Below are 70,125 nucleotides of genomic sequence, written 5' to 3'. Positions count from 1 at the left end.
TTGAAACGTCGACTAATTGTGAAATCCACACCTGTTCCACGGTTCACCACCACCCATCTCATCCACGATGAAGTTTTCCAAACAAAGCACACACACATACATCACTAAAAAGAATGTAGTATGGAGTTTAAAAAGCAGAAAAAATATCTCTGGAAAAAAGAAGATTGTGTTATGCGGACATTGGAAGATGGCTGATGGGTGCATAAATAAAGTATGCTGGAACATCTGGTCTTTGTTGTGCGTTCAGCTTTTTAATGCCTTCAAAGAGCAACTCTGACGCATCGCTGACTACCACTCTTTGCTTGCGCTACGTTTTAGCACGGAATAATAAACCATCTTCGGGGAATTGAGGCAGACTCCTCTTCTTCCCTTCATTTAGAGACAACACTTCCATGTTCCCCATTTATGGGAACTTTCTTTTTTACTTAGTTCATTTTAAATTTTTATACCTCAGGGAACACCAGTGTGTCACTGCGGTTGTGGCTATGTGGCTGTGAGCACAATTAAAATTCACACAGTTCAGTCCTCAAATGTGTCTGTGGATGAGATGCGATGGCAAGTTGTAAATTCCTGATTGTATGCAGAATATATTTAGTTGAGGCTTTCTGAGCACAATTAAGAGCCCAGAGCCTATAAATTAAACACAGAGAGGCCTTTAAAATCAGAATGATAAAATCTAATCCACTTGACCAAAGGGGCCCTGTTCAACATGTACATTCATTAAAGATGTTGAGACTGCTGTGCTTTAAAAAAAAAAAAAAAACAACACTGCTCCAAGTGAAATGAAGTAGTTACATCATGCATTAGGGTCCGATGTGTGTTTTTCTCATGTGATAGTAAAATTGGTTCTATTGTAAGGCCCAGAAAGAGGGTGACACACACAGTGTGTAATATTAATATTTTTGGAATTTACTCACTTCTGCATGAGGAAGTTAAAAGACCCTCGCTGTTTCTATTCCTAAGAGAATGATAATTCTGCCACGGTTCAATGGAAGGAAATGCCGCAGCACAAAAGGCATTTTTATGTATTTGCAGAAATCTTGTTGGCCCGTCAGTAAAGTGAATTTATGTAAACAGATTGGCTAGACTCTTACTATTTGACAATTTCCTGCCTTGGGTGATAACATGTATTTTTTATTTTTGTATTTTTTCAGTGTTTTCATTTGCTTTATGGGAGAGGGGGAGGGGTATTTTATTTGGGTCTGAACAGAATAAAGTGTGAATTGACTGAACATGTGGGGTCTGGGACTGCCTTTGCTGAATTGTATGTACACTATATGAATTGTGGGATTTTCTAATGACTTGTCAGGGAGTAAAATGTTATTTTGAGCACACTCAATGCAAAAGTTTTCAATTCGTCTCTAGTCATAAAATAGGAAACTATTCAAGTTCCATTGCAGCTGTTCAGAAATATTATTGTACAAAAGAGAAATGTTTCAACAAGAATTAGAATGAATATGTGTTTAAAAGATTCATATTTTGAACCTGCAGACTATTTCAAATGTACATTACAAAAAAAAGAGTTATTTTAACTTATCACCCTTGCAAAAAGATCACATTGACTATGTTTTTTTTTCTGTTTTTTTCACTGCAGTCTCTTCTCCAGACTTTTAAATAAATTGTACAAATTGAAAAATTAAAGGTAGTTTGTATAGTCACATATTAGTTTTCAAGAGAAAAAAACTTTAATTTTGCCCTCATATTAATCTTTGTGAAACAGTCTTTGAAATTATGATTTACTCTAGGGAGCTAGGGTTGATTAAAAATCTCCTAAAAAATTATATAGCACTAAATGCACCATTGATTAAAAAGCCCATAGAGAACATAATCAAAGATTCATTATTATAATTTTAGGAAGTATGTACAGAATTTGTTTGTTGAGATGATTTTAGGTAAGAATGCTATGTCTAATAAAAGAAGATCTGCACAAGCGGTAAAGTCAAGATGTTTAATTCAATTGAAATGGAAGATTAGTATAATTTTCTGGGCCCATTTGGACTGAACGTACTATATAACTACGTAATATAACTATTCGTATGTTCAAATAAAACATAAAACCCAAGGTTATTCATGGCAAGAAAGCAGAACTGGTTCCCTGTCAGGGCTTGTTCTGGGTGACACATGGGTGGATGCAGCAGGTTGCATTCTTTTCCACCAAAATGAATTTTACAACCTGCTTCATCTTCCATGGTACTGGAGGATTTCCAGGCAAGCCTCAATAATTTCCCTTATTTTTTGATACTCTACAGAGCTGCCAGGGCACACCCAGACAGCAGTGGTGTAGTAAAAAAGCAGTATGGATTATGTCACTGTCCTTTGGTGTGAGGTTGGCCAGTGGCTCGGCACCTTTTCTCCCTGCGGCCCATTAATCTGGGGTTCCCCTGAAGACCCCATGCACCATTCCATGGTCCATCTTAATTTCATATGAGGACCTTATTGTGTCATCATGTAGCCTGTGGGCCACTGCCGACAAATGCCATTGAGATGGACAAACACTTTTGCTGTTTTTTTTACTGAAGCTTGCTTTTGTAGTTCGATCCTAATAGCTCTAATTGGCCTCATGTGTGGTCAAATAAATATCCCACCTTGAATCCCCAAGTCATGATTCCCTATACCATTTAGTTTAAAGCTGTCCTTACTGACCTTTTCTGGTGACCCATTTGCAATAAATGTAAAGACTTGTGTGACAGACTTAAGAAGGCATTCATACTGCTGTGCATCTATCCTTAACCTTCAGAAGATGTTGCATTTTCTCATGAAAAGTTTCTTGGATTTGTTACTCAACATTAAGATCAAAGCAATACGGTGGCTAGATGAAATTCCCTCCCTTTAACCCCCTGCATGTTGTAACTTCCTCAAGTAAGAGGAGCAGTTAGAGATGCAATAAATGTCATTACAGACATTACATCTTTCATTTCACGTAACACATCTTACATCTAGTTTTTTTTATGACCAAAATTTTTTTAAAACACCAATCTTGCAAACACTGTTACAAAAATTACAGAAAGGAAAGAGCAAAATGTCAAAATACCCATTAGTTTAGCAATGACATACATTACTGTTATTTAATTATGGAGATTTACTCCCTTCTGGATGACCTAAGCATAGAACAAAGCACAAGTCTTTCTGGTAAGGGTTCTCCACTACCCTTACAACACATGTACACATGATCAACACGTGTTACACATGAATCTGACATTTAAAGCCATTTAAAGACATTTAAAGGTTTTATATTTGTTATTATAACCTTATTTACATTCTTAATTATACAAGATTTATTAACCCTGTTATTATACATTTTCTGTTATATTTTATTTAACATTTTAAACAAAACACAGGCAACAAAATCCCTTCTAAAACAGGGGATATTGACCACACAAGCAAGCCTTCTTCTTCCTGGAACTTTGTCATTGATTAGTCTTAAACATCACTCTTTTATGTCTAATTGTCCCTCATTTGTCAATATACGGTTAAAGAAAAAAGCTTAATTAATTAAACATGAATGTAACACCTTTCCAAGTGTTTGAGAATACAGATGTAACACATTATTTTCTCTCCCAAATCCTTCGCCTCCATCAGATTTGTTCAACTCTTTATCACGTTAATTAGCACCTCAGTCCTGTCCCCCCCCTCTGTAAATAAGGGGTAGGTGAGGAGGTGTGGGATTTGATGACTTAAAATGCACAGAGCTAACAAGTTATTCGTTCCTACACAGCTGTTGCATCCATTTCACCTCTTCAACAGCTTTTTGTACAGTACGGATGGCTAATAGGAACCATGCTGTAGGCCCTCCCTGCAACTTTTTACTTCTTTGACACTGTTCAGTTTCTGCGTGTACAAGGATAGGCCCAGAAAGTGTTAGTTAGCATCCTACCCAGATGAAAATTAGATTCATTGATATCTTACATTAACTAGTTTGACATTCTTAAATTAGATTGTCAGGAAGACATTGCTGGAGAATGAAACACAAAAGCTCTGGAAACAAAGTTAACTTTAAGATTACTGTGTGAAATTACCAGAAACATAAAACAGTGCATACATCCTCATTCAACAATACGTGATGAATTTTTAACTCTGAGATTTTACCTTTATTACCAACTGCACACTTACATGCTACATACCTCCGTGCTCCCAAATTTAGACTTACGACTATGCTCTGGAGTACAAAGGCTGGAGTATGGAATAAGTTTGTAACATCATTATCATTATTAGTATCATTAGCATTATTATGTCGGTGGCTCACAAATTCTATACTTATAATTTATACTTTTTAAATTAATTTAAATTAATTCTCATGATTCAACTAACTGTTCCCATATGATCATACCTATAACCACTGCTGCCACATTAAGTATTTTAATAACATTAGTTAACCTGCTTGTAAATATGTTGGCCATCTATGAAATAAACTCTGCTGTTTTATCATGTAAAATGCAGTTATTAGAACATAAACAGTCATATTAATGTATTTGTGGCTTATGATTTATTTCTTCCTGCTCTGGGCTCACGCACTTCAAGTTGTTCACTCAATGATATGAGAATGCTATCGATAGCCAACTGATTAATTATCAAGTTCACAGTTAGTTCAGGGAGGGTAAAGGATCTTTTTTGTAATTTTCTGCCTCTGTTAGCTAGCTTGCTAGCTAGTGTTAACCACTGGAATGTTTCTTGTTCAGATAATGTATTGATAGGTGGTTAGTGAATGTCACATAAATATATAATGCAATGGTAATTGGATAAGCAAAGGATGGATTTTCTTGCAAAGACATTTTTAAAATGATATTTAGATTTACATTTATACATGTATTGGGAGCTCTGTACTATAGTGTATCTGCCTGCCATTTCTAAAATTTGGGGGCAGTGCAAAGGGGTGGTGACAGATAATTCTGTTGAACCCAGACTGGAGCTTGCATCAAGGCGTACTGCAATTTTGGCCAAAAGAGGCCGCATCTGGGGATTTTCATTCATGCTCAGATTGTTTATACAGTTTTGAATGGCACTTCATTCTCAAAATCTAACTTCAGTGATCCTGGAGGTATTTACTTGCAAAGAAGTAAACTGCGGCATTGGGTTTTCACCATTATTGTTTTACATTCCGACTGTTTCAGCAGCCCCACCCAACCTGCCTACTCATGCAGATATCCTTCACAGGATGACCATAAGTGTCTCAACAACTTTGTTTTATAGCCAGATGCACATCTTTTCATCGAACCTAAAGCCAAATATGATGTAAAAAGCCTTAAAGTCACACTCTATTCATCACTTTTCATCGACTATTTGATCTTTACTTGAAACATTTTCAGTAGGTTGGAATTTTATGTTCCTCAAAAGAAAGAAGTTATAAGACCTTACAAAAATGGTAGACATTTTAGTTATCATAACCTTTAAAAATACAATTCTGAAAAATAAATCCTTGACAAGGGGAAAAAAGGTGTGAGGTATTTAAAATTTGCACAGTATGCCAGTCTAGTTAGGTAATGAAGCAGTGAATTTGAATTGTTATGAGACTGAGTCTGTTTTGGTCACTGCATAAGTGGAACCATTGTAACAAGTGTTTGCAGCTGAGTGGCAGGGTTGATCGATGAGTTATTGCTTTAAAATGGAAGCGCAGAGGCACATATACAAAAGGGAAATGGGTTCAATTAGTACTTAAAATCAGAAGAGGGCACTTGAACTAAATTTCCAGAAAAATTAATTACAGCCCACAGATTCAGCTGATGGCTTTGGATTTTGTTGTTCAGTGTAAATCGTACCTTTTTCTGGATGTGAAGCATGGCACAGTCCTCAAGCATCCAGACTAGGCAGTGGCTGAACACCACAGTCACTGAGGTTTGGCATATGTTGCTTTACTGACTCTGATTTGGCCTCTGAACTGGAAAAAGTACATGAGGATAATGAGCCGAGTTCCCTGTAACAACTAATTTCTTTCCTTTCTGTCCATGCCTCAATGTCTATTTTTTCTGTTTTGCTCTATTATGAAACTTTTCTCTTGCAAAATTAAGGTTATTTTTTTTAAATGTATTATCATAGTTCGAATTTTCAAAGGTTTCAGCAACTGAATAAAACCCCCGTTCTCTTCAGAAATCTTTAACTTATGAAATGTGGCTCAGGCCTGATGAAAAGAGAACACTTAATAAGGCCATGAGAGCAGTCACCAGATGACATATAGGGTCACGGGGGTGGTGTTGCTCAATCTTTGAGTTAGATGTTTACCCAGATAACATCAAAACCTTAATGTAGGATCTGAATATAGGTGCACCCAGGCAAGACGAAATTAATGAACCCCATTGAGAGTGTCAGTGATAGAAGACCTAAGTCAATGCAAGAGCAAAAGTTCAAGTTTAAGTTCAATTTCAAGAAAACATCAAATCTCTTCAAACCAGCCAGCCACATACAGGTTATAGCAGTTCAATAAGACTTTGAAGTCCATGCTTACTAAGTTCATTCACACAGATATACACAATTGGGATAAAATAATTGACCCCTGGTTATTTGCTGTCCAAAACGTTCCTCAAGCCTCAGCAGAGTTTTCCCCCTTTGTGCTGCCACATGGTCACATGGTCATTGCTCACAGAGAATTTTGGATCTCAAAAGAGACAACTGGGAGACTGGTCAGTCCAAGAGTGGGTAGTGAGAAAGGAGCAGATTCTTCTGATGTTATATAGGTTAAATCTGTAGACTCTACTGACCACTGCTATACGGTTCATGCACTTCAGTCCACTGTCAAATGTCTCACCAAAGCTCTTCTCTAGGAGATTAACCCTGTAGTATCTTCCAGGGTAATGGTCAGGTCCTGGAAAGGAGAAGACTTAGCTGGGATATACAGAAGCTGTGTCTGAGCCAACCTGAGGAGCAAGTGATGGTTAGCCATCCGAGAGGAGACATTAGTAGGCAAGCTGAGATGCATGATGAAATCTGGATATCAGACAAGGGAAAAGAGAGGAACAGTTGAGTTTCATCAGCATAACAGTGTCATGAGAACCCATGAAAATAAATGCAAAAGCCAAGCAATCATGTGTATTAGGAAAACAGAAGTGGGCTAAGGACTAAATCGTGACTCTCATCGTAAGACTGCAAGGGGTTGAAATAGCACCTCTCCAGGACACCTCATAGGCATTGCCTGAGAAGTAAGATGAGACCTAACTAAGAGCAGTACCAGAGATGCCCATAGCTGTCAAATTAAACAGGACAACATGGTGATTTCCTGTATCAAAGGTCATAGAGGGAGAGGTCTTGATATGGAAAGGACCTAGAGGGGATGTAGAGCATCTCAGTCTTAGCCAGCCTGACCGTCAGGTAGCTGTCCAGCATCCAGCTTAAAATTATCTTCAGACAAGCTGAGATGCATGCAGAGACCTGTGTATCAGATAGAGGAAAAGAAAGGAAAAGTTGAGCATTGTTAGTGGTTTGAAAGCCATCGGTGGAGATAACAGAGCCAAGAGATTGCATTTAAAGAGAGAAGGGGGTAGTGGTGGGGGTGAGTACAGAGCCTTGAGGGACAGTTGTAGGCAGGCTGTGGGGTCTAGACAACCCACTGTTCCAGGAGACCCTGCAGGAACATCTGGAAAGGTCAGATTGAAACCAAAGAAGAGCTGTGCCTGAGATCCTCAAAGTAGCCAGAGTGGACAGAAGGAGAGTGTGGACCACTGTATCAACAGAGACATCCAGAAACCCTTGACCTTGTCTGAGTTTCTTACACAGGTTGCAGGGGGGAGTCGGGTGTGCAGGTCCTTTTTATATGATTGAAATCCACACAGCTCCTAGTTCAGCCCCTGGTCCTCTCATGTCTGGACAACTATAACTCCCTTCTTGTTCGTCTTCCTGCCTGTCCTCTCAAACTCCTGCACTTAATCCAGAACACAGCAGCACAACTTGTCTACAACTTCCATAAACCCTTCCTCACCTCACTTCACTGGCTTCCTGTTACAGCTTGCATTAAGTTCAAAACCTTGCTGCTGGCATACACGACAGTGAATGAGACTTCATACTTCTAGTCAGTCTTCAAACCCTATGCACCTGACTATGCAACTGACTGTCCCTTCCTGGCAGTGTCACACCTCCCAGCCATGATGCCTGTCTGTACTGGTATCCCGGTGGTAAAATGAACTTCCCACAGGGGTCAGTACAACAGAATCTCTGGCCATCTTCCAATGCAGACTGAAGACCTACCTCTTCAGGTTGTATCTCCATTCCTCCTGAATCCCCATTCCCTAGGACCTGCTACTTGTGCTAGTATTACTTGGTGCTTATTTACTTGTAGTATTGCCATGTGTTATGAATCTTGTGATTTAGTGACATTGAGATATATGGTAATGTATGTACTTCCAAGAATACAAGGACTTTGCAATTTTCTAGGCTTTCTAGTTTCAGATTAGCATTAACTTGTGTAGTTAACTTGTGGCGATGCTTGAATGGTAAAGGTAAATGGAAAATGGTAAAGGCACTCTGTGTGTTCACCAGTAAAATTCTGATGTACCAGCTTTTATCCAAGATACAAACTTTCCTTTTTAAAATGGAAGGACTTTATCTAACTTCATCTCCCTCTCTCTATATTTAAGACTGTGGCTGTAGCAGTGTACCTAGATGCTACTGTAAAGGCTACTTGATTACTTGGAGATTGTTGTAATAGTAATAATAATAATAATAATTGTGGCAGTAGTGGCAGTAGTATAAAGAGTTGTAATAGTAGCAGTAGTATTTATCTTATGTTACCATTTCTTCCTGAATTCCTGAATAGTTTTCACATATTCTTTACCACTGCTTCTTTTAATTATAATAAGCTTAGTGTACCTTACTGTACTGTACTGAACTATTAGAGTAAACTACAGTACATAAGTCTAAATTTACCTGACCTACTTGAAATGTTTGTGTCATGTAGGTGTGTTAAAATGGTTTTGCTGTTTTCTGTATAACAAAAAAGAGACGTAATTGACTTGAAGACATTTACACAACAACAATTTTGAACACAGATGATCACAGACTTCTTATATTTTTATTGTGGTAAGATCTTTGAACCAATAGTTTGCTGTTTGTGGCTTGCTGTTTGTGTATTTTGATTAAGATCTATACAACTTATGCTGGAAATGTACTGTACTTTAAAAATTTTCTCCATTTCATTTTCCAAATAGTCAGGATGTGGCAGGATACAACTTTTTTGCATGCTTTCTTCCCTTTTTTTTGCACACATCCTCTCTGTTATATTCTGTTTCCTGTTGTAAATCTACAGTCCCTCATGTTCTACAAGGCCTGAAATGTCTGGCTGTACCTGCATACAACTGATATAGCTGTTTTCCCACTTGTGGTTAGCGTTTGGGTTAGAATAGGGCTTTCAGGCCAGGTATGCCAAAGGGTTAGACCTCCTTATCATGGGTTCCACAGACTAAATATCAAACCACACCTTAGTGGTGTCTGATTTACATCTGATGTCTGTCTGGAGCTGTCTTTGGTGAGACTACCGTGCAAGCACAGATGCCACACTGCGGTGCTCAAATAACAAATTAGCCCTTATCTTTGCCAAAACCACAAATATTTTCAAGTTTAAGTGGAATAGTCAGAGACAGAGTGTTATGCCCCGAAGTCATTCCCCTTTGTTGAGTCTGGTGCCTATGTATGTTTCTGCCCCGCAAGTTTATACTAAATAAACAGCATCAGAGAGCTGGCAAACGATTAAAGAAACAGCACTTAAAAAAAGAAAAAAAAAAGACCACCATCACCCTTACTGTCATGTCGTAAAATCAAATTGACACGCTTTACGATGTGGTATATGCAAGGTTTTGGGGGGCATATATCGCATATGCATGCAGTTACCTTAACCTGGAAGGAATTTCATTTAACTCAGTATGTACATCCCTTTGTCTGCCTGTCTTTTTGTGTCTAAGGGTTGCAATAATGTTTAAAAATTGCATGTAAATTAAAGGGTAGAGGGTGTGTAATCTCAGACTACATTTGTTTGTCTTTGGATTTCAAGGTCAGCTGCTGAACACAATGAAATCCTATTATAATGGATCCAGACTGAGCGCCAATACTTTATGATGATGACTGATTACTGAAACTTTAATTAACCCTTTGTGGCATACTTGAACAATCCACACTATTGCCTTTCATTGACATAAACTGAGTGTAGAATAAAGAGATCTTAAAGTAGGCCTTACGTGGTGTTGCCAAGTGTTTTAAGTGAGTGCAAGTCCAGCAAAAGATTTTTGCCCTCACATCATGGTGCAAAGCAAATTGAAGTGTTCACAAACACTGCATTTTATTCTTGAAAAGAATGAGGGTCACACATTTTTGTAATCTTTTAAATAAAGATTGCAATAAAAACATTGATACAGTAGTATGCTACATTTTGGAAGATTAGTGATATCTTCTTCAAAAAGTTAGTTTGAGGAGGTTATTTTTTTCAAAAAGTTATTTTCAGACATCCAAATGCTTCCTGTTTCTCTAGGGTATCAAATGAAGTAACACAGAGGTAAGGTCAGAGACCTCTCCAAAAATGCAAAAAAGAAAAAAATAGTCATAGACCTCCACAGATGGTGAGATGGCTATAAAAGGATTCACAAAAAGCTGAATCTAACACTTTTGGTACAGTGGCAACCCTGCCTGGAGGAGGACATTAGTGTATCTTACATTCACAAGTTGTGGGACAAGTGGTTTGGGACGCAACTGAAAATCCTAAGGCCATAGTGGTTGATCTCCAAAACAAACTGATGTCGTCATGGTACAAAGTGTCAGTAAGTGCCACTCAAAGCAAGAATTCCATGCTAATGTTAATCCACACAAAGAGGTGCATTAAATTTGGCAATCTGTATCTGAATTAAAGTCTCTGGGTCCTGAAGCTCCTCTTAAGCTAGAAGGAGTCACATTCTCCAACACATATCAGAACATCTGGGCAAAAAACTTGGGCCCTTCTGCTAACAAGATCAAGCCAGGCAAATATAGACATTCCAGCATGGCAATGATCTAACCTTCCATTCGAATATACAAAGAAAAGGTTAACTGAGCACAAAAATCAATGCTCACAACTGGTCATCTCAATTTCCAGAGCTCAATATAACGTTTGTGGATTTAACTGAAGAAAGGAGATCACAAATGAAAGCCCAAGGATCTGGAGAACCTAGAGCAATTTTACCCAGAAGAATGGTCAGAAATCTCATGTTTGGAGGGAAAAGAGGAGGACAATTTTGCTTGTTATTTGCCGGTGCCATATCCTATTATAAATATCCTATATATCCTATATCCTAAATATCCTATATCATATCCTATTATAAAACAAACTAACACCACCATGGAGTCAAGGTAGCAAAAAGCAGTTAAAAGGGGAACTTATTCTCTTTTTTCTTTGTTGTGAAACATTAATTTAAAAAGTGGCAAATGGTAATTAATGAAGGTGATTAATAAGGATCTCCAAAAGTTTGTCTGAAACAGCATCATAACAGGGGCACCTGCTACTGCTACATGACTTGAGCATTTTCATAATCAAATAGGCTGGGTTGTCAACTGAAACAGTAAGGACTTGCAAACTTGTCTCTGTTGTTGCAGCTTTTCATACATTTTGCATACTCTTGATGTTTTTTCCCGTAAAAGTTAGTATCATCCTTTTCAAGTTTCAGGTTGGGATTTGCCAGTCTGTGTGTGTGTGTGTGTGTGTGTGTGTGTCTGCATATGTGTATGTGTGTGTGTACCAATGTCTCATGTTCCTGTATTGTATGTCCTTTCTGTGATGACAGAGAGAATCCAAAACGATCCATATATACAATGTCTATGTACATATAGAAAACAAAGGGACTGTTTATAGGGGTGGAGTGAATATGAAGGTAAGAATAGTGATAGTAATAGTGAAAAATAGAATTTTGACTCAAGCAGTCACAACTCCTTGAAGCAAATGATGAAAATAGTATGTAGAAAGTATTATGTTCAATTCCTGAACTATGTTAAATTCACAATACTAACACTAACAGAAACACAGAAATGTATAGCCTATCATTTAAAAGAGCAATTAGTAATATTTAACATGTAACACAAAAATATAAACATGTCAGAAAAAAAATTGTCTAAAAGAGAACAGTAACAGTGCCATTTGGTATTTATTTAGTTTGTGGTTGCTCTTGAAGTGAATAAGTCATTGGATGTTTAATCTGAACGGCTTGATATTTCGTCACTAATGTTTGGTCACTTTCCAGTTTTGGTATTAAATCCTGGTATAAGAGAAATTGTGTTATGACCATTATTGCCAAATAAAGGAACTGAATAAGTGGTTCATGCTTCAAAAAAGTTGCAGTAATAGCATATGACTGAGAACATGTTTTAGAGGGGAGTTGAAATGAGCATTAAAACATGATAATAAAACAAATTATGATAATATAAATCCCTGTGCCACTTTACAGCAACTCCACATGCATATTCATGTATGTGTGTGTGTGTGTGTGTGTGAGTGTGTGTGTGCGTGTGTGTGTGTGTGTGTGCGCATGTACGTGAGTGTGTGTGTTGTTGCTAAAATTAATATGTTCAGAAAGATGCATAAATACCCCTGGGCCTCCCCTCTTTAATCTTTCCTGTTGTTGAAAACTGTGAGGTGAAGGGCACGAGAGGGGAAAGAGAGAGAGGTACCACAACGATTAATGTCATCAATTCCCACTTTCCCCTCTCTGCTCCAGCCCCTTCAGATCAGGGAAGCAGTTTAAGCGTTTACGCTGCCAAACGGATCGGTATGAGAGGGAAGAAGGAGAGGGGCCTGGTTTGCAGGGAAGCGATTCCGCAGAGATCTCTATCATTATAATAACTTTATAAGTGTTTCTGGTGCATTTCCTGTCTGATTTACTGCGCAGTCCCAAGGGCTGATGGGTAAGCACAGAAGACTCCCCTGCACAAGGCAGACCTGCTATTTTTGTACAGCAACCTGAGAATACAGTGCTATTAATCTGGAGCTAAACGTAGCAGAAACATTAATAAAGTATTCCTGATAAATCACCTCCACCAGTCCATACCACACATGGGCAGGCATTATAAGATAGGACAGAGAAGGCGAGAAAGATGATCTACCTCACAGCGTAGTCCCAACTCATTCATACTTACTTACTCCCCTGGGTGACAAATGAGATGTTGTCATCTCTCATATCCATATCAAAAAAGGGAGTACAGTTAATAGTTTTGTACAGACACCACCAGATGATAAGAATTACAAGGCTGGTGACATTGAATATGTAGACATTAGAATCTTAGCAATATGACAAAGGATTGAATCCATAACATAAACAGTGCAAATTCTTTAAATGCGTCCTTTGTTTTCAAAAGAAAGATAGCTGAAATGGAAATTTATCAAAATCAATAGTATCTGCTTTGCACATGGTTCAACTTTGTCAAGTGGCAAACAGGTACAATTCTTTTAATGTAATCCAACCAAAAGGTAATAAAAATTTAGGAAAGCATTTGCATTTATTTCAGATAAATTGAAACTTCATGTAAGAGAAAAGTTTTAATGTCAACTAATGCTTGACCTGTGTTGATGCTAGCAGACAGAGTGGGCTGACAGATGAGGAGACATCAAGTTTAAAGAAATATTGAAAATGTCTATGCAGACAAGGTCAACAGCTTGACAACACTAGCAGTAAAAGTTAACCAACCTTCTCATATTCCTCTGCAGTTCCAACTTCTGCCTGGCATCCAGATGCTTGAGTCTAATTCTGTAAATATATAGAGTATTTGAGAGTGACAGGTTATGTGAAAATCTGTCTTTGTACATGAAAAACATTACAGCTTGTGGTTTGTTTAATTTCATTTCCATTACAGAAAATAAAACATGATACATTTAGAATTTTACCACAGAAGACAACAGCCCTCTCGTGATCAGGTGGCAAAATGACCCTTGACCCTTGACTGATGTAATTATGCAACTTTAAAATTCCACCACAACTTACCTCAGAACTCTCATCCATATTACAGTGTTGACGTGGCATTTCAACTTACTACACTTCAAGAGGGATGGTGGAAAGGCACAAAAAATGCAGTTTGTGTGTGTGTGTGTGGTGGGGAGGGTGTTATGGCTAGGGTTATTTATAGGACACATATTGGACTGCCCCTGTACCATTTACCATTCTGAAACCCCTGTGATATCCATCCTATATACTTCTAGTTGCTGAAAGTGATTTCTCTGGGCATTGGTATTCCTCTCTGAGCTGGAGTGCAGACACTTAGCTCCAGGTCCCCTGCTGGCTCTGTGCTGGAATATTAGGAATCTGCATGTAGTGTAGCCATAATAGAAAACAAACAAGCTTTGATGTGGAAACAAACACTCAAAGACTAAGTCAACATCAGTTAGAACAGGAAGATAGAAATCGTAGGGAATTTAAGAAAAAAGGTTATCCTACATTAAAGAAATGACTTGAGAAGCTTTTTAATTTTGTATGCCACAAGAGAGCTCCACTTGTGTGTCTCACAAATAGCTGTGCTACCTATACAACCACGGCAATACTTTGTCAGATTCACTGAAGTATTCAAGGTAGTTCTAAGAAAGTCTGTGAACAATGTATTCTAGTTGTATAAATGGAAGTTATATAAGCAGCTCTGGACAGGGCCATTTGCTAATCAAATAATGTCATATACTGCAAATGCAGTGATCATTTGAAGGAAATATGTTGTCTGTTTCATTTTTAACCCATTGATTGAAAGCATGACATGAAAAATGAAGAGCTAAGCCTAAACATCCATGCAAAATACTGTATGTGCATCAAAGAGGAGGAAATTGATGGGATCATGTCACAAAGAGCATGGTTCCATAACTTCTAACTATCATTAAAAAATTGATAACGTTAAGAATTAGGAGTGTTATCTCCGTAGTGATATTAATGTTAGACATAGATTATGTGGTTAATTTATTAATTTCGTATTATTAAATAAAACCAGAGTGTGCCATTAGAAATGTGTCCTGTGCTCACTGTTCTGTGCCTGTTCATACACAGCTAGTGCTACATCTGCTAGGGCCACTGAGCACTGATAGTGCCTCCACTCATTCAGTGTATGAGACAGGAAGAGAAACCACTTGTATATTATGCCATTGGTTGGCCATGTGCTGGGTACATACAATTTCTATATTACAGGTTAATATTTCAATGCTAGTACACAAGTACACAGGATAAGGGTTTTTGCCAAAAGATAGATAAATGCGACACTGTTGCTATCAGTAGTTGAGTAAATGTAATACATATTGGTCACTACCATAAAGATATAAAACCCCTCCATCCTTGCCCTAGTACCACTGAAAAATCCAATTAATATACAGCATTTCACTTTGATATAATGTAACAGCTATATCCATTTTATCTGTAGACATTTTTGTGGAGAAAGGTTGGACAGAAGTTTTAATCTGGGTATTGTGCTAACGCTAGTTTGTGTTATTGTTTTTTCCTAAAAGGCATTTTTGGATTTAATTTAAAGCTTTCACTAAAGTGAATTCCTTGAGTGAATTGTGACTTCACAATGAGAAGACACTCCTTGTTGAAATCTGTCTTTGCCAAGTACATATTTCAGATTTTATAAGCACTTCCATTGTTCTGTCTAGGCATGAGTTACATATATCATAACTTATATTTCCAATTTCGCAGTAAGAAAATATTTGAAAATTTAATTAATAGTACTACCCTCTATTTCACTATACCTGGAACAGAGCTTCACAGAAAGTATGAATATCTCTCTTTTCACAAAAACTTCATGACTGGACTGTTTTTATCAATTCCACTGGTGTTCAGCATCACCATGTTGAATATCAAGGGATGAACCAGGACTATGCGACAAAAGGTTTGTGCCTACCATTTATGGTTGCCTGAAAAAATTACATTCTTATTTCGACAACCGGCATTTTCAGCATTCTTATCTGTTCCCCTGGGTACAGACTGTAACACCGCATCTTACAGACACCTCAAATGGCATGTTACATGCTGAATATTTGTAGAAAAGAGCAGACCGCGAGATGGAAAATAGCCTGCATGAATGACACATCATTGATGCTGTGAGCAAGGAAGTGCCATTTCCTCACTGAGCCAACAGTGGCGCTCACCTGAGAATTGCACTCAAAGGTTCAGAGAGAGGTCATACTGTGCCACCTGTTCCAGCTGTGTACATTAACACATTCCCTCCCTGCTGCATGTTTAAATGAGAAATTTACACCCAATATTAATTTACCCTGAACCCTCAGTGCAGTTGCGGTACTCTGCCAAGGTGTGCCCGTAAGGTGTCAGCTGTAAATAGGATGTTGGTGCACATCTGACCATGTTTATCAAAATGGTATTCTAGAGGTAGAGAGACCCTGAGCACGCTCAATAAGCCTGTTTTTCCTCTCCCTCAAGATCTATTTTTGCACATTTGTAGTATGCCATACATTTCATTTGTACATCTGTTTTAATGTATGTTGATTCTAAAGTAATAATAAAACAATATTTTGGGCAGATATTAGTTTTGACTACTTAAGCAGCCTAAAAAAAACCCCAATGAAGACCGCCATCACAATTACAGGAACCCATAAGGCTCCACCACTACAGTGGCACTGAATAGGTACCAACATCCATACAAATACAGTGTCATATTAACTGACAAACACTGCTATTGAGGTTCTTGTTCCTTCAGTAACCGTGTTCACAAAAAGGGCTTACCAGGATTGAAGCAGGTAATAACTCCAATATCTTCTTTCCACAAACCTTTTTGATCACAGGATGGGTTAGTATTCATTATTATGACAATGGAAGACTAGAAGCTTTTAATACATCCACAGTATAAGTCCAATGTTAACTTCTAAGATAATGACAAAGGGTAACACATTTTACTTTTCTGACAGGAGCAGGCCTTCAGGTGAGGCCTTTCTTTCACAGAATATTTGTTCATATTAATACCAAGAATCTGCAGTACAATACAAACAGTTTATTTGTGTCATTAACAATCAATAACCACTCCTAGTTATACCATTTCTGCATAAAGAAACCGAGAAACACTTATAAAACAGTCAGTTGTAACAAAATAACCGGTGTTCTCATTGCAATAAACTCATAAAAAAGAAACACTTTTTATACAGAATATTTATACAGGAATAGCTTCAAATTGGATTGTTAACCAAAGGAAGACACATTGCAAACATCAATTTTCACATAAATTGCATATGTTTTTTTTTCCTCTAAGGTCTTCTATAGGTTAGTAATTTACCTAAGCTTATTTGCATGATAGTAAAAATTGCATACAACATTAATTGTGAAGCTTGTAGCATGAGTTGCTTGACATATAGCACTTTTTATAGGCAACCTTTAAAGCACATTTTCCATTTAAAACGTTTAAGACACTTGTTTTTTTTTTTACTGCCCATCAAAATTACATTTATAAATAGAAAAAGATCAGTAAATAAAAAAAAGCATTACGTAACAGAAGAAAGTAATTACATCAGAACGCTGCAAAACGGTCTGCAAATAAATAACGTAAGACGACAAAAAAGGAAGTTAAGGTTGTGTTTCACATTTCAAACTGTGTGGAGATTCAGAAATTACAGTGACAAAGTTTTTGCAAAATAATCGAACATCGGCAGTGCCATATAGTACAAGGCATTTGTTGGCATAGTTTCTCTTTAAAACTGTATCTTTTTACAGTTAATATATGTCTCTCTATATATTTCTATTTCTTCCTAACAAATAATATTGTAAAGATTGAGCTGTACTTTCCAGAGCTTGCGCACATCCTCAGGTTCCAGAGTTTGAGTGATCCATAATCAAGTTTAGGTTTTAAAATTCATAGCAATTCTGCTAGCAGGCGTCAGACTCGGTACCTCATTGTTAAGGCCTAGTCATCGACTTTTGTTTCTACTTTATATGCATTTAAAATCCAGTGAACACCACGTACGTAAACATCTATCAAAGTCTATCAAACTCCATTGACTTTATCAGTAGCTCAAAATCAGTGTAAAAACAACAGACATCAAGTGCAGTCAGCAAATTTCCACGGTAACATACTTAAATTTTTTTTGTGCAAGTTATTAAATGATGCATCAGTCTTTACAGTGAATATTACAGGGTTTGTTTTTGTTTTATTTTTTTTTTTTACAAAATTAAAAGAAACACAAAAAGTAATACTACTGTATTACACAGTCTGTTTAAATAGTATTACAGTGGCACTGCTATGGGAGAGAGTACACTACTCTTTTGAGTCGTGGTCAGACTCAGACTGGACTTCGCCCGTCAGGTGCTCCTCAATCTTGATAGAGAAGATGGTGCTGTTGGTCTGAGTACTCTCATCCAGGTCTTTCAGTAGCTCGCCCTCCTTGAAGCTTGCCAGGTCCTCCTCGAAGCCAGCGTGGTCTTTCAGTTTGCCGTGGTGGTTGACATAGATGCGCTGGTTCTGGAAGAACTTGATGATGGTGTGCTTGGGAAGGTCGAGCTGGGCTGAGAGCGTGTGGATGGCTTCCTCGTCTGGGTACAGGCCCACGTCCTGGATGAAGCTCTGCAGGATCCCCAGGGCCTCCAACGAAATCTTGTTCCCCGGCTTTGCTTTGCTCCGGGTCTCATCCTCCGATTCAGCAGGTGAGGCCGTGGAGGGCTGGCGGGGGGGTAGACGCGGCCCAGCTTGCGGCTGCTGCAAGGGCTGCTGGGAAAGCGGAGGGTGGGAAGGATGCTGCTGTGGCAACAGGGGTTGGTGCTGTGGTTGCTGATGTGGCAGTGCCTGGGGTGGGGAGGAAAAAAAAAAATACTTCTGTGTCTCATGGTGATACTTAAGTTCTAATTCACTCAACAGTTCTGGAAAAGTTTAACATTTTTAACTACTCAAGAGATTCATTTTTAATATCTTGTTCAGATTAATCACATTAGATCTGAAGGAATTTGAACCTATGACCCAAGTTCACAAATCCAGAGTTTTACCCATTCTCACACAGCTGCTGTTTAGCATAGATTCTAATTTATCACTGACCATGTGAAATTCCACAAATAAGTGGTCCCTCATTTCTTTAATCTATGTAACGAGGGTAAAATAGTTGAACATTGTTAACAAAGTATGAAAGGTGTTCTGTTCACGCTGCAATCTTATGTTGTTGCGTCTATTTCAATCTATTTAAGATACCCCGTCCAACCATCAGCTTGGGAATTCACTGGAGACCACAATGGTCTCAATATTGTGAGTTTGCTGATTACTGTGTCAATATCATTTGCATCGGTTCTTATCAAAGTCCATTCATGGGACAAGTCAAGGACAAAACCTGAAATCAATGCATACACAAAGTGGCCGGTTACCACCAATTGAAAGAGCGCGATAATGCTATCACGGTCTGTTGTTTTTTCCAGCGGTGTTATTCTGCTGGTCAGGTTCACGTTACGCTGAATACAAGACGTATTAAAATCAGAACAATGAGGTGTTTCTGGGAGTGGAGAGCACTGGGAGGGCAGACATGACGGCCTGATGACCACACAAACCCTGTTGTTTCCTGGCCCTTCCCTGACCCGGGATCAGAGTGACTGTACACCGCAGTGCTGATGGAACAGATGTGTACAGATAACACACTGCCCTGCTGCAATTCCCATTCACTCTGCTTTCTTGCAAATCAAAGATACGATCAGACTCTAGCACACATACGAGATGGAGAATGTAGATTGCTTGGGAACTCCACTGGGAGCTGCGTGGCAGAGTGGCATGAGCAAGGTATTTAATTTGAAACTCAGAGTATAGCTGTATCAATGTACAGTATGTAGAATCTAACCTTTGCAAGCTACCTGGAATAAGCATTATGTGTGCTATGAAAATAAAACATTCACTGTGGTTTATTGTACAGAAAGCAGCAGTAATCATTTACAAAAAACAAAACACTACACTCATACAATTGTAAAAATGTGGACTGTATATGCATAGCTCATACATTTCCAAAATTATGTTAACCTATTACAGTGTATTGTTAAATGTCAAAAAGGTCTGAGAGGCTGATCGTGTTGTGTGTGCAGGTGGTGTAAATGCATGTATGGCCATGTGAGGTAAAAGTGTGTGCTTCTTCTGTGTATGTGCAATGTGTGGTTTGGAGTGTGTGTTTGTGTGCACACGCATGCAGGTAGTGTGTTTGAACATGAGCACGTGCGTGTGTATGTGGTACACAGGCATGTCTGTGAAGGTGGTGTAAGTGGTAAGGTCTGCATGTATACATAGAAAGGTGATGAACACAGCATGTGTAAGTTGTGTGTGGGGCAGGTGTGTGTACTTACGCTTTTGTAGACGATTATGGATAGGTGCTCATGGTTGCGTGTATGCGTGTGTGGTCTGCGCGGGCAGGTGTGTGGTTTTTACACCCACCTGAAGGGGATCGGTGGGGACATGCATGAGCTGAGGCGGTCTGTCGCTGTGGTGCTGCTGGCCTCCGTTGCTCTCCTGCTCGTAGATGGCGTCGCGCTCCGACTGGGCCAGGCTCAGGAAGCGGCGGATCATGGAGAGGTTCTCCCACAGCGTGCGGTTCTCTGGGGAGGGGTCCTCCTTCCAGCGCAGCAGTTCACACAGCCAGCCCTGAGGGAGGACGAAGCATGCGATAATCACCTGTCTCACTGGACAACACTGTTAATTACACACCTGTGAGAAACCCTGACTAACCAACCTCACTGCAGATACCATTTAGAATAGTGCAAAGACTACTAAGTAAGGCTCTAAAAACTGAGGCTAAGAACTGTGAACAGAAAGCTTCAAACGCAACCAGTACTGGCAGCTTTAGTTTACAGAAAGGCTCTCTTAATGGCTAATGTTGAAACTGCAAGTTACCCTGGATGAGGATGCCAGTTAAACAAGTAACAAAGTAAAGTATTGGGAGAGGGCAGGCCTGAAGGCAGTGTGGGAAGGGGAGAGGCGGAAGAGATCAGGAGAAAGGCGCTACAGAGGAAGGGAGGATGTAGGGGAAACTCGGAGAAAGACATTGAGGAGGATGGTCTGGAGAGAGTGGGGTGGAAGAGGGTCATTTAAGAAAAAAATGGAGGGGGTCAGTCAGAAAAATACATGGAGAGAGATGGACGTGGGTAGTATCACAGAGAGAGATGGACGAGGACAGTCAAACATTGGTAAGGAGAGAGGGGTGCAAAAGAGCAGTCAGAGAGATGGAGGGTGTGGATGTTTTGCAGGCAGAGACAGACCAGTGCTGTAATCTCTGGACAGAGCATGGCAGCACCTTTCATTTCCACGGGATTTCTATGCTGCATTCCTGGAGCCATTTGCCAATCGTGCTGCTACACACAACACGCACGGCCATAGCCACACTGCCACACTGCACCATGGAGATAACTCAGCAGTTCTGTCATCCTTGGTTCCTACTCCGCCCCAAATCCACATCAAACCCAAGAGGGCGGGAGAGAAAAGAGGGAGGGAGGAAACAGGGTGGGGAGCAGCACAGAGACAATGGGCCCACCTTGTTGTTTTGCCATGTTTATTGTCGCTTTTAATTTGCATGCGGAGAGATTTGGGCTCTGTCCTTCATCTGTAGTCTGTGGTTTCAGAAGAACTAGCACCCTTTTCCCTCACTGCTCAGTAATGAGAACCCGAACTCACACACCCACGCACTCGCAAAACCAGCTGGAAGAAACACACATGCAGGCTACAAGGACTGAGCACGAAAGTGAATTCCATTTTAATGCAGCGATCTCTGGAATTAAGTCACGTATATTTTCAATCCAGCGTGGTTTATATAAATGCCAGCAATTACAGCACAGATTAACCCAGTTACAATTACCTTGCTTAATATCACAACGCTCTTAATGTAGCAATTATTTTTCCCCAAAAACTACAACTCGCACACATTTGGTATCAATGTTAAATGGAGTCACTTATCAGCAGAGAACTCATGTATTGTCACAATCAAAGTAGCTAATTATGGCTTTTCTGCTATTTAGGTTTAAAGGTTTAAAATAACTGATTTTACTGACAATATCATACCTGTCTTAAGAAATACTGTAAACTTTCTGATTAATTCAACCTCTTAATATCCAGCATATTAAGAGGGTTACACTGTATTCATGTAGAACTCAGTCTGACTGAGATCAAAGGTCATGAGCAACTCTTGCTTTGGTTTTGATAAGCAGCTTAGCTGTCAATCTCTTCAATGGTCTTGGGCCATGAAACCACATCTTCTACCAGCGATTACATATTAAAGAATTTCACTACTGATAACATAACATATAAAGACCCACTTATATTACAGGAAACCTTTCTGTGAAAGGTGCTGAATGTATGCCTGTTCACATGACCTCAAAGTCATACACCCCTTCGTAGTTTTCAGGACAGAAAATGTATTTGAACTCCAGAACACTGCTGGATATGCTGTAAAAAGGAAAACAGGCTGACTGCTCTGCTGAATCTTAATTATGCTATTTGGTCAATCATTTCATAATTGCGTAATTAAGATTTCTTAGAACTGTTAAAATGATTTAGAAATTATTTAATGTTTCCTGTCACAAATCAAATCAACCTCATGTGTGGGAGCCCCCAAAACAACATCACTAAGGTACTAACAGAAAGGAGTGTGAAAGTATCTTGTTCAGAACTGTTGCCATTGTACTGCTCAATCTTTACATGGGTGATTTTACAGTGATTTTAATGCTCTGAAATTTACTTTGAAAATCTAAAACACAAAGCTAAAATGTAAACAGAGCTAGAATGTGAAAGTATGTGTTGTTTGATTAAACTATTTAGTTAATGTGAGGCAGTACATTTTTCCTGATCAGTTCAATTTCTTTTCTCTTATGGCAATTGCTGTTAAGTTTTGTTCAGAGACAGCAGTCCCTGAATGGAAGATGCCAATAATTAAACCCAAACACCTTTTCCTATCCAGCAAGGGTGTAGCGACACTAGTATGAACTAATGTAAATGAAACTGCACCATGAGGAACCCTGACAGAGGAAACAAATCAAGTAAAACATGGGTACACAGCACAGCCATTGTGAAAGGAGGACTATGTTTAATAATAAAGAAATGTTGTTTATCAAAAGTGAAAATCTTGACTAAAATTCCTAAGCTCTGCTCACCATCAGCACAGAGGTCAAGAGGTACAAATTTACAGGGTAATAAACTTTTCAACAGTTGCCCACAGAAAAGCACAAACTCCATTGTATAGCCGATTATAAATAGCAGTGTGGTGTTCTGATAAAAATATTTCTCTGGGAACACAATGGTTGAATTCATGCGCGAGATTCACCCAGCTATGCGGCACACCGTGTGTGTGTGTGTGTGTGTGTGTGACGCAGTCACAAGCTGCCAATGAGTGCACAGGCTCTGCTCTGTCAGAGAACAGCCCGTTATTCACGTCCTTCCCAACATGGACGAGCATTACCGCATTAATAAACAGGTCAGTGTGTGGAGGATCCACACGGGAAAAATGGCCTCATAGTCCCTGAGCTGTCGTACCCTGTCTGCAAACACTTTGTTTTAATCACATTTTCCCATTATCAGCTAACTGCCCAGAACACTGCCATCAAGTGACTGGCCTCTGAGAAATAAGGCTGGGGCGGAACTTTGCTAACTTTTAAAAATGTGTTTCTTTAAAAAAAAAAATAATAAATAAATACAGTGTTTTTGACGAAGTGTCCAGTGCAATTTGTTCTCTGTTCTTATCTTAAGAGGCACAACAAAAACAATTCACAATTTTGCAATGTTACTACGACATTAATTTTTAATTTTATAACTTATGTTGAAATTGATTTCAAGTCTTAGCTAAAGTTCAGGAAAAGCTATAGTGCATTTTGAATATGCTCCCCTTAGGAGTGCTGTTAGTTGGGGAGATGACGCACACAGCAAGTGAATGGCCTTTGAACAGCCGATCTGTAAATGCATCGTATGTATCCAGCCAAATGCCTTTCCTAGAATATATTTTCTCATAGGACCACCTCAGGTGTCTTAAATACATCTATGAAAATTGGCAATGAACATTTCTTCCCAGCTGACACAGGTCTGAGATAAAGGCTATAAACAGACAGCTGGCTGGTCTCTGTGCATATTTATTTGTAAACCAGGGGACGAAAAATGTTTGGAAATTATTTAGAAGTTTTAAAGACTAATCTATTTCCACGGCACACTTGAGCTACCCCACAGAAAATGCGGCTGCATAGGAGAGAGACAAACATCTCTGTGTCACAGTTAGCAACAAATGGGTGAAAGACAAAGCATTATTGTTTTTCTCCTCTTGATCCTGGCAGCAACCCAGCTCCAGCAGACAATGTTATGCAGATAAATTCAAAAGATAATATGGTACGTTCAAACCTGTTATTCCCCGCAAACAGATCTGCGGTTATGTGTGCTGTATTGGAAATATGCGGCGAGCGCTCGATGCGTCCATCTGCTGACAGAGAAATATTAATGCACACTTGTCTGTGTTCTCGCAGCATATGCGAATCTCTTGCAACAATAAGCAAACACATGCTGAAAATAGACTGAAATGGACGCGTTTTGTGGAAATCTTATTATGCAAATAAAAATGCTCTAAGCAGTTATTCAAATTTTGCTTGGCAGAGAGAGGAGGCATAGAGTAAAAAAAAAAAAAAAAAAAAAACAGGGGTGCTGCCCCCATTGAACTTTCAATCGACCCAGAGCAACCAGGACCCACCCCAACACTGGTGGAGTCTCCCTGATGGCTTCAGGTCACCACAATGATTAGACATTCGGTGTAAGGTGTCAATGAGTAAATTTACATTACCCTGTAAGCAATGTTTTACTTTACAAGAATATTCCAATAGTGCTCCAACGCACCTACCCTTGAAAACAACAGAAACAGGGCTCTCTCGAAAACCAAACGTAAAAGCCCAACAGGGAGAGAGTGTAAGGCCACAGAGGTGTTATGCTGGGCTGACAACCAGGCGGCGGACGCTCTGCTGTCTCACGGTCTCAATGAGCGCAGTGGAGCAGTGCACTTTCTCCACCCGGATCATTCAGCCACAGTTCATTTCCTCAGAGTTAATACTGATTCCCAAAGGAGGCGCCAGATGGAAGAACAGTTCAAATCAAACCAACCCACGGTAGATCCTCTAACTCTCTTCTGTATAACTCAGAGACTAGTGCATGCTTAACAAAATAATCAAATTAATGAAAATGTAGGACATTAAGCACTTTTAAATATTTGTGTGGTCTTTATACAGAAAACTATATAGCATATAGGTGCAGCATTGAAACACCTGCAAATAAAGACTGGTTTAGCCTGTAACTGTAAGGTGTTTTTCAGATAGTGTCCTCACTTGAGAGGGGTCAAATATAGACGCTACAAATTCAAAGCTATTTTTCTCTGGTGTACCCACATTCCTCTTTTACCGCATTTACACCGATATAAAATACAGTTCACTTACGAGTTAAGCATTCAAGAGTTAAATTGTGCAATATGATGTTTCAATCATTTTTAACCTTTAACACCTCTCTTTAGATCTTTACTGATTTGCTTTAATAAAGCCTTAAAGACAGGAGTGTTCCTGCTGCTGTTGCTGCGTATCTCCGCAGGTATGAACATCTGCTCGGCTGAAACAAACAGCATGTTATTGTGCTCCTCTGACCTGAACGCGTGACATATGAAGTGGGGACCTAAAGCAGTCCCATGGTGTACACCAGCTGGGACCGTGTAAAGTCAACACGTCTGGGGTGAAGGTCACAACCTCTCACATCACAATGGGGATTCAGCGGCATGTGAACGCCCACAGACAGAGAACGAGAGGCTCTGACGTGCAGCACAGTCATGCTGGGAAAATCAGCCTGCACAAAGCTCTGCTTCCACTATTACTATTTCTCTCTCTCTCTCTCTCTCTCTCTCTCGTCACCAACGTTTTTATTCAGTACTTTCTCTGCACAGGGATTCCTGCAGTATTTGTATCTATACCAAATATTAATCTGCCTATATAAATTAACCCCCCCCGATAAAAAAATGTTCTGGAAAGAAAAATCGTAGGTCAACCCAATGGAACTGACAAGAGAAATGTGAAAAAAATGCGAGCGCCTTTTAAATGATTTACTACATCAAGAGGGGGGGGAGGAGATCTCTCAAACACACTGGATTACATTCTGCAAGATGTCAGTAAAAGTGGTACTGATCTAAACAAAGGCGTAAATTGTGCGATTTCGCGCAGAGGAGTTTGATGATGGGCATTAACGTTGCGCCTTAGATTAATTATACCTTTATTGTGGGGTTTGATAATTGGATACAGACAGCTAGCAGCTGTCTCTGGATCTCTGTGTGGCAGCACGGCTCACTCTCTTCATCACTGCTGGGGTAATGTTAGGCAGGTAGAAGAACTGAGCACAGAAGACCAATCATTCGAATGTGAGGCCTGGAAAGAAAATGCTGACAATCCATGCTACTGAAAATTAACGGGAACGAACCAAATAGTGTCGACCTACAATAAGCTTTATTGTAGTTTAAGGTATGTTAGTAAGATGTGGCTCTGAATTATGAGATTAAACCTGACAAGTCATCGCTGAAATTATACACAGGAACAGATAACGAAAAATCTGCAAATTCTAAAGAGCATCCATAACTGAGAACATTCTTTCTAGATATTTAATCAGATCTAGAAACTAAACATTAACTCTATGTTCCTCTATCTGCAATAGCCAATCCAAACAAAAACCATGTTTCAAGCAACTGGCAAAGCTATGGTTTGGAGTTTACTGGTTCATATAATCACACTGTACTTATTACAATCTTTGGGTCTACACATTTTAACTGAAATGTGAATTAGAACAGCTGCATTAAAGTTATTGCTTTATCAGTTACCATAAGAGGAAAACTGATAAATTGAAAATACACAAAACATTTGTGTATACTGCTTATTCTCATGTAGAAGTAAGGCAGACCATTTATTGCATTTTCCATTCTCTTTGTCTGTGTACCTAAACAGTTCTTGGGACTAGTGCTTATTCAGATTACTTTAAAATTACTTTTTTAAAACCACGTCTGTTGTGAATGCACATCTTTATGCAAAGGGAGATTCTTGGGAATGCTTTGTAAAACTTTGTAAAACAACAAAAAAAAAACTTAAAAATAGACGTTACAAAAAAAAAAGAGTGAGAACAAAATGGACAATATTTTCCTCTTCCTTTCTCACAACATGTGGTTTTGATTTGAGAAAAAAAAAATGAACAAGCTGTTTGTGGTTAAACTGTCTAATCGACTGTTATCAGGCTTGCAGCGTGTTCAAGATTTACAGGATATTTCAGCTTCTGTGTCACATTAGAGGGGGAAGGAGACAGAGGGAAAGAGAGGGGAAAAAGAGGGGGAGAGAGGGAAGTACAGGAGGATAAGGGAGGAGGGAAAGAGGAGAAGGATGGGGTAAGATGGGAGGGGCGAGAGGGGGTAGCGAGTTAGCCGTCAGAGAGAAGCGAGGAGGGAGAGAGAGAGAGGGGGGGGGCATGGAGCTCGGACGACTGTTTCCAAAGCAGCCGCTTTCACACTGCATCTGGTGGGGTTGCTAGCCGCAGTTAAATTGAAATATTTCACAGCGTGTGTCAGAAGCATGCAGAATGGTAATTATGACAGATCTGATTAAGCGGGCGAGTCGGGGGCTGGGCGAGCGGCTCCGGGCTGCAGGTGCGACCTTGTGCATTCCTGCGTGTGTAAATAAAATTAATTACAAGCATGGGGGCGCGCAGCGCGTGACATCAGCGCGCGCAGGGAGTCCCACGGGGGGGACCCTAATGGAATATTTTCCCGGAGTCTAATAATACAGTTGGTATTGACTTGAGGTAATTAGGGGGATCATTAAAGCGGTTTTCCCGGCGTATTTGCCTGCCTGATCAGATTAGCGAGAATGGGACTCAGAACAAGCCCTGTGTGGTCTGCTAGAGGAGGCAGAGAGAGGCTACAAAATCAGAGGCACATTTCTGACTCCGAGAGCGATAAGCAGTGGGCAGAAGATCTCTGCGGCGCTGATAATGCACCCAAATCTCTCCTATACAACTAGGAGAGGGAGGGAGATAGAAACCAAGGGGGAGGGGAAGGGGGCAGGGGGAGAAGAAAGAAAGCCAGTAAGAGAAGAGAAGAGAAGAGAAAGGAGAAAATTCTTGTAGGGATTGCTCTGTCCATTACATGAGAGAGAAAGAGCTCATTTGAGAGGCATGCATTTTGGGAGATATTTCATATACCAAATTAATTATTCAGAGGTCCAGCTCTCTGGTTCAAGAAACTATTCCTTCAATAAAAACGAAGAACAACATCTATGCAGTCGTTTCCATGGAAACCTAATAACCAAGCAGGCAAGTGAATAAATAAATCAATTAATAAAACAGATATGGCCTTATTCCCTTCCTGTTGGGTATCGCTCCCATCTCCTCCTGTCTGAGTATGGCTCTGACTAAACCCAAATGAGAGACAAATCTAAAGTTGCTATAAATGATCTAGTAATTACAATGAAAACATTCAACTTCCCATTTTCTGCAACAGAAGCAGAAGTGAAACTTCCCTCTGTACTGTGTCATCTGGAATCTAGGATATGTCCTTTGTTTCCTTTATAGTAAAGGCACTGTCCTTGCATGACAGCACATAGACACAATGCTTCTTTATTCATGGTTTGCACAAGCTTCTCTTTTTCAAATTTCCCCCACTGTGTGAGACTGACCCTTCAGGAGTGTACCTCCACTGCCAACCACACCTGCATCTGCCGCGTGCCTCCCTTCACCCAAAATAGACAAGGACATGCTGGGCCATGCTCATACAAGACATCCGACAGCCAATCACAGATCTTAGTGAGTACAGTGCATTAGGGAAAAACAGTTCTGTATATTTTGGCGAAAGCAGTCAAGGCGTTTGGGTAGGATGATGGTGATAATGTGTTTGGGATGAGGGGAAGTATTTGCAGCAGGTTAGAGGTGTCCATGTGGTGGGAATGAGGGGTTGTATATAAATAAAAAAAAACAATGCAGATAGATGCAAACTGGGGGGTTTTGGGGGAGGGGTATATGTTTAGAAATGTGTGTATCATGGAATAATGTGTGAGGGATTAAAGACAGATGTGAATGAGATGCATTTTAGATACGTCAGACATGCACCAGCTATTTTGCATACAAGGGGGCAGGTGTGTCTGTGTGCTTTACATGCAGGGAGGATGGTCGAGTGATTCCCCGATGGCTGTGGACCTGCGAGGCGATCTCCCTCCTCTGGAGAGTAGTGCAGTGGGCACTCCGTGACAGATGGCAACCCCCAGCCTCTGACTCAGCCCCCCCTCTTTCTCATCCCTGCACCACAGCCTCACACCAGATCAGTGACATTGTCTCATTAGAGCCTTGCTAATTACCACAGCTTCTTCTAGGGGGCCGAGGTGCGTGCTGCAGTGGTCACTCGGTGTGGATGCTCGGTGTGTGCGTACGCATGGAGGAGGGCATGTGCTGTTGGCCGTGTGTCAGCAGGCAGCCTGTGATCTGATTTACACTAAATCACAGGCCCTCAGGATAAAGCAGGTCCGTCCAGACACCAACGCAGGGCCTGTTATTTACACAACCAGCAACTCCTCCTAACAGCTATGCGGTGAGAGCAACAGAATGGCAATCTCCAGGAGGGAAATCTGGGAGCAAAGAGGCGGAGGGATTTTATTTGTTGACAAACATTTTGTTGTCACATTTGATGAGGTAAACATATTAATATTACCGCTTAACATAACTGCATAGAACTAAAACTAAAATTATTTAAAAAGCTGTGGGGAAAAAAATGACACGAATTGGGGTCATTTACCGAGAGGTGACCCTATAGCTATATTCAACCCCCTAACACACATTTTCCAACCTCCTCTGTCTCCAAAAGGCACTGCCAAAGGAACCACACGGTGGCTTTAGTGCCAACCCCTGACCCCATGAAATGTAGATTTCCTGAATTCTTCCACTGAACAGCCAATCAGACCTGTGCGTGCGGTGCCCGAGGACCCCTCCAATGGGGACAGAGCCAGTGAGCAGGCCCAGACCCCCCACTTACCCCCTAATGCCACCAGCCAGCTCTGCCAGACTTTTCAGTCTGCGCTGGGATGTCCAGCCAGTGCCCCTGCGGGCCGACCAGGGGACCAGCTGCCCAGGGAGTGCACATTACGAGATGGAGTCAGAGATAACTGCTCTCCCAGGCCCCCTTTCAGCCGCGTAATTAGCAGGATCCTTATCTGCTGCTCAATTCACATTCACACCAGACATGAATGAAGCCAGAGCTGTGAAAGGAGAAGCCGCACATAGGAAACCTGTTCCACTCTCCCCCTCCCTCCCCATATCTCACAAATGATCACTTCAGGAGAAAACCTTTAGAATTAATGCAAGGGTTGTCCTTTTTCCCCCCCTCCATCACCTTCCTCTCTCCCTCCTTCTCTCTACGTCTTTGAACTCGTTAACAAAAACAGTGGTTTGTGCATCAAACTGCAATTTAGTAAAACAAAGGTATCTGGTGCTATAATCAGCTCCATCAGCAAAACCCACTGATAGTTTCAGATAATTTGGGCCTTTTAAGCAAATTAATTTTTTTTGGTCAAATGCAATTCTGAAAATGTTGAACTGTTCATATATGGATATATGAAACCTTCATAAAAACTGTAATTAAAGAAATGTGTAGCAAGCCCATTATTACAGATTTAAACAGACAGTAATTTCTCTCACAGGCCGTTATTCAGCACTGGGTTTTTCTCTGGGTAAGATAACAGTGTCTGCTCATCTGAAAGCCAGGCAGAACTAAGCTAACATAAACACGTTTGTTTTATGTTGAAACATCGTCTGGTGTTCTCAAGCCCACAATAAAGGAGACATATGTCATTGTGTAAATTATTACTCTGAAAGTGATCGAGGGTTTCGCAACATACTCCCTTATTTTGCCTCTGTGAATACGGAGTCTTTCCAAGCGGATCCCTGATGCTGATAATCCCTTTAAAGAAGGTCTACTTTTTTTTTTTTTTTTTAAGAGGACAGTGTTTGATAACGTCAGCAGGCAAAAGCTAAGAGACAGAACTTAAGTCTGTATGACACGTTCAAACATGATGTCTCAATTCTTGCTCAGCTTCAACACAGTGCCTAAACCTGTACTGAATGTCAAAATTCAACATTGAACTGCTCATCCAACATGCCCATTGCTCCATTAAAAGCAATCATTATTACCGCAATCCATTTACCACTATCATTATTATTACAATCCAGGTAAACAATACACATGTTTTAATTACAATTATTGTAATTCAAATGTCAAGTACAATCATTTTATTTCATATCAATTAAATAAAAATCCCTAAACATTTCACTAGAGGGATCATTCCACTCCCCTCAGCCATGAGGTTCCACAGGAGGAGAAATGAAAACTAAATGTCAGAAATTTGGAACTTACAGAACTTTCTTATTTTCCTTCCATACACTTTGCAGTGAAAAACGTTGTGGGGCAACACTTTCTGGGTGACCCTCATAAGAGCAACAATGCCAACCCATCTGGGTCCGTACCTGGCTCTTGGAGGCAGCCACCTTGGCAAACAGTGCCTGGGACACCTTGGCGCGCTTCATCTCCTGCTGGATCTCGTCATAGATGGAGGCGTTGATGTTCAGCACGCAACTGTCCGACTTCCCGTTCCATTCCGTGGGGATGGGAGAGGGCTTTACCTGGGCAGGGAACAGAGGAGGATTAATCCCATTACGAGGGAGTGCTGTCCGACAAGAGCCATTAATCACAGCGCTGTTAAACCTGGTTTGTAGAGGAGTGATGAGGGGTTCCTCTGAAAATGCCGGTCACAATTCATCTGCAAAAAACTGCTAATGTTACACAACTGACTCTTCATTTCCTGAATAATCAGTTATCATATACCCTGTCCAGTCAAAGTATTTTGAATGATCGATATTATTGAAATTACTTCAGAAAGCAGCATCTATGTGCCTTTTGTGTTAAATACTTATTTGGGTAAAACTAGATGGATTTCATTACTACAACCCAGGCATTTAATCAATTCTTATTTTTCTTTTACTGAGACATTTTGTTATTTCAGAAACAGTTGAATTGATATTGATGGATCACTGGAAGACACTGAGGCTGGACTGCATTTATATATGCACATGAAAAGTAGCTTAAAATGTTTATATTCTGATGTTCAGAGTTTTCAAGTTTGAAACAGAGTAAGGCTGCTAGAATGCAAGTAATGTCACTATCTAATTTCAAGGACATTTATGTTGCTCCAAGTTTCTCCTTACTTCTACCAGAGGATAAATCTGTACACATAATCATAACACCCACAAGACTGACATTAATGAGGAACGATGGAGAGGATAAAAGGATGCATGCTATTAAAACACTGGCCACCTCCAGCCTGCATTTTCTACCTAGCAGAATGTCAGGCCGCATTTCTATTCTTTAAATAGGTTACCGCTTATGCCAACATCTTGAAAACCTTGTGATGAAAAACAGATTCCTTTTTTTTGCGGCTTGCATAAAAATATCCCAAACTAATCAAAATAAATCAATGCAGTGGACTCAAAGTTTGATTTGGTCTCGTAGAATAAAAATGTCAGCAGCATTAGTGACATTCTATTGCAATTCTACAACAGCAATACTTTCCTTATTCGCATCAGCATTTCATCAGATGAGCAAACACACCTTTCAGCACACAGCTGAACTCATTCAAACCATGCTGCAAAGAGGAGGATTTGTCATGGGTTTCAGTTACAGGTTAGATGGGAAGAATCAGCTGAGGCTCTGCCTCTGCAGATGTGGGTGGGGAGGCCTAAACTGAGGAGAGGTTTACTCACAGGAGAGATGCCCACTGGGATTCTAGGATTCCAGTCCTCAGGCCTGACGTTATTACACTCTTCTCTTCTGGGCTGAAGGGGAACAGAACCAAGTTAGGAAAAAAAAAAAGAACTTCACATACTAATACTCAGGCAAGGCAAAACTCAGTTTGTGAGAGGGTGTAACAATGCGGTCTTAATAAAGCCATACTGTTTTGGAAATGTTTACATCTGACAGAACTACATCATAACTACAACTACATCGAACACAAGTGACTGGAGAGAAAATTATACTGGAATAATTCAGTCCTCATTCCAAAATCAAGGCCAAATTATTCCCTCAAACTATCTGCAATAACAGATAGCATCATAGATAAAAGTTAAATCCACCCACAGCATTACATAACATTACACCTCTCCTTTCCAGACTGAAAGGTAAAAATCCAAGTCATTGCTTAACATTAACACAATCAGTGAAAAATCAAGGAAATGCTTACAGGCCTCTGAAAAAAACCATACAAAAATACACTACTTGCACTACTTTGCCTTTTAAAGTTTTGTTCTCCAAACAAAGGCAAGTTCTTACAGCACATGAGCACTCTTCCAGACGCACGTAAAAATATCATCAGCAGAATCAAAGAGGCCTAATCTTCCCTCTGCTCTTACACTAAGATTGGCACAGATGGATGGCGATACAGGTGATACTGTGATACTGGAATTTTGGCATGCGTAGAGTATGGGGCTGAGATGACTGACAGGTCCCCCACAGACAATTACAAGTAAGGAGGAGTTGGAGATCACAGCAATGCAGATATGTCCAGGTCTGTGCATGCTTTTAAAAGATATGTTACAAATTACAACCCCAATCTCTGTTTCGGGCTGTGCGAAATCTTATAAAAGGCCTGTTCTGTAAAGGTACAGTAGGATGTCAATAGCACTGTTGCTCTTTTGCAAGCAATTTAAAGTGAGTACAAGTCATTACAGAACTCAAATAAAACTAAATATCACTCATCTATACTATACATTTGAGCCAACTGGTGACAGGATGTTTCACTGTAAAGGAAGCACAAAGAATGACTGAAGTATCTACGATGAGTTATACTGCCAACACAGCTAATCACTGAGGATGGAACATCTACAAACTAATGAAAGCAGTCTGACAATCCATTTATTTGTGTGAAAAACATACCTTCACATCTGATTTTATGACTGCCATAAAATCGCTGCACTCTCTTGCATTGCAGTGATTTATGTGGCTGAATTTACATAATCACACTGGTTCAGTCAGTAGAAATCTGACTTATGACAAGTGATGCGTAACTGCAGTCACTTGGTGACTCCAGGTTACCTCCTAGCACTGAGAGACCGACTCATAAAGCCCTCTACCATATGCAACACTGGCCTGATGATCCACCTCTCTGCTTCCTGCTTTCCTCTGCTTTCCTCTCCTGTGTGACCAGCCTGACAATCACCGGGCCTGTATTAGCCGGTGACCGCTATGAAGTGTACTGTACCTCTGACGTCCTAGAAAATTACAACCTTGAAGGTGGGACTGCCACACCACAATCAAATTATTACACCCTCCAGCCGCACTGAAAGACTGAGCATGCTCAGAATATGCAGCCTCAAGGGAACCTGTATCCATACTCCCCAATCTACATTCATCTCTCCATTAATCTTTTCTTCAGTTTTCACCTTACTTACATGTACGCACCTTCCCATCTATAGCGACATCTCAAGCCATTATTATCTTGATAGGAAACAAAGGAAATAGGTAATGATAAATTAATTTTGCCAAACAAAACAAGAAACATGTTCCAATTTGCCGTTTCCCTCCTGCAATAATGCAAATAATTAAACAGGCTGGGAGAGCCTGGTGAAAACCCAAATGCCATTTTAAAGTAATGGCCATAGAAAACATTTCCCCTTGCTCTTGATAAAAAAAAAAATAAAAAAAAAAAGCTTTGACCTAAAGCCCCGGTCTTTATAATCAAGGTCTTATGATTGTGCAAGTGGTAAACTATTTAATGCCTTATAATCAAGTTTCTTACAAACACGGACCTCCCAGCTGGTAAACAACATTTTTTAAGAAACAAGTCAACTAATTTTTAAATCCATCTACATCCAGGATCCAGATATTGGAAATGAATATTAAATACAATCATTTTTATTAACAGGAGCTCCTGTTACTCTGCTCCAGATGCTGGTAAACTCTTGAGCCCAGGGCTCTGGTGGATCACGCCACCAATCAGGATTCAACACGACCTGACACTGCACTTTTCAAAGCTCGTAATTTAGCAGCAAACTGCAAAACTGCACTTCTTCAGATTCCACAGGTTCAGAGCCCGATGCACTTTGTGGCAGACACTGAAGGTGCCGCCGACACCCCTGCCTGCAATCGCCATGCTTGAGGGGTCTCCCTTTCCGAAGGCTGGGTGGCACCAGGGGACTCTTTGTTTGGCCTGAAGAAGAAGGGTTTTTATCGAGGACAGTGGCAAGCTTTGTCTCCGCTCCCCAGACACACTCAATTGCTCTTAAAACCTACTTGAGTGGAAAAGTTGCTACAATACATACCTTTTAAATTATGCACTTTGACTCTAGGGGGATAGAGTGGTTAGGAGGTCTGAGTACACGAGACAGAGACCCGAAGAAATTTGGTAACGGTAAGACATATTCCACATAGAATACATCCTTTTTAAATAATGCCATTAGGCAGCGGTTTAAGTAAAAATTATTTTTGCTTTTTGATGATGCTTTGTAAATCACTTTGCAGTTTAAAACACCAGTAGTCCCATTTCAATCTAACCTCAGCTCACTAAAATATGACGACAAAGTCAAAACTCCTTTGACAAGTGCTATGGGTAACAGCTTTACTGCAACATTAAGCTTGTTCACTCATCCAACAGAGGTGGTCTTATTTTAACTCAACAAAAGCTGTGGAAAACTACAACTGAGCGTACTGGAGGCCCTAGTGTGCATTCTCAAATAGTTACGCATTCTGTGAAATTAATTGACAGATTGGACACCTCCGTGGTCTTTTTGGTACCACACATTCAGTCTTACTTTATGGAATCTAAAATAATGAGATAGATAGAGCTAAGAGCAAATACCAATTTTTAAAAGTTGATAATTTTACAATACACTACAGCATTAGATCCACATCAGGTAAGTGATAAAGTGCTGCATTCTTGGTTTTTATTTTAGGTGTAGACCCTTGTAACCAGATACATATCGTTTTCAGGTTCATAGAGAGAACAGCTGTTGATTATCCCTCCTCACATTATACAGTATTCTGTGCAAAAAGAAAAATGGACTAATATACTTCAATATATGAAGCATACTGTTTACTAGTTTTCCATACACTGCTATTTCAAACTGATTGCTGCACATCAATAACAGTCTACAAATCACAGGGTATTAATGCATTAACAGGCAAAGAGTGGTTAAAAAAATGTATGGAAACACATTGTGTTTGTTGTTTTTTTTGTAGAAAGTAGCACAAAAATAATGTTTTGTGTTGTCACACATCATCAGAACATCACAGGGAATGCACTAAATGGGGATGTAACCTTGCCATTTTGTCCTGTGTTCTATTAATCGGCCATGGTTCCACTGTCAGAGGCAGTTTGGGATGGTGGGACCCAGGCTTACCTGCACAGGACGGGTTGGGGGTGTGCTGATGAGGGATGTGGGGCCCATAGCAGAGGCTGCAGTCAAACTCCTCTCTCGCTCGTCCTGGTAGATGCGGTCACGTTCGGCCTCCGGCAGCTGCAGGAAGTTCTGCATGGCGCGCAAGTTGACCAGCAAGGACTGTGATGCGGTCTTCGGGTCTTCTTCTTTTCTAAGGATCTCTGAGAGCAAGCCCTTTCATAGAAGAACATGACATCAAATCGCCTGCAATCCAGGTGCAGCAATGAGTGAAATAAGTGTGGGTCACTGTTTCTGCTTTGCTTAAGGTTAAGATCACAGCTAGATGAACAGCCAAATTAACAGAACATCAGTATATTTGAACTTATACAAATTTTTGAAATTAAATAAGGTTCCTACTTCTGACCATCAATTGCTAATTACTTATTTTTTCAATAAAAAAAAATGACATTGCGAATTGCAAATTCTGAAATAGGTAGGTATGGTGCAGGTAAGAATGGTATTATTTTCACAGATTCTTAAAAGAAACATATCTGCCTTTGTATTGACCCCATGACTGCTGTGAATGAGTGCCCTGTTCAGTGCATCTTGAATTGGTATGTTGACCTGAGAACTGAACGTTCTCATGGGAAATGGTTTTTGAGCACTTCTATGAAACAAACCTCTGCAAAGGAACTGTGTTGTTGTGTAAATCTGTGAAAACCAAGGTGATCAAGAAACAGGGGGAAAGGCAAACCATGACAACTTTCTTTGATTTGGAAAACTTGTCAGCCCTATTTAGTTCACCACCTAGAAAAAACACTGCTTAACTTCACTCATAGCTACAACCACTGTGAGCGGAATACAGCACACCTGTACTGAAAATCAACTCAGTTCAGTACTACCATAGCTTGTGGACTATGAACATTTAGCCTGTATGGACAATGTTCATTAGTGTTATTCCTCCAAATGAGCATATGCCCTTTTATCCATGTATGTATTATCCATATATTTATGTATTATCCATACATGTACTACACTACAAACATTAAAAGGTCACTGTCCAGGAAACATTAATTTCACACCGTGAGAGGGAAAGTACTACATTTTTTGGTTGCGAGTCATTTTAAATCCCATATTAAGCCCACCTACGATTTATCAGTGAACTGCATAGATGCTGGGCACCAGGGCCCGTATCATACTTCTGCATTACACAGAAATACTGATCACCCCTCAGTGGAGTTCCCCATCTTGCACACCACTCCTTTTTCTGGAGCTTTTCCATGCTTGTTTACACAAATCTGGTGAGGAACATGCAAAGTGAGGAGACCTGAAGAACCTTAGACACATTCTTTCTCTAAGACAGCATTGCATGTCACTACAAGCAACACTGATTAGACCGTTGTTGAAAAATGTATAATAAATACTATAAGAGCTTTCAAAAGCTCATTAAAAATTCTTCATACAGTGGATAAATTAGAGAGGCAGCCAATTTGCAGAAAAAAACACCACCGTCTAGTCTCCACTTAGTCTCATCTTTGAACGTACTCACTGATTCCAATAGATTTTATCAGACTCACACAACTTCAAAGCTGCCGAGAAGAAATGTGGTTTTCTGCAAACCTCCCGAAAATATGCAGAACATATTTAGACATTATCGCTGCTTTGCTGTAAACTGAAATCACATGTTCAAGTGGCGGTCCGTGACCGAGCCCGGGCCCCACCCCCACCCCCGGCTGGCAGCTTGCCAGGTGCATTACTGTGCAGACATTCCTCGGCCTCACCTGACGGCAAACAGTAGTCAAGGCTCTCGATCGCAACAGGAATTCGGGGGGTGAATTGTTCTAATAATTGCTTTTCGACAACAATGCAGGGCTTCATTGTACGTCCAGTGTTCTGCCTCCGTAAAAGATTCATGTAGGTTTGTTCTTCAGTGGCGAACAAAAACCTCCCTGTGACACTGTGGGCATCTCTGCGCTCCTACAGCCATGGACGGCTGAGGAAGACTGAGCTGCGTTATTGTTTAAAGGCTCTGGGTCCCTTACACATGCCTGTTCTTGTTAGATTCTTATAGGTTGGATGGCATGTCAGACTTATGTGCACAGATAAGTGGCGAGAGTCCCCAAGGCAGAAATCCACAAAGAAAATGTAGCGGCTGCACTTCGACTTGCCCACTACTACAAAACACTGCTCATCATCTTCTCTATACTCTAAGGTCCTGGTCAGCATCTCATCTGCTTCCGCCTCCCTACAGCTGACACACTTCCTGCCCACTGTGCTGTCAGCGTAGACAACAAAGCAACACTGAGCTCTGACAGAAAATAACACCTGCCAAGAAACTCACTGGGAATTGTCTCTTTTCTTATTCATTACAGGAGACAATTCTTAATAGTACACAGGTAGCCAAGCTAACTACCAGGTAAATCTTTGATGAAATAATCCTCTTTGCTTTAATTTCACTCTTTGCAAGTAACCATGCAATTACAATGCCTACAAAGCTGTCGTTGTAAGAACCCCACAGCTCTACAAGAAATAATTTCATAGTAATTGTTTCTGGAGAGACCACAAAGGAGTTAAGATACCATTACACTTCAAAACAATTATCAGAAAAACATTTATGACGCAGCAAAAACAGTTACGATGTCTAAATAGTGAGCAAAAAATGCTATGTATGGATAGTGAGATGCCACATAAGCTGCACTGACACCTTGCCTGGTATCATTATAGCCCTTTCTCACATGGAGTGCTCTCAGTAAGGCCCATTTCCCATGGCAATCCAGGCAGTGGCTGTTTCACTGCTGTGGCGGGTGCGTCCAACCCTGACTGTGCCTGGATGATCTTGGCACAGTGTCCTGAGGGACTGCACAAAAAGTGGTGGCAGAAAAGGGAGATGCCCTCTAAATTGTATGTGAGCAGAACTGGCATAAAAGTGTCCAAAAAGCTCCAGCTATGGTTTTCTCCCTCTGACCATCATGGTCATTGCAGAAATGTGGCTCAACATATTCCTGGTGAACAAACCTAAAGCAAGCTAACGTTACGTTTTTGCTAAATGTGAGCTCTTACCTGTGTCCTATTGAAGGCCACACGAGCGAACACAGCCTGGGAGATTCCGGCCCTCTTTAGCTCATCTCGGACCCACTGGTAGATCTCGGAAGAGACTTCTGTGTTAGAGGACACCTGGGGTTCGAGGGGCTTGTTGAGGGAGCGATTGACGGGTGGGTGGTTCAGGTACTGCTGGCTGAGGGACTGCTGGGCCAGGAGCCGGTTCACGGCGTACTGCTGGTTGAGGATCTGTGCCATGACAATCTGCTGGTTGACCAGCTGTGGGCTGATAGGGGTGGACACTAGGCCTGGGTGCAGGCTGGGCAGCTGGGCACGGCTTGAGGCCTGACCACTGTGGGGTAACGGAGCAGGCGAGGGGGGCTGCTCCGCTGTGCTGCCCGGTATCGGCTGCTGGCTGAAGCCCATGTGGTTTGTTCCGGGTGGGGAGAGCTCCGACAGGCTGTCCATCTCCGCTAGACCACAGGAAGAGAGAGCGCAGAGACAAAGGAAAAGAACAAGAGAGAAAGCTGAAGACCCACCCACTTCCATACTTTTAAAATGACATACAGGAAAGACAAATGGGGAACCAAACTGGATGATACAAGAAACACAAATAACAGAAACAAAGTCCTTTACACAAGTACCAGCTTGGTACTTAAAATGCTTCTCCAAAAATGCTTCAATTTATGATAGAGGCTCAGAGAACATCAGGAAGGGACCAGCAGTGAAATTACACCCCATCATCCACAGAAACTATGTGGACCTCAGGGCATTTGTGTTAAGTGTCTCACTGGTATTGCTTAAGTAAGCTTGAACTTAAGCTGTACCACTGTTACAACAGCTATTGAATCAGACTGAAGTAACGCATAGCTATAAAAAAGAGTAAATAAAATTACTTTAAAAATCAAAATGTGGCCCCCTTTGCAACATAGCAACTGTAAAAAACAGACTGTAGTCTATCCCACATGCATAAAGAACCTCAGTGTGTGACCTGCATCTCCACATCTTGGCAGCTCTTGAAATTAGTTTATAATGTCCATGGCAGTATCATGTGAGCATTAAAAAGTATCAAACACAGACAAGATCCTATAGTGGCAAGGACGAATACTTTATATATATATACAGGACAGCTGATACATTTGAATCATTCCTTATGCTCTTAATTCTAAAACAAGGTACGCAAGTTATCCAATATGAGAAACTGGGAAGGTGTAAATATAGCTTGTGGCAGGGAGTTGGTCAAGTACTGAGATAAACAAAGCCCCTTGCCTAGGCTAGCCTGCGCAGGAAGGGGTATATTAAGTCACTATTTGACTGTACTTATGGATTTCTTTGTTTTGGATTTTTCAGTACTTAATGTCAACCTGTGGATACTGCAGAGAACCTTAATCGTATGCCTGTTCCTGAAAATCACAGTTTAAAACTAACTAAACATTAAGAGGCCTGTAAGAACAAGAGACTCCAGTGGATACTCTAACATTGCTACAGTACAAAGCTCCCCCACATTTCCTCTTAACAAGTGACTGAAACCTGAAAAATATGAAGTGACAGGAACACAGTAAGCGAAGACTCCTCTCTTTAGTAAAGATTACACCACGGTACCACAGGGATCACAGAAATCAAAAAATATGAATGCATAAATGGGAAACCAATACACAGAACTACAGAAAATCTTCAAAAACGGATATTTCAGTTGGAGTAAGGTTTTAAAAAAAGATTAAGTGTACAGTATATGCATTAGGGAATGAGTGCACAGCAGGTGGAAAAGCTCCAAAAATACATTTACAAGTACACACGCATGCTTCCTAACTGTCAAGAAACACAAAACCAGCCAAGACTGTTCTTTTCACTCTTCAGAGAAACAAAAACTTGGTAATAATCACTGCTCTTGGATAATCCCCCTCTCCCCCTCCTCACTCTTTGCAATGCCATGGTTTGCCTTTTGGTCTCATCTTTGCATACAAAACTGCTGGGGGGCACACACACCGTTTCCATGCCGATTGAAAAGGCAACATCAATAACACCACAAAGCGAGCTGTGGAGAGGCAATGGAGAAGCCCGAGTCCTTGTGCAGAATCCGACACAAAGCGACTGAGATTAGCGGCACAATGCGACGAGGATGTGGGCTGAGCAAGTGACTGGAGAGAGGAGCACAGCCTACAGTCACTCCTGTCTTTCAGCCTTTTCAGCTTGGAGGCCCGGCTCTCCTACCCCAAAGCAATAAGGAGTTTTCCTTATCTTGGCTAGCACTAGTCTAGACTCTACTTGCTGCTAATGTAGATCTTGTGTCCTTTAAAGGTAGATATGTTATAGGCCTTCTTTTGACCTCCCACCCCAAAGTCAGGACATTAAACAACTCTATGAACTTTTAAGCACTTTTTAAGCTAAGGTTTATTATTTACCTCTAAGAGAGAAATACATCCGCACTTCCCCAGGTTGTATTTTTAATGTTATTACTTGCCTCTATAACTAAGTACATATGCCTTTCAAACTGAATCGCATATCGAGACCAAGATGAAATGTGGGGTACTGCTGCTGTGTAAGGTGTCTGACACAGCTTCAGTTCACCCAGATACACAACGGACAGTATACGTAAATGCACATTATTTTAGCTGCCCTGGATGAGGGCATCTGCTATCCAAATAAAGTAACAGATTGTTCAACAATGTTGAGACCAAGAATATGGCATGTTGATTTATAGTACTACAACGGTACCTATCAGTGTGTACACTACACCTTAGAAACAAGAATAATGGAGAACAGGCCACTCAACCCATCTCTGCTTGCAATTTTACTAAATTCCAGAGCAAATCTACTTTATCTGTGTGTTTGGTTCTGAAACACTCAAGTCCCTGACTCCACTACAAATCCATTGACTGCATGAAGACGTTCTTTCTAACATCAGTGTGAAATTTACTTTCAATAAATTTTTAACTGTGTACTCTGTATACTACCTTTACAAGAAATGGCATCCACAGCCTTCCTTATTAATTTCTTACAAAATGTTTACAGTTTAAATGAAATCATTTGGCCCACAATTAAAACAAAGTGCATTATTTTACAGCCATGAAAACTCACTTTATATCTCCTAGTATTCGTGAATATTGAGACAGGGGAAGTCAGCGTGGACTTCGGGCACCTGAGGGTGTCACCTCTTAAGTCGCATGGGGCGTGCAGACACCCAAGGTGTGACATACCTAATGCTGTGGCACGTGGGCTGTCGTGGAGGACACAGGTCCCCAGGTACCCCTCCAGCTGGGAGGGCTGGCGCATGACTACGCAGGTGCAGACGCATGCACCCATGACAAGCACACAGATGAGGAGAGAAAGAGACAGCGTTAGGGCCTCTGTACAGAAACACGTCCGGCAATGTGGGGGGGGGGGGGGGGTGTGCACTGGGAAAACAAGACAGAGGCGTGTGTACAGAAAAACCTCTCTTACTGGACAAATTGCACCTCACAAACCCAGGCCTGTAAACTCATGGACGGTGTATTACAGATAAACCATCTGGAACCATTGTACATTTCATTCATTTAATTCTAGCATATGTGACTGAATTGTACATGGTTAGCTATCCTAAATAGTTTTGTATAAGCACAAAATAGAAAAACAATATGATACAATTATAAAGTACAATATCAATAAAATACAATATACAATATAAAGTATACGAAAGTAACATGATCAATATGTAGCAAGAACGCTACACGAATCATATCATTATGCTAAAAATCCTTAGACTTCAGAGAATATTTATTTAAATTGGGTCATCACTGATAAGTGAAGTTAGGAAGTAAAGGAAGTAAAGCATCAAAGCATCAGTCACTTTCATTTCCTCCACATGTAAATTGCTTATTAGTACAAAGAAATTATAGGAGAATACAGAAACTGAAATTGGTATAAACAGAAAATTAATGTCAACTTTCTAGCAACTATATTCTTGTGAACCATATGTGTGAACTCTTGAAATGGCCTGCAGCCAAATTAACTTTGATTATTGAATTGAGAATGTAAATATTACACATGGTGTACTGTAGTCCTTCAGTCCATTAATACTTTAGTCCTCTCTACGCAGTTAAACCCGTATGTCTCTAACTGGTCTACACAGCTCCTCCTTTTCACTTTCATGTTTCAATCAATTGCTAATCTTAATTTCACGATTGGTGCACTAGATAACGTTGGGTTTTCATTACAAACCAAGATAAATGCAATGATTTCATGAAAGATAAATGTAAGAATCTATAGAAAAAAATGTTAAACTTCTACTGCTGTGTATAATACCAACACAACCCTGCTACACAGAGAGAGAATGCTGCATCTTTTGCACATTGTTATACTGACAAGGCTGGTTTTAGAAGACACAAAGGGATGTAGTATGAAAAAAAAAAAACTGCTTTGGGTGCCCTTTAAGACAAGCTTGTGATGAACCAAAACACCATACCACACTATATCTACATTATAACTACACCACACTAGCGTCATGTTATCACTCTAAATATGTTACGGGAGACTAAAAACAGACATGAAAAGAAATCTACAGAGCATACATTAAGTGAAACACTGGAACAGAAACATAGCATCTTCTCTGTGAGGACATTAGTATAATCACTTTCCTATTCAAACTGGGACTTCTGTTTTGCGTGTGGGGGGGGAAAACAAAATCTAAGAATGAGCAATGATGGAATAAATCTATGAAACGAAAATCAACTTACTGTACCTTCACAAAATATGCCAGAGAAAACAGAACATACAAATAAAAATTGTTCTAAAAGTAAATATATATTTGGAATGCTGGCAAGGCTTGTGATACGGGGGAGTTCCCAGCAAACATTTGTATGACGCCATTTTGCTTACCCATCATATCTTTTGTCTTCTTGAAATGTTTATACCAGCGCCCAAATTCCTGACACTTCGCCGCAGAGACATTTGCATAGTAAGTGCTGTTCACAATGGAGGAAATCATACTCTGAAAGGGGAGAGAGCAGAGTTGGTACAAAAGCCTTTCAGCACCTATAAAATGTAATATATTAAAATACTGCAAAATCTAAATAACATGCACCGTATGTCCATTAAAATAAATTAACAGTGTTTGGGTGCAAAAACTGCTATCAACATCATTTATCAGCCATGCCCATGTCTGGAGTTGTCTTCTATGAAAACAAAACAAAAAATATCCCTCTATAACAAATGCCACAGAGTATGAAAGAGGAGAGAACATTTTAGGTCGAGTCATGTCAACTAGGCTTCAGTCTGAAGGCAGCTTCACTTCAACACAAGGGGCTGGGCATACCTTTCTGTAACATAACCATTCGGGTTAATTAAAGAAATTAGTCTTATTAAAATGTAGCCTCTGGAAATCAAGACAAAGCTTTGTTTTCTCTCTGTAAACATAAGCAGCCTGCCACACTCTATGTAAATGGGAAAAAAAAAGGTTAGGCCGCACTAAGTACGGAGCTCTGAATTTTTTTTGTTTTGCCTTCAGACAACCCAACATTAACTTTACATTAGATTCAAAATTTTCCCTATTTATTGTTCAAGATTTCTTTTTATTAAACTGATGTTTGTAGCACCTTATTGGCCTCTGGGCAAATAGCGCCGAGATTGTTGCGACTCATAAATATTCAGATTTATTCAAAGAAACTATCATCTTTATCTTCTCCATAAAAAGGAGGAATGAGAGGACATGAGGTGCAGTCTTCCTGAAGACCTCTCTGTCAGCAGGCACCCAATGACAGCCCTGTCTCTCTGTAATCAGAGAAATATGTCTCTGATGTTCAGCATTTAACGTTCTGAATCTTACCCCTGAAAACTATTGGCGACTTTTGCAATTTATTTTTCCCCTATTACACTGAACGTTAGTTCAGAACACATTGCAATATTTCCCTGGCCACATTAGGCAAGAATAAGAGTGTAAAAAGTGAGCCCTCCTACTTTTGCACTGAAGTAAAACTTAAACTGCATTTTTGTAAATTAATTCAAGATCAATACGCAATCTGAAGGAGTCTAATCACTTGCACAGGCAAGACGCCACATAGATACAGACACAAGTCACATTGTACTAACTAACTTTGACCACTCTGTTTGAAACTGGCTGTTCCAAGCCCAAAACACACAGACTGGCTGAATCTGTGTTAAGTGCAAATGAGGGTCAGATGCGCCTGCTTCATTACCATCGCAATGGGCAAAATTGAGACTCGTTTCCACACTGCTGAGGGAAATGCACCACCGACATTCAGCACTGAAATTTAAGAAAAGGAATTACCAAATTCTTCCGCTGTGCTAAAATACTTTTAAAGATTTTTAAAAATCTGTGCTGCGGAATAATCAGCATCCATCATTACCATTATTATCGTAAACATATCTCGGTAATGGCACTCAGCAGGGTCTGCTGAAGACTCCTCTATTCCTCCGTCTTGACACAGATGTTGCAATAAATGTATTTCATTAATCACGCATCTCTTGCAATACATCAAGCCCCCCCCCTTGCCTCCCGAGGTTCTGCACCGCGGTGACTTCCGCCAAACCAGGCGGATAAACAGCGCCGAGCGTGCCCTGCCAGCAGCCGTCAACAGGTAACAGGACGAGCAGGGGCCCTTTAAATGATAACCATCCGCCAGCCTTATCAGCGTGCCCAGGAAGTCTCACCAAACGCTATCTTCCAAAACAATCTATTGTACTTTCCGCCATGGGAGAGGCACAAAAAGATGAACAGATCCACCAAGCCCGCTTTCCCTGCAAGCTCTCTCACAGTCTCCAACTGAACCGAATATGGCATTCCCATTGTGCCGGAGGGACGGGTTATTCTCCCATTTTAACACGTCTTAATTACAGCCTCTTTTGACACCAATTGGGGCAAAAAAAAGCACAAATACTTTAGCCCGTGACAGCTCCAGAGCACAGGGCACAAAGATGGCTTTTGATGGCTATTTGCTGCTATGCAACTAAACAGCTGCTCTGTCAGGGCGACCGGGTGGGTGGGGAGTTCTTTTGTTGCCGTACTTTCAAAGAAGGCAGGGGTTAAGCCTGATCACAGAGAAATACACGTCGTGTGAAAGACGGCTGATGAGCGCGAGTGAGTCAATCCCGGCCGAAACGAACAGTTTCTCCTCCTCAGCATTAAATATGAAATGTATCTATCGGCAATCAAGTTAAAACTGGCAACGGAACAACGAGCGTCCCTTTCTGTTTCTGCCTCTTTCTGAGACTCCTCGGGGCTTTGCAGGCCCAATGCACAAAGCCTGATCCGAGCTATAAAAGAATAAACCTAAATGTACAACAAGACTACGGGACAAAGCGCTGTATTCAGGATCCCCCCCCTTCAAGGTCTGTTCAAATGTGGAGTAATTCTGCTCGCGATTCTGTTTGTTAACCTTTCTTTTGGAGGATTACCGACCTTGAATGTCAAGGAAACGCTAATCCTATAAAAGGTGCCAATCACTCCTGGCTCCTGAAACAGCCTTTTATTTCCTTCCCTTTTGCTATATTCCATCTGCGGCAACGCACCACTCGGATGCTGTCGGGTAAACACCTGCACTATTGGAGTGACAATGCAGCAGTTCACTACCAGTGTAATACTACAACCAAACGCATTCAGAGCAACAACGTCCAGAGATCCCATCAAAGTAACAATATAGAGTGACAATGTAAAGAGTTACATACAGAATAACGGGAGATTTCAATGCAAGTCGTTATACCGAATAACTACAAAAATGTAGCACTGTGTAACTGAAGTCAGTAGCGCAAGTTATTCCACTTGCATCCTGAATGGTGTGAACTCTTAGCAGACAGGATCTTCCAAGGGAACTCCTCACATATGGATGGTAAACACAGTGATTATATGGGTTTGGAACGGCATGCCTCTGTTCAAGCTTAATCACACCCAGGGACTCAGTGCCACATCGCTGAGCTGCACTCTCCTCAAACACACACCAGCCTGCAGCTGAAATTATTATTGTTGTTGTGGGAAAGGCAATTCTATACGGCTTGGATTGCGCCTATGCTGGGTGTAATAAATATATCGTTCTCTTTCCAGAGGGCAGCTTAAGACGAAACAATCTCTGCATGCTACATTTTTACCAATGCCATCGTGACAGATATGTATTTCAAATTATTTTAGAGCTATGTTGTCACAAAAAGAATGAAAAGATAAATATAGGGTGGATAAATTATGCAGAGCAAAATAGAAACCTATGAACATGGATAAATATTTGCAGCTTGAAAGAAATATTATTGGTATTGTTGCGATGTAGGCCATTGTTTTTATCCTGACAATAAGCCACATTCATCAATGCTCTGGCAAAAAAAAGGTGAGAGAAGGCATCAAGTTACATTTCTATGGTAATTCTCGCCTGTTTCCCCTCTGTCAAACTCTGGGCATTTGAAAAAGACCACTGCGGTTCTCAGCTATGGTACAGGGTTTGTGGAAGGCACCAGCACCTGTGATAAGGGACATTCTTTTGCCAAAGAACTCTGGTTCATGTCTTTGAGTAACTCCTTGAGGGCATTTCTTACTGTGGAGTGGGTCCACTGTTCTGGGGGTAAGTCCTCCAGTTTAGGACAACTGTGAGAGGAGACAGAGTGCAGAGAAACAGAGAGAGAGAGAGAGAGAGAAAGCAGGAGAGAGAAAGTGAGAGAGAATGAGCACAGGGCCTTGCCTTCCTGCTGCAAGCGCTCCTCTAAGACAGACAGATTTCATTTGGCGCATCAAACAGATGCATCTGGAGATTGCTCTCCCTCTCTCTCTCGCTCTCTCTCTCCTGATTGTTCTGATTAGTTAATTACTTTATACAACACATCTGCTGTATTGATGCATGAATTATACATCAGCTGCATGCGGCGACTATTATTTCATGTTACTTCTACCTTCCTGCTTGATGTGCTTGGTGAAGCAATTTAAGGTGTTACTGCTTGGATTCTACAACACAGCAGAGGAAGACCACTACGTTAGCATACATACTGTATACAAATACATGCAAACAGCATACATTTCCTTCATATACAGTACTACGGACCTTATGAAATGCTCACACGGTTTTGGATAAACAAAGGTTCACAAACACTGCTACGTTTCTTACATTCATATTCTCACTGTGGAGACAAAGATGAAGGGTACTGAAATAGAAATTTTGTATAAACAACATGATCCTGATGGCGTATGGTCACAGACTTACTCTTTGGACTTCACTTCAGGAACACAGCAAAATATACAACATGTGCCACACTGAAAAATCCTCTCTTGTTTATGCTATGTACACCCGCACATTTTCTCTCTCTCTCTCTCACACACACACACACACACACACACATGCATGCACGCACACACCAGGCAGAGGAGACGTTCCTGCAGGAACACCTTAAAGTGCGGAGCTGCTCCAGGGCCTCCGGGGGGGGGTGGGGGTTGGGGGAGAGAGAGAGAGAGAGAGAGAGAGAAGGGGGGGGGGGGGGCTAGAGAGAGACAGCTATCCGTGCGAGATGACTGGTGTGCTGGAAATAAACAGCATCTTCTGTTCCTGACTGGTGTGCGGGTGAGGAAAAAGGGCTCCTTCCTGACCACTGGCAGCGGGCTGCTATGAATGAACCGCTGGGCTGAGGAGCAGTGCAACAGACCGTGGGTGCCGCAAACGACTGGTGACGGATGGGCCGGGACTGACCTGTGCAGCTGAATTTTCAGAGTGACCACATGGTACACGTCCTGTAGCATGTCCGCCACTGTGGCATCTGGCGCGTCCGTCACGTATGAGAGGGGGACAGGGTTCCACTTGCCCACCTGAATCAGACCTGCCACAGAAGGACAGAGACACAGCAAAGCTGAATGGACCTAGTCTGTTCACAGACCTAGAGACTGCACACAGGCAATTTTTCCTATACGCCCCTGAAACAGAGTTTTGACAGCTACTCATTAACACACAGCAAGAATAAAGTAATAAAGAGGGGACACTGTGACATAGCCATGAACACCCTCTATACGGTTTCATTTATGTAGTTTCTGCATTTCTATTTTTGTTTAGGTTAACACCTGCTGTCATTTTTATGGTACAAATACACACATTAAAATACAGACATACATTAAACATTAATGTGAATTTTTTTTTTGTGTATACACTGTGTATGTATATTATGCCTCCACATATGACACACGTAACCATGTACATATGCAAGTGAGGTATATGTGATTAGAAATTAATAATACATTTGATGAAATATTATACCACACAATGGTTGTCACTCAAACCTTATGAGAGAACCCATGGAGAAAGGCTCCTTAAAATAGCTGAAATTTGTGTAAAGTCTAATAAACACACAAGCACAGCCAGTATGTATTAGAAGAACACAGAGGGATTTTCTGAGGAGAGGACAGGTGTTGGGGCTCACTGCTCCCCTGTATGTCTGCATGGGGACTCGCACCTTTGGCCTGTGCAGCCGAGCTGTGGGAGTATCCAAGCGAGAGGAGAGCCATCTCGATCAGCTGGTTGAAGAGCATGTCCTTCCTCACCAGTACGAACTCTGCATGCTCCTCCTTACTGTCGAATTCAATGGGGCTCTCATAGTGCTCCACCACACAGAACACAGGCAGCATGTTGCCTGGGGAGACCGAGAAACCAAGGGCATTCAAACAGAAATATACAAAATCTATAGCATCTCTATAAAAACCAACAGTAAAAGCAATATTTGCTGTGTTTATTAACAGTAAAACACTGACTCAAGTATGGATAAGTAAAATGATACTAACATCTGACACATGCTCCTCTTGAAACTTTAAAATATGTAATGATTCTTACTCATTCAATCAATGAACCACTACAGTATTATATGAAGTCTAAAGTAACCATCTCTCTCTCTCTCTCTCTCTCTCTCTCTCTCTCAAACACACACACACACACACACATATGTAAGAAACAATGAAAGTATGCAAGAAGGGAGGTCATCAAAACGGTCCTCTTCTGGACACAGAGGAAAAGACTTCATTGTAAAGGCACAGGTCACATTAGACCTGACATTAAACTTCCCAGTATGCTTTGCACCCACCTCAACCAAGCCACAGAGCCATGAGGCACAGGAGGCTATGTAAACAGCGCTACGCCATTAGGACAAGTGAGGTCTGTACAATCCTTGTCTAAAACTGTCCTGGCATTGAGGTTTGCTGTGCAAATATCACATAATACCAGCCAGCTGAAATCTTCTATTCAGGAATTTATGGAACTTATAACTCTACCGGCGTCAGAGTAGCTTTTTTTATACAGCCCCTGTGATCTGTGGCATAATATTAATGCACTCTGTTTGAGAAGCTGTAATAAATTATGTTTTTAATGCTCGTACCAAGAGCTTTCTTAAGATGCAAACATTCCTGGCAAACAATCAATAAATAGGGTAATCGCGAGCAGATGCCAAGGAATGTGCTGAAGTGAGGCTTTTCCATTTTTAATAGATAAAGATCTAACAATAAAGACTGCTGTGTAGGTTCATTTCAGGATCAATATATGCTTTGTTTTCAGTGAAGAGGAAAAAAAGACTATGGTACATATTATTCAGCTCACACAATGCATAATGCTGCCTGCAAAGTTCAGCAAACACTCTCCAATGCTCAAGATTTCATAAAAAAAGGGATTTCAGGAGAACGACAGACTGGGGTAAGGGCTGGATTTGAAATGTGAACAAAGACATAAAAACTAAATCTCATCTGGTGTTCAATGATCAACTATCATTGCTACAAATATAACCCCTGAGAAAAATTTGTGCTCTTAACAGTCCTGCAAAAATGTTCCAAGTTATGTACATTAAAGTAAACTGCACAGGGGAAGAAGCAGTTTCAACAGCAAACACCAAAATAAACCTAAAAAAAATCCACTTCCTGAAAGCACACAGAGCCTAAATTAAAGAATGGTAATATTACTTTCTGAAATTAACACCTACCATATTACCTTTGTTACCACGTCCAAAAAACAGCCTCATTATATAAAAAAATGACAAATCTAAAATGTGAAGAGCTCTTTCAGGGACCACAAGTTTCTCCAATAAACAGCTGGCACAGAGAAACGGTGCTGCAGTAATATGCAAAGACAATTCTCCAAACAGCTCTCTAAATGTGTGTGCGTGCGTGCTCACACTCACACAAATATTTTGTCTCGATGCATACACTATCAGTACTCAGCCCTTGAGTTAATGCAGCCCTTACCCTTAAGAACAAATCAAGCCATGTTCTTTTATACTCTGTTCTCAGTCAGAATAAGACATTCACTGCGTGGATCCAGAAAAAGGCCCATTAGTTTAAGGAATAATGAGTCCCTTGCTGGACACCAGCAGCATGCATCGAGCACTTTTGTACAGGTGCATGCCTAACACATTCAACTGAAAACTCACAGTTTAACCTCTGATACAGTCACTAGGTGAAGTAGTGGATTTCTGGAGCTACACGGAATAATCTGTCATTGCGATGCAAAGTGATAGTATCCTTTTAAAATAACCTCTCTTATGGCAGGTCTTCAGGAGATGTCCTGAGGATTTGAGGGACACCCCGGACAGCTTAGCCCCCGTGCTCCCCAGACGGGCCCTCCCCAGGGGGCTCCCATTCTGCTCCAGCCGAGCGATCTTGGCGGGGGGACCCTTTGGCTCCCCGATGCTGTTGGGCAGCTCACAGTTCTCCTTCCCCAGACACGCCTCGCTGAGATGCTCCATCGCTCTCAGCACCGCTGCTCACAGTCACCTGCACGTTTGAAAACGCCCCACCAAAAAAAAAAAAAACGGTTATAGTTCTGGCAGATGCTTTTATTGGGTGTGATTTAAGACCCCCACCCACCACCACCATGTAAAAGGTTTAGTCACTAGTCCAGTACTGTGAACTGCTATAAAAGGCTATGAAGAAACAATGGTAACTAGCTAGTGCATATAAACATTTGACAGAGCTTACTAAACCTGAAACATGCTTGTTCAATGCACGCAACTAACATACATCGAAATACACAATCTATGTAAACCAAATTTATTTTCACAATAAAAAATGTAAAGGACTTAGTCCAAATGATTTAAGCACTAAAAACAAAAACAAAGTACATATTCGATGAAAAAAAATTCTTGAGTATAGGATATTAGAAAACAGGACTTCTTGCACCTCATCAGTCTAAATAATGTGTATCCGCATGACAAAGGCTTCACTAAGAAGTTTTAAAAGCGACTAACTCATAACCTTTTATACAAGGATGGACGTGGCTTCTATCATGTGTGCTGTAAACTATAGGCAAGACATACTACATGTGTATGAGGCAGGGTTTATTATGGCTGTGAAAAAGCAAAGACGCAAAACTGCTTTTAATTCCTTACGTTCGATAAATGCAAGTTTAAATCAAAAGTAACAATAATGAATATTCACATCAATTGATAAATTCAATGAATCCATGTGTCAAAAATATTGTGTATAAAGAAAGGACAGCCTTTTCGGGGTTTTTATGTCGTGGTTTTCACACCATTTTTTAATGAGTGCAAACAGTTTACATTTACAAAAAAATAAAACCAAAATATTGGTAAATGAGTCATTTTTTGAAATACAATCTGCCTGCTTGATCTTGGTGATTGCACTGTTTCGTGCCATCATTGCAATTTCCGTTTTTTAAGACCATGCATTATGTATGCTTGTCCCACTACTGATTCCCATGTGGTAAGAAACAAGCCAATTTTTATGCAAAACACATTAATTTGCAAAAGGATTCCACTCCAGTGCTAACTGCATTAAAAAGTACAGTATAGTAAAATGTTAAAAGCCTTGAGAATTACCAAAAATACTTATTTATTGAATCTCAAAAAATCACGTCTTGAGGAAAAGCTGGGATTACATGACAGTATGAATTAAATTATCACTTGACCTCATCTAAACTCAACATAGTCAAAGAAAGGTGCAAAAGACTGACTTTTGATCGTCTATTTTTTAAGCTTAAGATACTGTATAAAGCATTTCATCATGCCAGAATAACTGATGAAAATTAAAAGTAGCCCTTAAAGACAGCACTAATAGGCTGTCTTTAAAGACTACTTTTCAAAGTGGTAAAGCGCATTACATTATAACCAACTACTCGTGACTAAAGTTGGACATTACAGGGAGGAGCCCATACAGCAGGGATGCAGGTTACCCCACAGTTCAGAGTGTGTGTGCGTGCACACACACGAGCGCGCACACACAGTTACATAAACTATGGAAGCCATGCAGTCAGCATCTCAATCTTAAATTCAGTGCACAGCATTCACATTAGTACAACATACCTATGCATATTGTTCATATACACATATACATGTTTTACATTTAGGTTTACATTTACTGCACCACAGATCTAAAAATGTACTCTTCATTCCTAACTAGAATTTCAAGTACAAGTACATGCAGACCTTAAATTTAAAGTTTCAGTTTAAATTACTTCAAGTATATTGCCTGCAATGATTCCACATGAGAAAGGCAATGTGTGTGCGTGCGTGTGTGTGCACTGTGTGCGTTTTATTTCCTCTGGTTCCTTTACTATTATTTTAGTTATTATTAGACAATTAAATATGCTTCTGTCAGTTCTTAACTATCGTTGACATTACAAGCATCAAATGAATTCAGAGATCACATATTTACAAAGTGAAGACATCCACTTCTACTTTCTTGGTATATTCTCGCACAGACAGTTATGCTCGATGGAACACAAAATACAAAGATCTTTTTAAACAGGCATTTACTACTATTATAACTAATTTCCGAATGCTACACCAACTCAATCCCGACTCCGGATCTAGTGAAGATCCAGGTCAGGATTTTGAGATGACCTTTTAAAAAGACAGGCAGGAGTACTATCCAGAAACATAAACAATTTTGCTGAACTCAGTTAAATTAACGAAACCAACCTGAAACTCAGCACTTCAAAACTCGAAACCATATAAAGTCGTCTGGGTGAATAGCGCCTTCTTCAAGTTCGTTCAGACGATGGAGAACTTCGGCGTTTGATGCTTTCTAGGTCTGTATGACAACAGATATCAACAGCCTTCCGATGGAATATTTGTTTTTTTCACCGAAGGGAGAAAAGGCGATTCCCCAAAACAGTATACCAATTACATAAAAGTGAAAACAAGTGAGAGCTGTGCCGCCAATCGATAGCATTGGTAAGCGTTTAATTCAGAAGCGGCTGAAATATGTGGCTAGCTAACATATTTAAAACACTAATTGGCGTTAATGCTTGCGAACATTAAATGTTCGCCATGTTAAAACTAACCGTAGCTACTCACCTGAAATAATGCTAAGAAAAGTAGCTAAATACTGTAGCTAAACCGCTGTCTAGCTAGATATCGGTTACAAGTGCAGCGAGTTCTGTGCAGTTCATGATATCGACAAATCTACCAAAAATAAAGGAAACGAACAGCGGAAATGCAAGTAAACAATTGGTGATATATATCATTTGTTTTCAAGCTGTAACCATCCTGTGTAGTCTACGGCTATGTAGCTAGCTATAAACATCTCCAGCGGTGCGTTAGTTTAGCATCTACTGTCCAGGAGGAAGAAAAATGAGGCGAAAATTATTTGCCTTCTCACGTGAAGACGATGTATGATTTGCAGATATAAACAGGTAAAAGTGCGTTTTAGTTTCCAGTCTCGAAGACGGATTAGGCGTGCTATTAATGCATGGTAGGTCCCTGCGTTGTGTTCTGCTCGTTTTATTCGTACCCGGACGGAGCTCCTCTTTCTTTCTCTCTTTCCCTCTCTGTGTCCCCATTAAATTATTAGTTGTATTGACTCATCACTCCCCTCGCTGGCGCTGTCTGTGCTTCTCCTCTTTCTCCTCATTTCTATAGAAAATAACACCCGAACCGGCTGGATTTAAAGCGCATTTCGAGTAGTTGGAGACAGCCTCCCGTGACGGCCGCTGTCTTGGCGTAAAGGAGACCCGAAAATAAAGTAGAAAGTGGAAAGAAAACGGGGAGGATGGTGCGATTTCCGGCTGTGCGCGCAGGAATTTTTAATCAGCTTGATTAGAGTGAGGCGGTTCTGCATTTATTACTGAATAACACACGCGCGCGCGCACACACACACGCAGACACACACACACTTGCATTATGCGAATGAGAAAACAACGCAAAGGACATCGGAATCGTGAAAATAGGTCTATGGATATAGTCGGAGCTTTGACCATAGCATCGCGAAAAAATAATAGCAAAATTATGCTGTGTTGTTCTATGTCCGTCGCATATTCCGTAACCATCTGATTGTTACGGCATGAACTAAAGATAGACTACAGTCGCAGGTTATTTTATTAAAAATGTATCCCATGGAAACAAAATGCAGCTGTTCTTTTCCCTGTATAAGTTTCTCTTCAGAAAAAAAGTATTGTTTGATTGTAAAAAGTGACTATCACGCTATAAACATACCAGTCCGTAATTCTGATTAACTTTGAAATTCGACTGTTATGCGAGTGTGTGAATTCTACTCGGCTTTTAACGCATCTTGGAAATGCATTCCTAAAATGTCCGGACACACACACACACACACACACATCGCTGTTCGGTATAAAAGCACGCACCATATGGCACCAAGGCAAGCAAGGAACCGCGAGCGAATTAATTTTTAGCTTGGTAGAATAGCCAGAATATAGTCTAGGAATTAATAACACATGCTGCACACACAACCGAGTCACTGCAATCACAGGTGACACGGCGAGCAGTGCACAACCAAACCCGGAGCTTATTAGCCGCACTGAACAGATCGAATTTCAGGACTGACGGAGCCTAACCGCAACACAAATGACACTCGCATAACCTCATGAACACTTGTGGTGGTGGTGAAGGGAAGGCGGGGAGGGCTTCAAGACCCAAATCCTCAACAGTGACATTAAGTAGGTTCACTGGTAGTGCATCGTAAACGCGTTGTATTTCATTGTATTAGAACTTTCCTTAAATAAGTTTATACACTCCCTATCTGTGTTCTGTAATGCACGAAACATTCTCATGCGTTCTCTTTAAATCTGGGAATGCTTCAAATGATTATTATTCTACAGAGAGAATGCTTTGTTACTGGGGTTATTAAACATATGCTTGCATAAACAAAGTACCAACAGCTCCAGTTGCCACACAGGGTCAAGCATTAGGAAAAATAACAAAGATACTTACAAATTCTGAGATCAGAGCACATGGAATCCTGATTTAGATTATGAATGCATATATGGTTTTGATCACAAAATAACTTACTTTGTGGTTTCACCGAAGAGACTTAAGGCTCGTTCTTCAAAATGAGGGACCTAACCAAATATTTTATTAGTCAACCTGTCGTTTAACAGTAGCACAAGCCGAAAAGTAGGCTAATACTCCTTCAGATACATCTAAACCAGATTTATGTGATATAATAATAACTCCATAGGATGAAAATACTGTCAAGTTAAGTGCTCTTTCTCTAATTATAATAAATACAGGAAACTGCAGAGGAATGCCATCACAGGAAGAAGAATGGAAAAGAACATGCACAAAAGGAAACATACTGCAAGTCACACGTTAATTACAAAAGAGGATTAAAATGGTAAGAAAACTGATATTGCATTTACTTCCAGCAAACAAAAGGAATTTTGATCATTTTGGTGGTATGGCTAGCATATCACAACCTGTCCTTGTTATGAACTTTGAAAGAGTAATAACAGAACTTGTCAGTACCATCAAGCAAAATCTAATAAAAATAATATCTCTGGCAGATCTCTGCCATTGGAAGAGCTGAGTTAGGAAATGCATGGAGTTACACCAGGCATATTAGGCATATTTGTCAAGTATAATACAAACACATGATTAATTTGCTCAAATCATAGGTGGAATCAATGACAATAAGTAAAACTGCTACTGTATGAACCACAAGTGTATGAAATGATGAACAAATGGGCCAAAGTTACATCTTTTTGGTGATACAGCTGCATGGTTATGGTATTTCTCTCATGCCCCAGAGGTTTCAGTTCAAGTCACAACCATTACAGTAGATGTGTAATGTTTACATAGATATTTAACTTGGATTACTTTGGTGAACTGTTGAGTATGTATTAATTATGTCAATATTACCTTACTGTAAATGTTTTGGAGAATTAAATTAAAAATTTTCTGTGTTTAAATAAAAATGTCAAATAAAAATTGCACATTACAATATAATCAGAATTATATGAATAGAGGGATCCTACTTAAAAAAATAATTATCAGCTTCAGAAGCATATGTTCTGTAAGAGGAGAAAAAAGAAAAAGAACAGAATTTTACTTTTTGATAAATAATGTATAAATAAATAAATTAAATAAATAAATCACATCACACATTGCTGCCACCTACTGTCCCAGAGAAAGAACAATGGCAGTGCAGTACACATTCAGAAGTGAAGTTCAGTGAAGCTAATGTAACATCAAACACTGTTTCACAATTACAACAAGGACAGAAACATATTTTATTATCCATTATTTTATTTACGATTATCAAATGTAAAGGATTATCAGGTTAATATTAAACATTGTTTTCATTAAATATAATTCACTTAAACATTCTTTCCACCATTGTGTTATAGTGAATATAGTGATGTGCACTTTGAAAATATTGTGGGATTGCAGGTTCACCAACAGCATAGAAATATCAGAGTGAACAGAAAATTAGCACTTCACAGTATAAGGTTCCTGTTGACCTGGACACCATGACTTCTCATAAAAATGACAGAAGAACAATATCATTAGCTTAGAGGTTACACTGAACATGTCAAGATCTTTGTTCTACCTCTCGTTATCTATCAAGTGCATTCTCCATGCTACAGTAATGTTGCCCTTCTCCCCTAAAATTGATTTCCAAAAATATATATTGGGACCAGTCACACAAATTAGATCAGAATAGATCAGATGCATATAAGTTGAATACTATACATCATTGGAAGGAGAAACAAATCCATTGACTTGTGCAGGTGCATGATTACATTTAGACAATGATTATAACATTATATACTAGCTTTCGAGAGCTGTGCTCTGCTTGATGTGCACAATATTTTTGGCTAAATTCATCACCTGAAAAAGTGCTTTACCCCCTTCCGGTTCATCTAAAAGCAGAAGATTGACCCTTTGCTTATTGCTTATTTTTTTTAAGTCAGTCGCGGGGTTGCCTCAAATCGAAACCTGGAGCTTATTTGAAAAATATGTATTAAGTGTTAAGCTTTACTAGTTAGCTGACAGCAGTTAACTGCATAGCCTTATAATGCCAGTTATGTGCTGTATAAAAGCTATTTTGATTGTTTATTTTTTATTAAGTTCAGTTTCTTACACAACTTTATTTTATGTAAGTACAGTTGAATTTTATAACATCCAGTTTACATGTCCTGCGCTGAAAGCATACATACAGCACATAGCAGTGCATGAGAACAGAGAGCATGCTTTAGAATGGACAAAGTTTGACATGTGTCACTGACTCAGGTTTATGTTCTTCCTAATGTAACCTCAGGCAACAGAGGCAGGGTGTGACAGAATTTAATGTCTCCTTGCTCTTCTAGTACAACCAAAACAGCAGTAATGCTGCTTAATAATCTTTGATAGCCCCTGTGCCAGTAAAATCTTTAATGGTATTTACCTATCTAATTGAAAATGCATTTCAGTCAAAGGTTTCTGCAGTGAAACTGACCAATAAGGTGACTACTACTACTACTACTACTAGTACTACTACTAATAATAATAATACACAAATACAAACCATTTAGGTAGTTTATGGAAAACTGCAGGATATGAGCGCTATATAAAAAGTGATAATAGGGAGGGTGGACCATTCAGCTTGGGTAAAGTAATCAGGGTTCATCTGTGTTTATGTACAGTATAAATGTAATGCAACATAAGGACCCCTTTGCTAATCAGTGAGCTGTATTAAAGCTGGAATGGATATGCCCTCTGTTTGTCATTAGGAGAATTCTTATGCAGCTTCCATCAGACTGGGGCTTTCTGCTTTTCACAAAGCTCTCATTACTTTACCAGAAAGTTCAATACCGAACCAATGCTCACAATGTCATTTCCGAATCACTATGAGCTTGGTATTGTACATACAGGCCTAGAATACATTGGAGGTGATGAAAAGGAATGTGACATGCTGTTATTTGTGTTGCTATTTGAATAGTAGTTGTAATGGAATCGTAATACTGGACAGGTTTGTAGTCGCTACAACAAAGGGAGAAACTACACAATACCCTTGTATAGTGAATGGCGCTAAGAAGATTACATAATGGTCTGATGTCAGTAAGAGGTGAGTGTATGTTGTGTGCAGAGGAAAAAACAAGTCGCGCAAGGTAGCGGTTTCACTTCCTCAAATACATTCTAGTCATGTGATTTCTAACCTCTAATACCATGAGTTGGACAAAAAACAACAACAGTGGAATGCTGCATTCTTTTTAAATAAGTAAGTTAGATCTCCCCTAGACTAGTGTGTACTGACTCATTGAAAGCCCCTGTGTGGTCAACCTCCAGCAGAAATACCAGAGACAGTAGATCCATTCCAGCTATAATACAGTTCAGTGGTGTTAATCTAGTGTAAAACAATACAGGCAATCATGGCCTTGCAGCTTTGTTGTTTGGGACAGATGTTAACAGACATTTTTAGTGGTTCGGATTTGTCAAATTTTCACAACTGGGGTGATCTTTGATTCCATAATAGACTATAAATGGTCCACTGCTTTGAACCTTAGTACAATATAACCGTGTCCATTCAAAAGAGCTGTACTTTTATGGAGGATAATGATGACCTGGTTGCATTGGCCTCTGGCCAGCCAATCACAGATTCAGTCTGGCAAAATCAAATCTTATACATAAACCAAAGAGTTTACTCCTAGAGGCATAGTGTATTTTCTATACCACTACCTTTATTGTTAACATTGTTATATTGATCTTCATATAGGATTATTATGTATATCAGGTATTTGTCACTAAACTGCAGCAGAGATTTTTCTGTTAAAATGAATCTACAGCACATTTGATACAGAAAGTAATAAAGCCTTTATTCACTGGACTCACATGTTCTGTGCTTGAATAAAATAAATCATAATTACTGTGGTATTCCTTAATAAGTCAGTGATTTGTCCTGGCTGATAACAGCATGATAGAAAGAATGTTTTTTTTTTCCTGCATCCATTTCTGAGGTGCTGTCTTCAGTGACAACATTGTTAACTACATCTTGGTATAAAATGGATGCCTCTCTATTGTAACTCACATTTTTTCTGCAATATATTACAGAGATGAAGAACAACAATAACTGCTTAATTCAAAATGATCAATTTATAATCCCTGACATTATGCGGGTGTTATCCAGAATGTTCACTTACGTAGGTGTTGTTGTGATGTTTTTGTGTTTGCCACTTGTGGTGTTTAATATGCATTAACAAGATTATTTGGATTGCTATTACAAATCGCTTTCCATGCATTTAAACAGTTTGTGTACGCAAACAGCATGGGGTAGAGCCATCAATGCCTTTTTTAGCTCCCGTAATAATACTGAATATTAAGAAACTATAAAGGAAAGTGAATTAACTAGACTGAAGCAAAGGTCTTGGTGTGGATTTAAATACACGGTTTCGTTCCATCATAGTTAATGTGACACTCTGTACACATCCGAATTAAACAATAAAAAATAAAATGAATGTAATATAAACTGAAGCAAGACATGTCAAAATACATGCTTTGCACATACCTGGGAGCATTATGTATCAAAAGAGGATTCAAAGATACACATGCACTGAAAAATGGAGTGAACAAAAAATGACCAATACCAAAATGTTAAAGCTTTATTTATAAGAAAATTCGAGCATTAGGCCTGTCGCTTAGTGTGACTGCTGTGGAGAAGTAACATATGCAGCAAGGTGTCACAACAGGAAATATGTTGGACAGAAAAGTGACAGACAAAAAAACAAGAGGGTGATCTGCAACTGTCCTCTTTGTAGTGTGATGCTGTAAAGAGTGTCTGTAAAGAGCCGTACTACATTTGAAAACCTGTTGTGCATGTTGATGCTGTGGTGCACATTATGGCGAGTGAATGAATGGAAAGTAGAATGGAGACAAAAAAACATTATTTCCATCCTAATTTACCCTTACTGTACACTGCTCAGTTTTGCCAAGTGCAACGTCTAAGCAGTCTACAAGGTTAGTGAGAGCTGTGGCTTAACACAAGGGAGCTTTTACAGAGGGTTGCCGGGAAATACATATTTGTAGTATTTATAAAAATGATCAACTCTCCAGGTATTTTAGCCTGTCCAGAGACTGAAAAAAGATTGTAATGTACTGATGTACAACAATGAACTACACGTCTTATATATGCAGTAGATGTTGTATTATGTATATACATTTTACTATATGTAAATAATGTATGTACCAAATATAAAATGTATATATAAAATAAATGTGCATGAAGAACATCATATTACATCCATGTAACAATTATGAATTATAAATTCATTCATGTTATGTCATTAAATCAGCTAAAATGTATCATTTTATTATGCGAAGTAATGAAACTTATCCTCTGTAAGGCCTGCTGTTTTGTTAAATTTCACAAAATTTGAATTTTTTTTAATCTAAAAATAGCAGTCAGAGGAAAAAGGATGACTCAACAAGGTATCTACCTGGTAACCCTTACCTTAAAGACTATGAACTCTTAAGGTCTGTTTTGCATTCTGTGCTGATGCTGTATCCGAAAATGAAAGACGTAAACATAACTGTGCCACTGTGCTGTTGCACGTCGTTTGTGGGTGATATTGTTTAGATGAAGCGGAACTCCGCTTCGACAGCCTCCGCTGATGGCAGGGGAGTGATCTGCACGGAAAAGCTGTGCCCTTGCAGTTTCTTGGTAACTGAAAGAGGCTGCATTTCTGCACAAGATGTGTGGTTCAGGTCTCGTACAGGCCAACGTCCTGAGGCCCACAGCTCTGTGGATGACACTACAGTGAAGGGATTTGCAGAGGGAGGCTCTAAAAAGCAATCATTCTATCACAGACTATCTGTGTGTTGTGTGTGTAGGAGAGTGTAAGAAAGAATATTTATCGGCGCATCGCTTATTTGTTCCTCCAGCTGTTATTAAATTATAAAATATATTAGTCATACAACAATCAACAGACATCAGTTTCAAGGCCTCTAAAAAATTACTTTTCTGTCACTGGTGCAGGGCGGTGTCACATGATTAAATAATTAGAGCTCTAATCTCTGCCTCGTGGATTGCAACATATCAGCAATTAATAAAGTTAGAGACAGGACTGTGTGTCTCTGAAAGGGCCTCTGAAGATGTCTTTGTTCCCACTTTGTTGTCTAAATGTAGAAGAAGCCAGAAGTATTGTGCATATTGTATGCCTGTCCTGCAAGTTGCTGCAGTTGAATAGATTGCCATGGTAAAGTGGGAAGAGGGACAAACTCACCTCTCTAAGTGTATGAGAGAATGAGGGCAGGGGTGGCTCAACTTTTTAGGAAACTGGTGTCCAGCACACTTAGGCTGGAGGGGTCCACACAAGTGTGTGGAGGCAACCCGAAATGTGGTTCAGACTCCCACAGGGGAGAAAGACTAGGAGCACAAAATGCAATATGAAACCCATGATAAAGTGCAGATTGGAGTGTTACACACTGACAGACAACATATGTGAAAAAGGGAAGCTTTTAACACCATTTCTGTCCTTTTATTGGTGACCATATTATTTACATACATCTATATAATGTTTAAGTTTTTTTGTATATGCATATACATACACATAAACACACATACACATATGTATGTATCGATATCTCACGTTACATTATTTGATGTATATTGTACTGCTATCTCTCAGTTTTTGTACAGGAGGACTATACAAAGTGTAGAGTTAAAGTGTGTCAAAATTATTAACTCTTAACTTTCAGGATTTGGAGACACAAGCCTACGTAAACAAGAAAAGGAGTGTCTCTAAGGTACACTTAGAGACACTCGCGCACACGCACACCTTTCCATGAATTCTGCAATAGAACCAAAGTGAAATTGAGGTAAACATTGTAAACATTTAATAAGTCCTGTATTTTGCATGTAACCTGCCTCTGTCTTAAAAGATTGAAGTAAATAGAATATCACCCCCTGACAAGAAGATGTTTCAGAAACAATGACTGTGAGACATTGACCCGGTCAGGATTGTTACTCTAAAGATCGATTAATTGGATGGTACAATCACGGCTGAATTCTCCTTTTCAATTGACTAATCCCTTCAAGAAGTAAGTACTAATACGCGGTCTGTATTACTTGTTCTACAGTACCGCAATAAGAAAAGAAGAGCATGGGTGTGTGCTTGTGTGCATGTGTGTGTTTGTCTGTTTGTGTATGACTGTGTATATGTGAGTGTGTGTGAATGTGCTTGTGTGTGTGTGTGTGTATGACTGTACATGTGAGTGTGTGTGAATGTGCTTGTGGATGCGTGTGTGTGCGCGTGTGTGTGTGCGTGTGTGTGTGTCGTAAGGAGTGATGATAGAAGTGGGGGTATCGCTGCCACACTTTGAGCAACAAAGAAGGAAACCCTGTTTAAAGGGCTTTATTTGAATATGTGGGTGGGTATTACAACCTCATCCTTGCAAAGTAAAGCCCAGGATGTGCTTTACCCCAAATCGCTAGGTTTCTTTTTGCTGCATTACCAGAACAAAGAATCTGGGAAAACCTACACAGATCTGATCATGACAAGCATAAAATAAAGAACAATGACTTTTTTTGAAGTAATGAAAATGTGCATAGTCTTAAAAGGACTGATTTAAATTATAAGAAGTTAAAGGCATAAGAGAACATTTATTTCTAATCGTGTTTGTGCGGCATTGCCGGAGATAGATGCTATTCAGATGTTACACAACTGTCGCAGTGACTAGCCGTGACAAAATTAACATGACGCACTTTCATCGTTTTACCTTTCTGAAGAGAAAATTTGCCAATGGTTCTGCAAATGCTGCATGAATGTGTAGAAGACAAAGAACTCTGGTGCTTTTAAAATGTGGTGCAATTGTGGAATGGAGATTAATGCAAGGCTATGCAAACACAGACAAACAAAAAAACACTCCTATTGAATTAATAGTAGGAGCCATATAATGAGGGGCAAGTACTTGCAGAAAGTTTCCAATTAATGGCATAAATTACCTTTTATTAAATAAAAAAACTGTCTGAAGCTGCCTATGAATATGTATCTAAGAAGATGTGTGTGCATGCGTGTGTGTGTGTGTGCATGTGTGTAAGAGAGTGAGAGATTGTCAGCCCCGTTATGTTTTTGACTCAGAGCCCTGGAATGCATAAACAATCCTACAAAGATACCGTCTCTAAAACTGGTTGCAGCTTGCCACCAAAAGTCTCTGAATCATTGTTAAAGTTTTTTCAACCTCCATTATGAATCATAACAGAGCTCTTTTAGGGGAGGAGGAATCCCCACACAGCTACATATTAAATGGTAGACAGGTCTCTTATTGACTGGCGACAGTCGAATAAATACATTTGCTGGCAGCAAAACGGGTATTTACACTACTTCTACTGCAGGTATAATTTCACTGTTTGCTGAGCTGTTATTTTACTACAGTGTTAATTATGGAGATGGTAAAGGGGAGTAATGGTTTTACCTGGGATATCAGCCCCCATACCCCCCCCCCCCCCCCCCCCCAACCACCACCTCTCAAAAAAAAGCATACCAGCCTTCTCTGTGCTCAACAGGAAAAATTACTTTTAGGGCCTGCTCAAACAACCAGTTAGACACTAAAGAACTTTAATGTTATTTGCATGAGCTTCAGGTTTTAACAAGGGGCTTGCTTTTTTTCTTCTGAATTAAATTAATCAGAAACTCACAGGCAAGCAAAACAGGCAATGTCCGAATGTGTACATCTCATTGTAAAATGCTGGTGTCTTACTACCACGTTTAAACTTCCATGTAACTTGTACAATCAGGTGAGCGAAGGCGAGGCACGACAAAGACCTTTGGGCTCTTTGACACCCTTACTTTTGCCCGGCGAGTATCACACTCTGAAGGTGACGGCTTCTGTGCGCTTCTGCTCAGCCTCAGACTACGCGGAGGGAAATTTGGAGGAAAAAACAAAAACAAGGCTGAGCCCAACAAGTGCAGATCTGTTCCTTGTGCGGCAGTCATTTGACTTCACTGAGACGCTCTACTCCTGTACCGAAATCATCACTGATGTACTGTATAGTTTAATTGGTCTCAGAGGGTCAGGGCATGTGAATGTTGTTTTCTCGCTCTCCCCCTATATTTACTGCATTCTATTTACATTTTCAGAATTTTTTTCAACCGCAGCGATTTTGTCGTCGCTGTTAGTGTGCATCTACGAAGGAATACAAAAATTTCACTGCGCACCTGGCTCCTATATCCATTTAAAGAGGTGACAAACATTCGAGTGCGAGGACTACAGTCCCACGGTGTCCTCGCCTTCGCCTCCTGCGAGAGCGATCTGACAAATTAAGTGCCAATTAAGCACGAATGTGATGCAAAAGTGTGACCGTGAAGAATGAGATGGAGATCACCTGGGTGTTCCCAGCAGCTCAGAAACACTCTCTGATTCCATGCAATTATCGAAAATGACTCAAAGTGTATCGCTTTAAGATTTTAGGGTCCGAAAAAGACTCCAGCTGAAGTAATCCAATTTTGGGCTTTAGGTAAAAGCAATGTGTTCTGAGTTCCAATTGATCCTTACACATCCAAAGTGAATTTTTATTTTTACTTTATTTTCGGGGAAAAAAAAATCACTGTCTTCATATAACCCTTTCATTTGGCTGAAAAGTCAAGCTTTATAGTAGAAACAAAGATTTATCAGATCAAACAACACTAAATATTAAGAGGTGAATATGAATATGAATATCTGCTATAATAACAAACTTACTTTCCAATTTAATATTAGAGAAGAGTGCATTAACAAACCTCTTTGGCTCCGCTGTCAAGATAAAGTATGAAAATGAGGTTGTCATGCCAATAACAAAGGTTAATACTTTTATCTACAGATCGCATCGGATGTGCTAAAGCACGTTCGCAAGTTCTGTGTGACAGTAATAAACCGTGAAGACCGAGTAAGACCGAAAGAGCTACTATAACGTTCACAATCTGAAAAATGCAGTCTTTGATCTCGGTCAGCACTTACAAGAAGAGTCAGTGTCTAACAGGAAAAAAAACCTTGTCTTTATTTTGCGTCACAGTGACCAAAGGCAAACATTCTCCGCTTTCAGGAGACCCTGGGTAGTATGCATGGTGATACAAACAGGTAAAGTCTCCTCAGGTCTCTTGCTGTGCTCATCAGTATTTGTGCACCTCTCTGATGTAACATAAGATGTGATTACCCTCTCCGCCTCATTAACAAAACCCAGAAATCATGTGTGGGGGCATGAGAAATGTGTACCCATTATATGTTATTACAACTGATACTGAACAGAACCAAGGTAGATTAAAGTGAGAAAGAGTTTACTAAAAGCTAAATCCCCCCCCCCCCCCCCCCCCCCACCCCCAATTGGTTCTGATCTGCAACAACATTGGCTCATGGAATTTTGTAAAATGCAAAAACCCATGAGCAAAATGAACACATCAAAATTATAAAAATCAGTTAAATCTGGAAGGAACTAAATTAAAATTCATTGCAATAATTAATTCTTTAGTACTGCCAGTAACATTCAATATGACAATTCTGTAACTGAAGGTATATTTGCATGTGTGACATCCAACATTTCCCCAAAAACACTTCCAAAATCATTAGCCTGTCATAAATTTTCATTGTTTAAGATTTCTATTTATCAAACTACAATGACACTGGCACAAACTTGTTATGTGGGGAATTACAAAATGTGTTTGGCTGGCACAGTAGAATATAACTATCATGAAAAATGCTTTGTTGTTATTCTTTACTATTGTTAATTGTGAGACAAGCAATCAGTAATAATAGAAAATAATCTGGGCAATACTGATAGTAGCGTGTGAAACAAGAGATGGTGAACATGGGGGTCACGACACACCAGACACCCACGCACTCCTTGAACAATACAGTGCAACTTCCCATCACTGATCACAGACACAGGTACAGTTCTTACTCAAGAACACGACTTTTACATGAAAACACTCTGCGTGCAAAGAAAGAGAAAGAACAAAAAATTAAACGTTTACTTCTGAGACCATGGAGTTGAAATCTGAGCTATACGACATAACAAACAGGATGAATTTGTTCGACCATGAAACTAGAAAAGGGACTATTGTATATATTGTTTGTGGGCACATGAGGTGTTTGATCTTCCGTTTTTTGACATGTTTTTTTACCTCTCCAAAGATATACAACATACTCAGTATCAATTGTGTATTAAGGAGACAGTCTTAATATTCTAATCATGACTACAGCAAACTAAAAAACAATTGTCAGTACATGAAAATGTAATGCTGTCAGTAGTTCAGGTTTTTGAGCACAATACATATGCTTATACCGCTAGCCGACTGATGCACTGAATTGGTGTACACTGAGTTTATTATAGAAATATATGACAGAAGAGGTACAAGGTTAATTACAATGTTTGTATGAACTACTCAGTGTACAATGCACCATTCAATATGAACCAAATGTCTAAAATGTGTTTTTGATGACTTGTCATTTAAGTCAAAGCATATCCTCTTTTTGTGTCTTAAGTAGATGAATGTCTTATGTCTATTTCAGTATACATACGCATTCAGTCTGCATTATACACACATCTCAGAGGGATATTATATGTGCCTTTAACTTAATTTCACCAGGAAAACTAAAAAAATTTGATTAAAATAAGCATTAAAATACACATTAAGTAATGCAGGCCTATATTCATTTCTTGCAGGTAACATCCCTGGGAGATGTTAGTGGTAAAAGTGATATCTGTCATAGCTTATTGAAAAAAGGGAAAAAAAACATCGTTATTTTATTATAGTGTACATTAAATACAGTTTTTCTCAATTCCAATTATAGCATGATTTGACTATTTAAAGGTTGCCAGGCAGTTTGTGGTTTACAGATATTCCTAAGTACATACGTCTCTAGGTAATACAAATATGTACAGTTGTCTCGGTTAAAGTGTACAAGTACATAGATGCACGTTAGGTGTGAAGATGGTCTGACGAACAGGATGTTGTTTGAATAAGAAATATTCGCACTTGAATACACATTTAAATGTTTTAACTCTTGTCACATCAAGATGTACGTTTTAGGGCAAACATTCACATTATACACATGTGTATTGAATTTGTTGCTTCAGAATCCAAATATTGCGATATTGACTTCATAAAAAGTGTGACGTAAAACTGCGTAATACAGTCGGGCACTACACGATACTTACAAAGTGATTGCAAAGTATTTGATTAGGCTAATGTATCTCTAGCCCAGCCCTATTAAGCGCCTGCTTAACTCGTAGACTATCTTGAATTCAAAGAGGAGAAAAAAAAAACTTTCAAACTGTTAAAAACGAAATGTCGACAGCTATGATACGGCTACAACGCAGCGATGTAGTCTCGCAGTCTTAAAGCCTACGACTGCCGGTCGTCATTGGCCAACATCCTCCAAATTTAATTGTTTCGTTTAGCGGACAGCTGTTAACCTGACACCTTTAGCGGCTGGCCTAAATTAACACGCGAGGAACATTAAACTGTAATAGTACAGGAGCCATTAAGGATCTAAAGCTCGATGTTTTGATACTAACGTCTCACATCAGGTGTCAAGTTTGATGTTCAACAACATGAAAACAAGAAGGGTGGAATGTGTAACAATACCTTCAAAGTTAGAAGACGCCGTGAAACCTCTCGTTTTCCATCAAAAGTAAAGAATTCGAGTCGGCTTTGTCCCACCTTGAGAGATCCAGGAAAGGGAAAAAACGTCCTCAGATGAAAGCTCACAGCCACATGCAAAAAAATGCGCACAGGCAGGGCGACAACGTCTATGCGCCGCAGCTGGGCTGTACTTGGAGAGAGACTGTCTGGAATGCACAAGTGAGAGTGGCGCTGGCTGTGGCGCTGGGTACAGGCACAAGAGGAGGGCTCTTCGAAAGGGATGTCAGGTAAGCGAGGCGCCCCTCCCAGTTTCTGATGCTCAAATCGATGATTTGCCAGCTGTGGCGCAGGCAGTCTCAAGCGCCACTTTTTTTTTTTATATACAGCGCTTTTCTTTCTCCGCTCCCAGAGGAGCCTGCTTCGCAGTAAGGAGTGAAGTGGACTGCCAGGAAAGCGCTCACACTAATCCATTCTCATATTTACATACCACATGTTTACATGTCAAGAAAAAAGGGGTTGATAACATAACGTGTTGTTACTGTCTCCGTCCTACAATGTGCTGTGTTGTAAGATGTATGAGGATTTTACTTTTAGCAACTGCAGTGTCGACAGTGAATAATAGGTGACAAAGTGCAAACATACAACCATTTTATTTACTTCAGTATCAAACAGTAATTGTTAAGCCAAGGGAATGCCGCGTCGAGCGTCTTAAATCCTTATAGTCAACAGTGGGGCGTAGTTTATCACGATTTATCATTTAATTCATGGTTAACCAGAAACGCAACACTGTCACCACCGCATTGTTTCGTTTTCAATTACTCACGTATGACATTTTGTTCCTTGTGAGAAAGGATTTTCCCTAAAAGACACACAGGGTTTTTTTCTGGGGGGTGAAAGGGGGTGAAATCTTTCTTTAAATAAACTAAATTTGCTATATGAGTATAAAATACATATATTTCAAATCTGTTTAGTAGTACTAGAATTATTTCTAGAAAAATAGTGCGGTGGTAGAATTTTAATACGCATTATTATTGTAGGTACTTACCTTGGCAGCGACCGAAGAGATTTATTA

General features: G+C 40.0%; 1 protein-coding gene across 4 annotated transcripts; it reads right to left on the bottom strand.

Moving 5' to 3' along the window:
- Positions 1-17,455: 17,455 nt before the first annotated feature.
- Positions 17,456-69,252, bottom strand: LOC118784556 (DNA-binding protein SATB1). 4 transcript variants are annotated; one of them, XM_036538846.1, is made up of 13 exons: positions 69,057-69,252; positions 51,795-52,033; positions 49,738-49,914; positions 48,984-49,110; positions 47,770-47,893; positions 44,188-44,299; positions 42,531-42,608; positions 39,355-39,806; positions 36,316-36,528; positions 32,686-32,757; positions 31,393-31,548; positions 20,293-20,499; positions 17,456-18,681 (listed from the first exon to the last, which is right to left on the bottom strand). In XM_036538846.1, exons 2-13 carry the CDS (start codon positions 52,003-52,005, stop codon positions 18,157-18,159), a joined length of 2,454 nt encoding a protein of 817 aa, XP_036394739.1. In that variant the 5' UTR covers positions 52,006-52,033; positions 69,057-69,252; the 3' UTR covers positions 17,456-18,156. The 4 variants fall into 4 exon arrangements, with proteins under 4 accessions (XP_036394739.1, XP_036394738.1, XP_036394740.1 ...); XM_036538845.1 differs by lacking the exon at positions 69,057-69,252 and adding an exon at positions 54,199-54,816; XM_036538847.1 differs by lacking the exon at positions 69,057-69,252 and adding an exon at positions 54,199-54,816 and having other exon boundaries at positions 47,845-47,893.
- Positions 69,253-70,125: the final 873 nt, after the last annotated feature.

The sequence above is a fragment of the Megalops cyprinoides genome, chromosome 10 (genome assembly GCF_013368585.1).
Source record: "Megalops cyprinoides isolate fMegCyp1 chromosome 10, fMegCyp1.pri, whole genome shotgun sequence".
NCBI lineage: Eukaryota > Metazoa > Chordata > Actinopteri > Elopiformes > Megalopidae > Megalops > Megalops cyprinoides.
This window is presented reverse-complemented; position numbering and strand designations above follow the sequence as displayed.

Excerpts from the sequence above, each read along its gene's own strand:
- LOC118784556 (XM_036538846.1), bottom strand. The coding sequence starts at position 52,005 with ATGGAGCATCTCAGCGAGGCGTGTCTGGGGAAGGAGAACTGTGAGCTG. Across the intron at positions 47,894-48,983 it reads CTGAAAATTCAGCTGCACAG|TTGTCCTAAACTGGAGGACT; the intron begins GTCAGTCCCGGC and ends CTCCTCTCACAG. Across the intron at positions 31,549-32,685 it reads TCCCAGTGGGCATCTCTCCT|GTAAAGCCCTCTCCCATCCC; the intron begins GTGAGTAAACCT and ends TTCCCTGCCCAG.